Here is a 72089-nt window from a genome sequence, read left to right as displayed (position 1 = left end):
TATACTCCTCTCTCCCCAGGAGTACTCCTCCTATTATACTCCTCTCCCCCCAGGACTTCTCTTCCTATTATCCTCCTCTCCCCCCAGGACTACTCCTATTATCCTCTTCTCTTCCCAGGATTACTCCTCCTATTATACTCCTCTCTCCCCAGGACTACTCCTCCTATTATACTCCTCTCTCCCTGGGACTACTCCTCCTATTATACTCCATTCTCCCCAGGACTACTCCTCCTATTATACTCCTCTCTCCCCAGGACTACTCCTCATATTATACTCCTCTCTCCCCAGGACTCCTCCTCCTATTATACTCCTCTCTCCCCAGGACTCCTCCTCCCATTATACTCCTCTCTCCCTGGGACTACTCCTCCTATTATACTCCATTCTCCCCAGGACTACTCCTCCTATTATACTCCTCTCCCCCCAGAACTACTCCTATTATCCTCCTCTCTTCCCAGGACTACTCCTCCTATTATCCTCCTCTCCCCCCAGGACTACTCCTCCTATTATACTCCTCTCTCCCCAGGAGTACTCCTCCTATTATACTCCTCTTTCCCCAGGACTACTCCTCCTATTATACTCCTCTCTCCCCAGGACTACTCCTATTATACTCCTCTCCCCCCAGGACTACTCCTCCTATTATACTCCTCTCCCCCCAGGACTACTCCTATTATCCTCCTCTCTCCCTGGGACTACTCCTCCTATTATACTCCTCACCTCCAGGACTTCTCCTCCTATCATCCTCCTCTCCCCCCAGGACTACTCCTATTATCCTCCTCTCTCCGCAGGACTACTCCTCCTATTATCCTCCTCTCCCCCTAGGACTACTCCTCCTATTATACTCCTCTCTCCCCAGGACTACTCCTTCTATTATACTCCTCTCCCCCCAAGACTACTCCTCCTCTTATACTCCTCTCTCCCCAGGACTACTCCTATTATACACCTCTCCCCCAGGACTACTCTTCCTATTATACTCCTCTCGGCCCAAGACTACTCCTCCTCTTATCCTCCTCTCTCCCCAGGACTCCTCCTCCTATTATACTCCTCTCCCCCCAGGACAACTCCTCCTATTATCCTCCTCTCTGCCCAGGACTACTCCTCCTCTTATCCTCCTCTCTCCCCAGGACTACTCTTCCTATTATACCCCTCTCCCCCCAGGACTACTTCTCCTATTATACTCCTCTCTCCCCAGGACTACTCCTCCTATTATACTCCTCTTCCCCCAGGACTACTCCTCCTATTATACTCCTCTCTCCCCAGGACTACGAATCCTATTATCCTCCTCTCCCCCTAGGACTACTCCTCCTATTAGACTCCTCTCCCCCCAGGACTACTACTCCTATTATACTGCTCTCTCCCCCAGGACTACTCCTCCTATTATTCTCCCCCCCCAGGACTACTCCTATTATCCTCCTCTCTTCCCAGGACTACTCCTCCTATTATCCTCCTCTCTCCCCAGGACTACTCCTCCTATTATACTCCTCGCTTCCCAGGACTACTCCTCCTATTATACTCCTCTCTCCCCAGGACTACTCCTCCTATTATACTCCTCTCTCCCCAGGACTACTCCTTCTATTATACTCCTCTCCCCCCAGGACTTCTCCTCCTATTATACTCCTCTCCCCCCAGGACTACTCCTATTATCCTCTTCTCTTCCCAGGACTACTCCACCTATTATACCCCTCTCCCCCCAGGACTACTTCTCCTATTATACTCCTCTCTCCCCAGGACTACTCCTGCTATTATCCTCCTCTCTCCCCAGGACTACTCCTATTATACTCCTCTACCCCCAGGACTACTCCTCCTAATATACTCCTCTCTCCCTGGGACTACTCCTCCTATTATACTCCATTCTACACCAGGACTCCTCCTTCTATTATACTCCTCTCTCCCCAGGACTACTCCTCCTATCATACTCCTCTCTCCCTGGGACTACTCCTCCTATTATACTCCATTCTCCCCAGGACTATTCCTCCTATTATACTCCTCTATCCCCAGGACTACTCCTCCTATTATACTCCTCTCTCCCCAGGACTACTCCTATTATACTGCTCTCCCCCCAGGACTACTCCTCCTATTATACTCCTCTCGCCCCAGGACTACTCCTTCTATTATACTCCTCTCCCCCCAGGACTACTCCTCCTATTATCCTCCTCTCTCCCTGGGACTACTCGTCCTATTATACTCCTCACCTCCAGGACTACTGCTCCTAATATACTCTTCTCCCCCAGGACTACTCCTCCTATTATACTCTATTTTCCCCAGGACTACTCCTCCTGTTATACTCCATTCTCCCCAGGACTACTTCTCCTATTATACTCCTCTCTCCCCAGGACTACTTCTTCTATTATACTCCTCTCCCCCCAGGACTTCTCCTCCTATCATCCTCCTCTCCCCCCAGGACTACTCCTATTATCCTCCTCTCTCCGCAGGACTACTCCTCCTATTATCCTCCTCTCCCCCTAGGACTACTCCTCCTATTATACTCCTCTCTCCCCAGGACTACTCCTTCTATTATACTCCTCTCCCCCCAAGACTACTCCTCCTCTTATACTCCTCTCTCCCCAGGACTACTCCTATTATACACCTCTCCCCCAGGACTACTCTTCCTATTATACTCCTCTCGGCCCAAGACTACTCCTCCTCTTATCCTCCTCTCTCCCCAGGACTCCTCCTCCTATTATACTCCTCTCCCCCCAGGACAACTCCTCCTATTATCCTCCTCTCTGCCCAGGACTACTCCTCCTCTTATCCTCCTCTCTCCCCAGGACTACTCTTCCTATTATACCCCTCTCCCCCCAGGACTACTTCTCCTATTATACTCCTCTCTCCCCAGGACTACTCCTCCTATTATCCTCATCTCCCCCCCAGGACTACTCCTCCCATTATACTCCTCTCTCCCCAGGACTACTCCTTCTATTATACTCCTCTCCCCCCAGGACTTCTCCTCCTATCATCCTCCTCTCCCCCCAGGACTACTCCTATTATCCTCCTCTCTCCGCAGGACTACTCCTCCTATTATACTCCTCTCTCCCCAGGACTACTCCTCCTATTATACTCCTCTCTCCCCAGGACTACTCCTCCTATTATACTCCTCTCTCCCCAGGACTACTCTTCTTATTATACTCCTCTCTCCCCAGGACTACTCCTCCTATTATACTTCTCTCTCCCCAGGACTACTCCTATTATACTCCTCTCCCCCCAGGACTTCTCTTCCTATTATCCTCCTCTCCCCCCAGGACTACTCCTATTATCCTCTTCTCTTCCCAGGACTAATCCTCCTATTATACTCCTCTCCCCCCAGGACTACTTCTCCTATTATACTCCTCTCTCCCCAGGACTACTCCTCCTATTAGACTCCTCTCTCCCTGGGACTACTTCTCCTATTATACTCCATTCTCCCCAGGATTACTCCTCCTATTATACTCCTCTCTCCCCAGGACTACTCCTCCTATTATACTCCTCTCTCCCCAGGACTCCTCCTCCTATTATACTCCTCTCTCCCTGGGACTACTCCTCCTATTATACTCCATTCTCCCCAGGACTACTCCTCCTATTATACTCCTCTCCCCCCAGAACTGCTCCTATTATCCTCCTCTCTTCCCAGGACTACTCCGCCTATTATCCTCCTCTCCCCCCAGGACTACTCCTCCTATTATACTCCTCTCTCCCCAGGAGTACTCCTCCTATTATACTCCTCTCTCCCCAGGACTACTCCTATTATACTCCTCTCCCCCCAGGACTACTCCTCCTATTATACTCCTCTCGCCCCAGGACTACTCCTTCTATTATACTCCTCTCCCCCCAGGACTACTCCTATTATCCTTCTCTCTCCCTGGGACTACTCCTCCTATTATACTCCATTCTCCAAAGGACTACTCATCCTATTATACTCCTCTCCCCCCAGAACTACTCCTATTATCCTCCTCTCTTCCCAGGACTACTCCTCCTATTATCCTCCTCTCCCCCCAGGACTACTCCTCCTATTATACTCCTCTCTCCCCAGGAGTACTCCTCCTATTATACTCCTCTCTCCCCAGGACTACTCCTCCTATTTTACTCCTCTCTCCCCAGGACTACTCCTATTATACTCCTCTCCCCCCAGGACTACTCCTCCTATTATACTCCTCTCGCCCCAGGACTACTCCTTCTATTATACTCCTCTCCCCCCAGGACTACTCCTATTATCCTCCTCTCTCCCTGGGACTACTCCTCCTATTATACTCCTCACCTCCAGGACTACTCCTCCTAATATACTCTTCTCCCCCCAGGACTACTCCTCCTATTATACTCTATTCTCCCCAGGACTACTCCTCCTATTATACTCCTCTCCCCCCAGGACTACTACTCCTTTTATCCTCCTCTCCCCCAGGACTACTCCTCCTATTATCCTCCTCTCTCCCCAGGACTACTCCTCCTGTTATACTCCTCTCTCCCCAGGACTACTCCTCCTATTATACTCCATTCTCCCCAGGACTATTTCTCCTATTATACTCCTCTCCCCCAGGACTAATCCTCCTATTATACTCCTTTCTCCCCAGGACTACTCCTATTATACTCCTCCCCCCCCAGGACTACTCCTCCTATTATACTCCTCTCGCCCCAGGACTACTCCTTCTATTATACTCCTCTCCCCCCAGGACTACTCCTCCTATTATCCTCCTCTCTCCCTGGGACTACTCGTCCTATTATACTCCTCACCTCTAGGACTACTCCTCCTAATATACTCTTCTCCCCCAGGACTACTCCTCCTATTATACTCTATTCTCCACAGGACTGCTCCTCCTATTATACTCCATTCTCCCCAGGACTACTTCTCCTATTATACTCCTCTCCCACCAGGACTACTCCTCCTATTATCCTCCTCTCTCCCCAAGACTACTCCTCCTGTTATACTCCTCTCTCCCCAGGACTACCCCTCCTATTATACTCCTCTCTCCCCAGGACTACTCCTCATATTATACTCCTCTCTCCCCAGGACTCCTCCTCCTATTATACTCCTCTCTCCCCAGGACTCCTCCTCCCATTATACTCCTCTCTCCCTGGGACTACTCCTCCTATTATACTCCATTCTCCCCAGGACTACTCCTCCTATTATACTCCTCTCCCCCCAGAACTACTCCTATTATCCTCCTCTCTTCCCAGGACTACTCCTCCTATTATCCTCCTCTCCCCCCAGGACTACTCCTCCTATTATACTCCTCTCTCCCCAGGAGTACTCCTCCTATTATACTCCTCTTTCCCCAGGACTACTCCTCCTATTATACTCCTCTCTCCCCAGGACTACTCCTATTATACTCCTCTCCCCCCAGGACTACTCCTCCTATTATACTCCTCTCCCCCCAGGACTACTCCTATTATCCTCCTCTCTCCCTGGGACTACTCCTCCTATTATACTCCTCACCTCCAGGACTACTCCTCCTAATATACTCTTCTCCCCCCAGGACTACTCCTCCTATTATACTCTATTCTCCCCAGGACTACTACTCCTATTATCATCCTCTCCCCCAGGACTACTCCTCCTATTATCCTCCTCTCTCCCCAGGACTACTCCTCCTGTTATACTCCTCTCTCCCCAGGACTACTCCTCCTGTTATACTCCACTCTCCCCAGGACTACTTCTCCTATTATACTCCTCTCCCCTAGGACTACTCCTCCTTTTATCCTCCTCTCCCACCAGGACTACTCCTCCTATTATCCTCCTCTCTCCCCAAGACTACTCCTCCTGTTATACTCCTCTCTCCCCAGGACTACCTCTCCTATTATACTCCTCTCTCCCCAGGACTACTCGTCCTATTATACTCCTCTCTCCCCAGTACTACTTCTCCTGTTAGCCTCCTCTCTCCCCAGGCCTACTCCTCCTATTATACTCCTCACCTCCAGGACTACTCCTCCTATTATACTCCTCTTCCCCCAGGACTACTCCTCCTATTATACTCCTCTCTCCCCAGGACTACGAATCCTATTATCCTCCTCTCCCCCTAGGACTACTCCTCCTATTAGACTCCTCTCCCCCCAGGACTACTACTCCTATTATACTGCTCTCTCCCCCAGGACTACTCCTCCTATTATTCTCCCCCCCCAGGACTACTCCTATTATCCTCCTCTCTTCCCAGGACTACTCCTCCTATTATCCTCCTCTCTCCCCAGGACTACTCCTCCTATTATACTCCTCGCTTCCCAGGACTACTCCTCCTATTATACTCCTCTCTCCCCAGGACTACTCCTCCTATTATACTCCTCTCTCCCCAGGACTACTCCTTCTATTATACTCCTCTCCCCCCAGGACTTCTCCTCCTATTATACTCCTCTCCCCCCAGGACTACTCCTATTATCCTCTTCTCTTCCCAGGACTACTCCACCTATTATACCCCTCTCCCCCCAGGACTACTTCTCCTATTATACTCCTCTCTCCCCAGGACTACTCCTGCTATTATCCTCCTCTCTCCCCAGGACTACTCCTATTATACTCCTCTACCCCCAGGACTACTCCTCCTAATATACTCCTCTCTCCCTGGGACTACTCCTCCTATTATACTCCATTCTACACCAGGACTCCTCCTTCTATTATACTCCTCTCTCCCCAGGACTACTCCTCCTATCATACTCCTCTCTCCCTGGGACTACTCCTCCTATTATACTCCATTCTCCCCAGGACTATTCCTCCTATTATACTCCTCTATCCCCAGGACTACTCCTCCTATTATACTCCTCTCTCCCCAGGACTACTCCTATTATACTGCTCTCCCCCCAGGACTACTCCTCCTATTATACTCCTCTCGCCCCAGGACTACTCCTTCTATTATACTCCTCTCCCCCCAGGACTACTCCTCCTATTATCCTCCTCTCTCCCTGGGACTACTCGTCCTATTATACTCCTCACCTCCAGGACTACTGCTCCTAATATACTCTTCTCCCCCAGGACTACTCCTCCTATTATACTCTATTTTCCCCAGGACTACTCCTCCTGTTATACTCCATTCTCCCCAGGACTACTTCTCCTATTATACTCCTCTCTCCCCAGGACTACTTCTTCTATTATACTCCTCTCCCCCCAGGACTTCTCCTCCTATCATCCTCCTCTCCCCCCAGGACTACTCCTATTATCCTCCTCTCTCCGCAGGACTACTCCTCCTATTATCCTCCTCTCCCCCTAGGACTACTCCTCCTATTATACTCCTCTCTCCCCAGGACTACTCCTTCTATTATACTCCTCTCCCCCCAAGACTACTCCTCCTCTTATACTCCTCTCTCCCCAGGACTACTCCTATTATACACCTCTCCCCCAGGACTACTCTTCCTATTATACTCCTCTCGGCCCAAGACTACTCCTCCTCTTATCCTCCTCTCTCCCCAGGACTCCTCCTCCTATTATACTCCTCTCCCCCCAGGACAACTCCTCCTATTATCCTCCTCTCTGCCCAGGACTACTCCTCCTCTTATCCTCCTCTCTCCCCAGGACTACTCTTCCTATTATACCCCTCTCCCCCCAGGACTACTTCTCCTATTATACTCCTCTCTCCCCAGGACTACTCCTCCTATTATCCTCATCTCCCCCCCAGGACTACTCCTCCCATTATACTCCTCTCTCCCCAGGACTACTCCTTCTATTATACTCCTCTCCCCCCAGGACTTCTCCTCCTATCATCCTCCTCTCCCCCCAGGACTACTCCTATTATCCTCCTCTCTCCGCAGGACTACTCCTCCTATTATACTCCTCTCTCCCCAGGACTACTCCTCCTATTATACTCCTCTCTCCCCAGGACTACTCCTCCTATTATACTCCTCTCTCCCCAGGACTACTCTTCTTATTATACTCCTCTCTCCCCAGGACTACTCCTCCTATTATACTTCTCTCTCCCCAGGACTACTCCTATTATACTCCTCTCCCCCCAGGACTTCTCTTCCTATTATCCTCCTCTCCCCCCAGGACTACTCCTATTATCCTCTTCTCTTCCCAGGACTAATCCTCCTATTATACTCCTCTCCCCCCAGGACTACTTCTCCTATTATACTCCTCTCTCCCCAGGACTACTCCTCCTATTAGACTCCTCTCTCCCTGGGACTACTTCTCCTATTATACTCCATTCTCCCCAGGATTACTCCTCCTATTATACTCCTCTCTCCCCAGGACTACTCCTCCTATTATACTCCTCTCTCCCCAGGACTCCTCCTCCTATTATACTCCTCTCTCCCTGGGACTACTCCTCCTATTATACTCCATTCTCCCCAGGACTACTCCTCCTATTATACTCCTCTCCCCCCAGAACTGCTCCTATTATCCTCCTCTCTTCCCAGGACTACTCCGCCTATTATCCTCCTCTCCCCCCAGGACTACTCCTCCTATTATACTCCTCTCTCCCCAGGAGTACTCCTCCTATTATACTCCTCTCTCCCCAGGACTACTCCTATTATACTCCTCTCCCCCCAGGACTACTCCTCCTATTATACTCCTCTCGCCCCAGGACTACTCCTTCTATTATACTCCTCTCCCCCCAGGACTACTCCTATTATCCTTCTCTCTCCCTGGGACTACTCCTCCTATTATACTCCATTCTCCAAAGGACTACTCATCCTATTATACTCCTCTCCCCCCAGAACTACTCCTATTATCCTCCTCTCTTCCCAGGACTACTCCTCCTATTATCCTCCTCTCCCCCCAGGACTACTCCTCCTATTATACTCCTCTCTCCCCAGGAGTACTCCTCCTATTATACTCCTCTCTCCCCAGGACTACTCCTCCTATTTTACTCCTCTCTCCCCAGGACTACTCCTATTATACTCCTCTCCCCCCAGGACTACTCCTCCTATTATACTCCTCTCGCCCCAGGACTACTCCTTCTATTATACTCCTCTCCCCCCAGGACTACTCCTATTATCCTCCTCTCTCCCTGGGACTACTCCTCCTATTATACTCCTCACCTCCAGGACTACTCCTCCTAATATACTCTTCTCCCCCCAGGACTACTCCTCCTATTATACTCTATTCTCCCCAGGACTACTCCTCCTATTATACTCCTCTCCCCCCAGGACTACTACTCCTTTTATCCTCCTCTCCCCCAGGACTACTCCTCCTATTATCCTCCTCTCTCCCCAGGACTACTCCTCCTGTTATACTCCTCTCTCCCCAGGACTACTCCTCCTATTATACTCCATTCTCCCCAGGACTATTTCTCCTATTATACTCCTCTCCCCCAGGACTAATCCTCCTATTATACTCCTTTCTCCCCAGGACTACTCCTATTATACTCCTCCCCCCCCAGGACTACTCCTCCTATTATACTCCTCTCGCCCCAGGACTACTCCTTCTATTATACTCCTCTCCCCCCAGGACTACTCCTCCTATTATCCTCCTCTCTCCCTGGGACTACTCGTCCTATTATACTCCTCACCTCTAGGACTACTCCTCCTAATATACTCTTCTCCCCCAGGACTACTCCTCCTATTATACTCTATTCTCCACAGGACTGCTCCTCCTATTATACTCCATTCTCCCCAGGACTACTTCTCCTATTATACTCCTCTCCCCCAGGACTACTCCTCCTTTTATCCTCCTCTCCCACCAGGACTACTCCTCCTATTATCCTCCTCTCTCCCCAAGACTACTCCTCCTGTTATACTCCTCTCTCCCCAGGACTACCCCTCCTATTATACTCCTCTCTCCCCAGGACTACTCCTCCTATTATACTCCTCTCTCCCCAGTACTACTCCTCCTGTTATACTCCTCTCTCCCCAGGACTACTCCTCCTATTATACTCCTCACCTCCAGGACTACTCCTCCTATTATTCTCCTCTCCCCAGGACTACTCCTCCTATTATACTCCTCTCCCCCCAGAACTACTCCTCCTGTTATACTCCTCTCTCCCCAGGACTACTCCTCCTATTATACTCCTCTCTCCCCAGGACTGCTCCTCCTGTTATACTCCTCTCTCCCAGGCGGACTCCTCCTATTATACTCCTCACCTCCAGGACTACTCCTCTTATTATACTCCTCTCTCCCCAGGACTGCTCCTCCTGTTATACTACTCTCTCCCCAGGACTATTCCTCCTATTATACTCCTCTGTCCCCAGGACTACTCATCCTATTATACTCCTCTCTCCCCAGGACTACTCCTCCGTTTATACTCCTCTCTCCCCAGGCCTACTCCTCCTATTATACTCCTTACCTCCAGGACTACTCCTCCTATTAGACTCCTCACCTCCAGGACTACTCCTCCTGTTATACTCCTCTCTCCCCACCTATTATACTCCTCTCTCCCCAGGACTACTCATCCTATTATACTCCTCTCTCCCTAGGACTACTCCTCCTGTTATACTCCTCTCTCCCCAGGCCGACTCCTCTTATTATACTCCTCACCTCCAGGACTACTCCTCCTATTATACTCCTCTCCCCAGAACTACCCCTCCTATTATACTCCTCTCTCCCCAGGACTACTCCTCCTATTATACTCCTCTTTCACCAGGACAACTCCTCCTATTTTCCTCCTCTCCCACCAGGACTACTCCTCCTATTATCAACCTCTCCCCCCAGGACTACTCCTCCTATTATACTCCTCTCCCCCCAGGACTCCTCCTCCTATTATCCTCCTCTCTCCCCAGGACTACTCCTCCTATTATCCTCCTCTCAGCCCAGGACTACTCCTCCTGTTATACTCCTCTCTCCCCAGGACTACTCCTCCTATTATACTCCTCTCTCCCCAGGACTGCTCCTCCTGTTATACTCCTCTCTCCCCAGGACTACTCCTCCTATTATACTCCTCTCTCCCCAGGACTATTCCTCCGTTTATACTCCTCTCTCCCCAGGCCTACTCCTCCTATTATACTCCTCACCTCCAGGACTACTCCTCCTATTAGACTCCTCACCTCCAGGACTACTCCTCCTATTATACTCCTCTCCCCAGGACTACTCCTTCTGTTATACTCCTCTCTCCCCACCTATTATACTCCTCTCTCCCCAGGACTACTCATCCTATTATACTCCTCTCTCCCTAGGACTACTCCTCCTGTTATTCTCCTCTCTCCCCAGGCCGACTCCTCCTATTATACTCCTCACCTCCAGGACTACTCCTCTTATTATACTCCTCTCTCCCCAGGACTGCTCCTCCTGTTATACTCCTCTCTCCCCAGGACTACTCCTCCTATTATACTCCTCTCTCCCCAGGACTACTCATCCTATTATACTCCTCTCTCCCCAGGACTACTCCTCCGTTTATACTCCTCTCTCCCCAGGCCTACTCCTCCTATTATACTCCTCACCTCCAGGACTACTCCTCCTATTAGACTCCTCACCTCCAGGACTACTCCTCCTATTATACTCCTCTCCCCAGGACTACTCCTCCTGTTATACTCCTCTCTCCCCACCTATTATACTCCTCTCTCCCCAGGACTACTCATCCTATTATACTCCTCTCTCCCTAGGACTACTCCTCCTGTTATACTCCTCTCTCCCCAGGCCGACTCCTCTTATTATACTCCTCACCTCCAGGACTACTCCTCCTATTATACTCCTCTCCCCAGAACTACCCCACCTATTATACTCCTCTCTCCCCAGGACTACTCCTCCTGTTATACTCCTCTCTCCCCAGGACTATTACTACAACACACACACACTGCACAAAACATACCTCCCCCAAAATACCCACACAAACCACGCACCACACACACACAACTCTGCAGACACACAACGCTCCAAAAACAAGGTAACACACACAACCAACACCGCTCTCACCCCCCCCCCCCCCACCCAGACAACACCCAGAACATATACAGCGCCCTACACAAACACTTGGTAACTGCACACAACAACATCTATAGATATAACAAAAATCATACATCAACTACGCAATAAATTCTAGAACACCCAATGCGTTAGAATCAGGCCACCTTCTAGTAATTAATAATATCACAGAACATTGCATAGAATTCTAGTGCTATCTGGTGGTCATTAAAGAACATTACACCTTAATTAATAATATCGCAGAACATTGCAAAGAATTCTAGTACCATCTGGTGGCCAGTAAAGAACATTACTCCTTAATTAATAATATCGCAGAACATTGCATAGAATTCTAGTACCATCTGGTGGCCAGTAAAGAACATTTCACTTTAATTAATAATATCGCAGAACATTGCATAGAATTCTAGTGCCATCTGGTGGCCAATAAAAAACATTACACCTTAATTAATAATATCGCAGAACATTGCATAGAATTCTAGTGCCATCTGGTGGCCAGTAAAGAACATTACACCTAATTAATAATATCGCAGAACATTGCATAGAATTCTACTGCCATCTGGTGGCCAGTAAAGAACATTACACCTTAATTAATAATATCGCAGAACATGGCATAGAATTCTAGTACCATCTGGTGGCCAGTAAATAACATTACACCTTAATTAACATCATGAGAAAAGAATTGCATAGAATTCTAATGCCATCTGGTGGCCAGTAAAGAACATTACACCTTAATTAATAATATCGCAGAACATTGCATAGAATTTTAGTGCCATCTGGTGGCCAGTAAATAACATTACACCTTAATTAATAATATCGCAGAACATTGCATGGAATTTTAGTGCCATCTGGTGGCCAGTAAAGAACATTACACCTTAATTAATAATATCGCAGAACATTGCATAGAATTCTAGTACCATCTGGTGGCCAGTAAAGAACATTACACCTTAATTAATAATATCGCAGAACATTGCATAGAATTCTAGTGCCATCTGGTGGCCAGTAAAGAACATTTCACCTTAATTAATAATATCGCAGAACATTGCATAGAATTTTAGTGCCATCTGGTGGCCAGTAAAGAACATTACACCTTAATTAATAATATCGCAGAACATTGCATAGAATTCTAGTACCATCTGGTGGCCAGTAAAGAACATAACACCTTAATTAATAATATCGCAGAACATTGCATAGAATTCTAGTACCATCTGGTGGCCAGTAAAGAACATTACACCTTAATTAATAATATCGCAGAACATTGCATGGAATTGTAGTACCATCTGGTGGCCAGAAAAGAACATTTCACCTTAATTAATAATATCGCAGAACATTGCATAGAATTCTAGTGCCATCTGGTGGCCAGTAAAGAACATTACACCTTAATTAATAATATCGCAGAACATTGCATAGAATTCTAGTGCCATCTGGTGGCCAGTAAAGAACATTACACCTTAATTAATAATATCGCAGAACATTGCATAGAATTCTAGTACCATCTGGTGGCCAGAAAAGTACATTACACCTTAATTAATAATATCGCAGAACATTGCATGGAATTCTAGTACTATCTGGTGGCCAGTAAAGAACATTACACCTTAATTAATAATATCGCAGAACATTGCATAGACTTCTAGTGCCATCTGGTGGCCAGTAAAGAACATTACACCTTAATTAATAATATCGCAGAACATTGCATAGAATTTTAGTTCCATCTGGTGGCCAGTAAAGAACATTACACCTTAATTAATAATATCGCAGAACATTGCATAGAATTCTAGTACCATCTGTTGGCCAGTAAAGAACATTACACCTTAATTAATAATATCGCAGAACATTGCATAGAATTCTAGTACTATCTGGTGGCCAGTAAAGAACATTACACCTTTATTAATAATATCGCAGAACATTGCATAGAATTCTAGTGCCATCTGGTGGCCAGTAAAGAACATTACACCTTAATTAATAATATCGCAGAACATTGCATAGAATTCTAGTACCATCTGGTGGCCAGTGAAGAACATTACACCTTAATTAATAATATCGCAGAACATTGCATAGAATTTTAGTTCCATCTGGTGGCCAGTAAAGAACATTACACCTTAATTAATAATATCGCAGAACATTGCATAGAATTCTAGTACCATCTGGTGGCCAGTAAAGAACATTACACCTTAATTAATAATATCGCAGAACATTGCATAGAATTCTAGTACCATCTGTTGGCCAGTAAAGAACATTACACCTTAATTAATAATATCGCAGAACATTGCATAGAATTCTAGTACTATCTGGTGGCCAGTAAAGAACATTACACCTTTATTAATAATATCGCAGAACATTGCATAGAATTCTAGTGCCATCTGGTGGCCAGTAAAGAACATTACACCTTAATTAATAATATCGCAGAACATTGCATAGAATTCTAGTACCATCTGGTGGCCAGTGAAGAACATTACACCTTAATTAATAATATCGCAGAACATTGCATAGAATTTTCGTACCATCTGGTGGCCAGTAAATAACATTACACCTTTATTAATAATATCGCAGAACATTGCATAGAATTTTAGTGCCATCTGGTGGCCAGTAAAGAACATTACACCTTAATTAATAATATCGCAGAACATTGCATAGAATTTTAGTTCCATCTGGTGGCCAGTAAAGAACATTACACCTTAATTAATAATATCGCAGAACATTGCATAGAATTCTAGTACCATCTGTTGGCCAGTAAAGAACATTACACATTAATTAATAATATCGCAGAACATTGCATAGAATTCTAGTACTATCTGGTGGCCAGTAAAGAACATTACACCTTTATTAATAATATCGCAGAACATTGCATAGAATTCTAGTGCCATCTGGTGGCCAGTAAAGAACATTACACCTTAATTAATAATATCGCAGAACATTGCATAGAATTCTAGTACCATCTGGTGGCCAGTGAAGAACATTACACCTTAATTAATAATATCGCAGAACATTGCATAGAGTTTTAGTTCCATCTGGTGGCCAGTAAAGAACATTACACCTTAATTAATAATATCGCAGAACATTGCATAGAATTCTAGTACCATCTGTTGGCCAGTAAAGAACATTACACCTTAATTAATAATATCGCAGAACATTGCATAGAATTCTAGTACTATCTGGTGGCCAGTAAAGAACATTACACCTTTATTAATAATATCGCAGAACATTGCATAGCATTCTAGTGCCATCTGGTGGCCAGTAAAGAACATTACACCTTAATTAATAATATCGCAGAACATTGCATAGAATTCTAGTACCATCTGGTGGCCAGTGAAGAACATTACACCTTAATTAATAATATCGCAGAACATTGCATAGAATTCTAGTACCATCTGGTGGCCAGTAAAGAACATTACACCTTTATTAATAATATCGCAGAACATTGCATAGAATTCTAGTGCCATCTGGTGGCCAGTAAAGAACATTACACCTTAATTAATAATATCGCAGAACATTGCATAGAATTCTAGTACCATCTGGTGGCCAGTGAAGAACATTACACCTTAATTAATAATATCGCAGAACATTGCATAGAATTCTAGTACCATCTGGTGGCCAGTGAAGAACATTACACCTTAATTAATAATATCGCAGAACATTGCATAGAATTTTAGTTCCATCTAGTGGCCAGTAAAGAACATTACACCTTAATTAATAATATCGCAGACCATTGCATAGAATTCTAGTACCATCTGTTGGCCAGTAAAGAACATTACACCTTAATTAATAATATCGCAGAACATTGCATAGAATTCTAGTACTATCTGGTGGCCAGTAAAGAACATTACACCTTTATTAATAATATCGCAGAACATTGCATAGAATTCTAGTGCCATCTGGTGGCCAGTAAAGAACATTACACCTTAATTAATAATATCGCAGAACATTGCATAGAATTCTAGTACCATCTGGTGGCCAGTGAAGAACATTACACCATAATTAATAATATCGCAGAACATTGCATAGAATTCTAGTACCATCTGGTGGCCAGTAAATAACATTACACCTTTATTAATAATATCGCAGAACATTGCATAGAATTTTAGTGCCATCTGGTGGCCAGTAAAGAACATTACACCTTAATTAATAATATCGCAGAACATTGCATAGAATTCTAGTACCATCTGGTGGCCAGTAAAGAACATTACACCTTAATTAATAATATCGCAGAACATTGCATAGAATTCTACTGCCATCTGGTGGCCAGTAAATAACATTACACCTTAATTATTAATATCGCAGAACATTGCATAGAATTCTAGTACCATCTGGTGGCCAGTAAAGAACATTTCACTTTAATTAATAATATCGTAGAACATTGCATAGAATTCTAGTGCCATCTGGTGGACAGTAAAGAACATTACACCTTAATTAATAATATCGCAGAACATTGCATAGAATTTTAGTGCCATCTGGTGGCCAGTAAATAACATTACACCTTAATTAATAATATCGCAGAACATTGCATAGAATTTTAGTGCCATCTGGTGGCCAGTAAATAACATTACACCTAAATTAATAATATCGCAGAACATTGCATAGAATTCTAGTACCATCTGGTGGCCAGTAAAGAACATTACACCTTGATTAATAATATCGCAGAACATTGCATAGAGTTCTAGTGCCATCTGGTGGCCAGTAAAGAACATTTCACCTTAATTAATAATATCGCAGAACATTGCATAGAATTTTAGTGCCATCTGGTGGCCAGTAAAGAACATTACACCTTAATTAATAATATCGCAGAACATTGCATAGAATTCTAGTGCCATCTGGTGGCCAGTAAAGAACATTACACCTTAATTAATAATATCGCAGAACATTGCATAGAATTCTAGTACCATCTGGTGGCCAGAAAAGAACATTACACCTTAATTAATAATATCGCAGAACATTGCATAGAATTTTAGTGCCATCTGGTGGCCAGTAAAGAACATTACACCTTAATTAATAATATCGCAGAACATTGCATAGAATTCTAGTACCATCTGGTGGCCAGTAAAGAACATTACACCTTAATTAATAATATCGCAGAACATTGCATAGAATTCTAGTACCATCTGGTGGCCAGTAAATAACATTACACCTTAATTAATAATATCGCAGAACATTGCATAGAATTCTAGTACCATCTGGTGGCCAGTAAAGAACATTTCACTCTAATTAATAATTTCGCAGAACATTGCATAGAATTCTAGTGCCATCTGGAGGCCAGTAAAGAACATTACACCTTAATTAATAATATCGCAGAACATTGCGTAGAATTTTAGTGCCATCTGGTGGCCAGTAAAGAACATTACACCTTAATTAATAATATCGCAGAACATTGCATAGAATTCTAGTGCCATCTGGTGGCCAGTAAAGAACATTACACCTTAATTAATAATATCGCAGAACATTGCATAGAATTCTAGTACCATCTGGTGGCCAGTAAAGAACATTACACCTTAATTAATAATATCGCAGAACATTGCATAGAATTCTAGTACCATCTGGTGGCCAGTAAATAACATTACACCTTAATTAATAATATCGCAGAACATTGCATAGAATTTTAGTTCCATCTGGTGGCCAGTAAAGAACATTACACCTTAATTAATAATATCGCAGAACATTGCATAGAATTCTAGTACCATCTGGTGGCCAGTAAAGAACATTACACCTTAATTAATAATATCGCAGAACATTGCATAGAATTCTAGTACCATCTGGTGGCCAGTAAAGAACATTACACCTTAATTAATAATATCGCAGAACATTGCATAGAATTCTAGTACCATCTGGTGGCCAGTAAATAACATTACACCTTAATTAATAATATCGCAGAACATTGCATAGAATTCTAGTGCCATCTGGTGGCCAGTAAAGAACATTACACCTTAATTAATAATATCGCAGAACATTGCATAGAATTCTAGTACCATCTGGTGGCCAGTAAAGAACATTACACCTTAATTAATAATATCGCAGAACATTGCATAGAATTCTAGTACCATCTGTTGGCCAGTAAAGAACATTACACCTTAATTAATAATATCGCAGAACATTGCATAGAATTCTAGTACTATCTGGTGGCCAGTAAAGAACATTACACCTTTATTAATAATATCGCAGAACATTGCATAGAATTCTAGTGCCATCTGGTGGCCAGTAAAGAACATTACACCTTAATTAATAATATCGCAGAACATTGCATGGAATTCTAGTACCATCTGGTGGCCAGTGAAGAACATTACACCTTAATTAATAATATCGCAGAACATTGCATAGAATTTTAGTTCCATCTGGTGGCCAGTAAAGAACATTACACCTTAATTAATAATATCGCAGAACATTGCATAGAATTCTAGTACCATCTGTTGGCCAGTAAAGAACATTACACCTTAATTAATAATATCGCAGAACATTGCATAGAATTCTAGTACTATCTGGTGGCCAGTAAAGAACATTACACCTTTATTAATAATATCGCAGAACATTGCATAGAATTCTAGTGCCATCTGGTGGCCAGTAAAGAACATTACACCTTAATTAATAATATCGCAGAACATTGCATAGAATTCTATTACCATCTGGTGGCCAGTGAAGAACATTACACCTTAATTAATAATATCGCAAAACATTGCATAGAATTCTAGTACCATCTGGTGGCCAGTAAATAACATTACACCTTTATTAATAATATCGCAGAACATTGCATAGAATTTTAGTGCCATCTGGTGGCCAGTAAAGAACATTACACCTTAATTAATAATATCGCAGAACATTGCATAGAATTTTAGTTCCATCTGGTGGCCAGTAAAGAACATTACACCTTAATTAATAATATCGCAGAACATTGCATAGAATTCTAGTACCATCTGTTGGCCAGTAAATAACATTACACCTTTATTAATAATATCGCAGAACATTGCATAGAATTTTAGTGCCATCTGGTGGCCAGTAAAGAACATTACACCTTAATTAATAATATCGCAGAACATTGCATAGAATTTTAGTTCCATCTGGTGGCCAGTAAAGAACATTACACCTTAATTAATAATATCGCAGAACATTGCATAGAATTCTAGTACCATCTGGTGGCCAGTAAAGAACATTTCACTCTAATTAATAATTTCGCAGAACATTGCATAGAATTCTAGTGCCATCTGGAGGCCAGTAAAGAACATTACACCTTAATTAATAATATCGCAGAACATTGCATAGAATTTTAGTGCCATCTGGTGGCCAGTAAAGAACATTACACCTTAATTAATAATATCGCAGAACATTGCATAGAATTCTAGTACCATCTGGTGGCCAGTAAAGAACATTACACCTTAATTAATAATATCGCAGAACATTGCATAGAATTCTAGTACCATCTGGTGGCCAGTAAATAACATTACACCTTAATTAATAATATCGCAGAACATTGCATAGAATTCTAGTACCATCTGGTGGCCAGTAAAGAACATTTCACTCTAATTAATAATTTCGCAGAACATTGCATAGAATTCTAGTGCCATCTGGAGGCCAGTAAAGAACATTACACCTTAATTAATAATATCGCAGAACATTGCATAGAATTTTAGTGCCATCTGGTGGCCAGTAAAGAACATTACACCTTAATTAATAATATCGCAGAACACTGCATAGAATTTTAGTTCCATCTGGTGGCCAGTAAAGAACATTACACCTTAATTAATAATATCGCAGAACATTGCATAGAATTCTAGTACCATCTGTTGGCCAGTAAAGAACATTACACCTTAATTAATAATATCGCAGAACATTGCATAGAATTCTAGTACTATCTGGTGGCCAGTAAAGAACATTACACCTTTATTAATAATATCGCAGAACATTGCATAGAATTCTAGTGCCATCTGGTGGCCAGTAAAGAACATTACACCTTAATTAATAATATCGCAGAACATTGCATAGAATTCTAGTACCATCTGGTGGCCAGTGAAGAACATTACACCTTAATTAATAATATCGCAGAACATTGCATAGAATTTTAGTTCCATCTGGTGGCCAGTAAAGAACATTACACCTTAATTAATAATATCGCAGAACATTGCATAGAATTCTAGTACCATCTGTTGGCCAGTAAAGAACATTACACCTTAATTAATAATATCGCAGAACATTGCATAGAATTCTAGTACTATCTGGTGGCCAGTAAAGAACATTACACCTTTATTAATAATATCGCAGAACATTGCATAGAATTCTAGTGCCATCTGGTGGCCAGTAAAGAACATTACACCTTAATTAATAATATCGCAGAACATTGCATAGAATTCTAGTACCATCTGGTGGCCAGTGAAGAACATTACACCTTAATTAATAATATCGCAGAACATTGCATAGAATTCTAGTACCATCTGGTGGCCAGTAAATAACATTACACCTTTATTAATAATATCGCAGAACATTGCATAGAATTTTAGTGCCATCTGGTGGCCAGTAAAGAACATTACACCTTAATTAATAATATCGCAGAACATTGCATAGAATTCTAGTACCATCTGGTGGCCAGTAAAGAACATTACACCTTTATTAATAATATCGCAGATCATTGCATAGAATTCTACTGCCATCTGGTGGCCAGTAAATAACATTACACCTTAATTATTAATATCGCAGAACATTGCATAGAATTCTAGTACCATCTGGTGGCCAGTAAAGAACATTTCACTTTAATTAATAATATCGTAGAACATTGCATAGAATTCTAGTGCCATCTGGTGGACAGTAAAGAACATTACACCTTAATTAATAATATCGCAGAACATTGCATAGAATTTTAGTGCCATCTGGTGGCCAGTAAATAACATTACACCTTTATTAATAATATCGCAGAACATTGCATAGAATTTTAGTGCCATCTGGTGGCCAGTAAAGAACATTACACCTTAATTAATAATATCGCAGAACATTGCATAGAATTCTAGTGCCATCTGGTGGCTAGTAAAGAACATTACACCTTAATTAAAAATATCGCAGAACATTGCATAGAATTCTAGTACCATCTGGTGGCCAGTAAAGAACATTACACCTTAATTAATAATATCGCAGAACATTGCATAGAGTTCTAGTGCCATCTGGTGGCCAGTAAAGAACATTTCACCTTAATTAATAATATCGCAGAACATTGCATAGAATTTTAGTGCCATCTGGTGGCCAGTAAAGAACATTACACCTTAATTAATAATATCGCAGAACATTGCATAGAATTCTAGTGCCATCTGGTGGCCAGTAAAGAACATTACACCTTAATTAATAATATCGCAGAACATTGCATAGAATTCTAGTACCATCTGGTGGCCAGAAAAGAACATTACACCTTAATTAATAATATCGCAGAACATTGCATAGAATTTTAGTGCCATCTGGTGGCCAGTAAAGAATATTACACCTTAATTAATAATATCGCAGAATATTGCATAGAATTCTAGTACCATCTGGTGGCCAGTAAAGAACATTACACCTTAATTAATAATATCGCAGAACATTGCATAGAATTCTAGTGCCATCTGGTGGCCAGTAAAGAACATTACACCATAATTAATAATATCGCAGAACATTGCATAAAATGCTAGTACCATCTGGTGGCCAGTAAAGAACATTACACCTTAATTAATAATATCGCAGAACATTGCATAGAATTTTACTGCCATCTGGTGGCCAGTAAAGAACATTACACCTTAATTAATAATATCGCAGAACATTGCATAGAATTCTAGTACCATCTGGTGGCCAGTAAAGAATATTAAATTACACCTTAATTAATAATATCGCAGAACATTGCATAGAATTTTATTGCTTTCTGGTGGCCAGTAAGAACATTACACCTTAATTATTAATGTCGCAGAACATTGCATAGAATTCTAGTACCATCTGGTGGCCAGTAAAGAACATTACACCTTAATTAATAATATCGCAGAACTATGCATAGAATTCTAGTACCATCTGGTGGCCAGTAAATAACATTACACCTTAATTAATAATATCGCAGAACATTGCATAGAATTTTAGTATCATCTGGTGGCCAGTAAAGAACATTACACCTTAATTATTATTATCATCGCAGAACATTGCATAGAATTCTAGTGCCATCTGGTGGCCAGTAAAGAACATTACACCTTAATTAATAATATCGCAGAACATTGCATAGAATTCTAGTACCATCTGTTGGCCAGTAAAGAACATTACACCTTAATTAATAATATCGCAGAACATTGCATAGAATTCTAGTACCATCTGTTGGCCAGTAAATAACATTACACCTTAATTAATAATATCGCAGAACATTGCATAGAATTCTAGTACCATCTGGTGGCAAGTAAAGAACATTACACCTTAATTAATAATATCGCAGAACATTGCATAGAATTTTAGTGCCATCTGGTGGCCAGTAAATAACATTACACCTTAATTAATAATATCGCAGAACATTGCATAGAATTCTAGTACCATCTGGTGGCCAGTAAAGAACATTACACCTTAATTAATAATATCGCAGAACATTGCATAGAATTCTAGTACCATCTGGTGGCCAGTAAAGAACATTACACCTTAATTAATAATATCGCAGAACATTGCATAGAATTCTAGTACCATCTGGTGGCCAGTAAAGAATATTAAATTACACCTTAATTAATAATATCGCAGAACATTGCATAGAATTTTATTGCTTTCTGGTGGCCAGTAAGAACATTACACCTTAATTAATAATATCGCAGAACATTGCATAGAATTCTAGTACCATCTGGTGGCCAGTAAAGAACATTACACCTTAATTAATAATATCGCAGAACTATGCATAGAATTCTAGTACCATCTGGTGGCCAGTAAATAACATTACACCTTAATTAATAATATCGCAGAACATTGCATAGAATTTTAGTATCATCTGGTGGCCAGTAAAGAACATTACACCTTAATTATTAATATCGCAGAACATTGCATAGAATTCTAATGCCATCTGGTGGCCAGTAAAGAACATTACACCTTAATTAATAATATCGCAGAACATTGCATAGAATTCTAGTACCATATGTTGGCCAGTAAAGAACATTACACCTTAATTAATAATATCGCAGAACATTGCATAGAATTCTAGTACTATCTGGTGGCCAGTAAATAACATTACACCTTAATTAATAATATCGCAGAACATTGCATAGAATTCTAGTACCATCTGGTGGCAAATAAAGAACATTACACCTTAATTAATAATATCGCAGAACATTGCATAGAATTTTAGTGCCATCGGGTGGCCAGTAAATAACATTACACCTTAATTAATAATATCGCAGAACATTGCATAGAATTATAGTACCATCTGGTGGCCAGTAAAGAACATTACACCTTAATTAATAATATCGCAGAACATTGCATAGAATTCTAGTACCATCTGGTGGCCAGTAAAGAACATTACACCTTAATTAATAATATCGCAGAGCATTGCATAGAATTCTAGTACCATCTGGTGGCCAGTAATGAACATTACACCTTAATTAATAATATCGCAGAACATTGCATAGAATTCTACTGCCATCTGGTGGCCAGTAAATAACATTACACCTTAATTAATAATATCGCAGAACATTGCATAGAATTCTAGTACCATCTGGTGGCCAGTAAATAGCATTACACCTTAATTAAGAATATCGCAGAACATTGCATAGAATTCTAGTACCATCTGGTGGCCAGTAAATAACAATACACCTTAATTAATAATATCGCAGAACATTGCATAGAATTCTAGTACCATCTGGTGGCAAGTAAAGAACATTACACCTTAATTAATAATATCGCAGAACATTGCATAGAATTCTAGTACCATCTGGTGGCCAGTAAATAACATTACACCTTAATTAATAATATCGCAGAACATTGCATAGAATTCTAGTGCCATCTGGTGGCCAGTAAAGAACATTACACCTTAATTAATATTATCGCAGAACATTGCATAGAATTCTAGTACCATCTGGTGGCCAGTAAAGAACATTACACCTTAATTAATAATATCGCAGAACATTGCATAGAATTCTAATACCATCTGGTGGCCAGTAAAGAACATTACACCTTAATTAATAATATCGCAGAACATTGCATAGACTTTTAGTGCCATCTGGTGGCCAGTAAAGAACATTACACCTTAATTAATAATATCGCAGAACATTGCATAGAATTCTAGTGCCATCTGGTGGCCAGTAAAGAACATTACACCTTAAATAATAATATCGCAGAACATTGCATAGAATTCTAGTACCATCTGGTGGCCACTAAAGAACATTACACCTTAATTAATAATATCGCAGAACATTGCATAGAATTTTACTGCCATCTGGTGGCCAGTAAAGAACATTACACCTTAATTAATAATAACGCCGAACATTGCATAGAATTCTAGTGCCATCTGGTGGCCAGTAAAGAACATTACAGCTTAATTAATAATATCGCAGAACATTGCATAGAATTTTACTGCCATCTAGTGGCCAGTAAAGAAAATTACACCTTAATTAATAATATCGCAGAACATTGCATAAAATTCTAGTGCCATCTGGTGGCCAGTAAAGAACATTAAACCTTAATTAATAATATCGCAGAACATTTCATAAAATTCTAGTACCATCTGGTGGCCAGTAAATAACATTACACCTTAATTAATAATATCGCAGAACATTGCATAGAATTTTAGTTCCATCTGGTGGCCAGTAAAGAACATTACACCTTAATTAATAATATGGCAGAACATTGCATAGAATTCTAGTACTATCTGTTGGCCAGTAAAGAACATTACACCTTAATTAATAATATCGCAGAAGATTGCATAGAATTCTAGTACTATCTGGTGGCCAATAAAGAACATTACACCTTAATTAATAATATCGCAAAACATTGCATAGAATTCTAGTGCCATCTGGTGGCCAGTAAAGAACATTACACCTTAATTAATAATATCGCAGAACATTGCATAGAATTCTAGTACCATCTGGTGGCAAGTAAAGAACATTACACCTTAATTAATAATATCGCAGAACATTGCATAGAATTCTAGTACCATCTGGTGGCCAGTAAATAACATTACACCTTAATTAATAATATCGCAGAACATTGCATAGAATTCTAGTGCCATCTGGTGGCCAGTAAAGAACATTACAGCTTAATTAATAATATCGCAGAACATTGCATAGAATTTTACTGCCATCTAGTGGCCAGTAAAGAACATTACACCTTAATTAATAATATCGCAGAACATTGCATAGAATTTTACTGCCATCTGGTGGCCAGTAAAGAACATTACACCTTAATTAATAATAACGCCGAACATTGCATAGAATTCTAGTGCCATCTGGTGGCCAGTAAAGAACATTACAGCTTAATTAATAATATCGCAGAACATTGCATAGAATTTTACTGCCATCTAGTGGCCAGTAAAGAAAATTACACCTTAATTAATAATATCGCAGAACATTGCATAAAATTCTAGTGCCATCTGGTGGCCAGTAAAGAACATTAAACCTTAATTAATAATATCGCAGAACATTTCATAAAATTCTAGTACCATCTGGTGGCCAGTAAATAACATTACACCTTAATTAATAATATCGCAGAACATTGCATAGAATTTTAGTTCCATCTGGTGGCCAGTAAAGAACATTACACCTTAATTAATAATATGGCAGAACATTGCATAGAATTCTAGTACTATCTGTTGGCCAGTAAAGAACATTACACCTTAATTAATAATATCGCAGAAGATTGCATAGAATTCTAGTACTATCTGGTGGCCAATAAAGAACATTACACCTTAATTAATAATATCGCAAAACATTGCATAGAATTCTAGTGCCATCTGGTGGCCAGTAAAGAACATTACACCTTAATTAATAATATCGCAGAACATTGCATAGAATTCTAGTACCATCTGGTGGCAAGTAAAGAACATTACACCTTAATTAATAATATCGCAGAACATTGCATAGAATTCTAGTACCATCTGGTGGCCAGTAAATAACATTACACCTTAATTAATAATATCGCAGAACATTGCATAGAATTCTAGTGCCATCTGGTGGCCAGTAAAGAACATTACAGCTTAATTAATAATATCGCAGAACATTGCATAGAATTTTACTGCCATCTAGTGGCCAGTAAAGAACATTACACCTTAATTAATAATATCGCAGAACATTGCATAAAATTATAGTGCCATCTGGTGGCCAGTAAAGAACATTAAACCTTAATTAATAATATCGTAGAACATTGCATAAAATTCTAGTACCATCTGGTGGCCAGTAAATAACATTACACCTTAATTAATAATATCGCAGAACATTGCATAGAATTTTAGTTCCATCTGGTGGCCAGTAAAAACATTACACCTTAATTAATAATATCGCAGAACATTGCATAGAATTCTAGTACCATCTGTTGGCCAGTAAAGAACATTACACCTTAATTAATAATATCGCAGAACATTGCATAGAATTCTAGTACTATCTGGTGGCCAGTAAAGAACATTACACCTTTATTAATAATATCGCAGAACATTGCATAGAATTCTAGTGCCATCTGGTGGCCAGTAAAGAACATTACACCTTAATTAATAATATCGCAGAACATTGCATAGAATTCTAGTACCATCTGGTGGCCAGTGAAGAACATTACACCTTAATTAATAATATCGCAAAACATTGCATAGAATTCTAGTACCATCTGGTGGCCAGTAAATAACATTACACCTTTATTAATAATATCGCAGAACATTGCATAGAATTTTAGTGCCATCTGGTGGCCAGTAAAGAACATTACACCTTAATTAATAATATCGCAGAACATTGCATAGAATTTTAGTTCCATCTGGTGGCCAGTAAAGAACATTACACCTTAATTAATAATATCGCAGAACATTGCATAGAATTCTAGTACCATCTGTTGGCCAGTAAATAACATTACACCTTTATTAATAATATCGCAGAACATTGCATAGAATTTTAGTGCCATCTGGTGGCCAGTAAAGAACATTACACCTTAATTAATAATATCGCAGAACATTGCATAGAATTTTAGTTCCATCTGGTGGCCAGTAAAGAACATTACACCTTAATTAATAATATCGCAGAACATTGCATAGAATTCTAGTACCATCTGGTGGCCAGTAAAGAACATTTCACTCTAATTAATAATTTCGCAGAACATTGCATAGAATTCTAGTGCCATCTGGAGGCCAGTAAAGAACATTACACCTTAATTAATAATATCGCAGAACATTGCATAGAATTTTAGTGCCATCTGGTGGCCAGTAAAGAACATTACACCTTAATTAATAATATCGCAGAACATTGCATAGAATTCTAGTACCATCTGGTGGCCAGTAAAGAACATTACACCTTAATTAATAATATCGCAGAACATTGCATAGAATTCTAGTACCATCTGGTGGCCAGTAAATAACATTACACCTTAATTAATAATATCGCAGAACATTGCATAGAATTCTAGTACCATCTGGTGGCCAGTAAAGAACATTTCACTCTAATTAATAATTTCGCAGAACATTGCATAGAATTCTAGTGCCATCTGGAGGCCAGTAAAGAACATTACACCTTAATTAATAATATCGCAGAACATTGCATAGAATTTTAGTGCCATCTGGTGGCCAGTAAAGAACATTACACCTTAATTAATAATATCGCAGAACACTGCATAGAATTTTAGTTCCATCTGGTGGCCAGTAAAGAACATTACACCTTAATTAATAATATCGCAGAACATTGCATAGAATTCTAGTACCATCTGTTGGCCAGTAAAGAACATTACACCTTAATTAATAATATCGCAGAACATTGCATAGAATTCTAGTACTATCTGGTGGCCAGTAAAGAACATTACACCTTTATTAATAATATCGCAGAACATTGCATAGAATTCTAGTGCCATCTGGTGGCCAGTAAAGAACATTACACCTTAATTAATAATATCGCAGAACATTGCATAGAATTCTAGTACCATCTGGTGGCCAGTGAAGAACATTACACCTTAATTAATAATATCGCAGAACATTGCATAGAATTTTAGTTCCATCTGGTGGCCAGTAAAGAACATTACACCTTAATTAATAATATCGCAGAACATTGCATAGAATTCTAGTACCATCTGTTGGCCAGTAAAGAACATTACACCTTAATTAATAATATCGCAGAACATTGCATAGAATTCTAGTACTATCTGGTGGCCAGTAAAGAACATTACACCTTTATTAATAATATCGCAGAACATTGCATAGAATTCTAGTGCCATCTGGTGGCCAGTAAAGAACATTACACCTTAATTAATAATATCGCAGAACATTGCATAGAATTCTAGTACCATCTGGTGGCCAGTGAAGAACATTACACCTTAATTAATAATATCGCAGAACATTGCATAGAATTCTAGTACCATCTGGTGGCCAGTAAATAACATTACACCTTTATTAATAATATCGCAGAACATTGCATAGAATTTTAGTGCCATCTGGTGGCCAGTAAAGAACATTACACCTTAATTAATAATATCGCAGAACATTGCATAGAATTCTAGTACCATCTGGTGGCCAGTAAAGAACATTACACCTTTATTAATAATATCGCAGATCATTGCATAGAATTCTACTGCCATCTGGTGGCCAGTAAATAACATTACACCTTAATTATTAATATCGCAGAACATTGCATAGAATTCTAGTACCATCTGGTGGCCAGTAAAGAACATTTCACTTTAATTAATAATATCGTAGAACATTGCATAGAATTCTAGTGCCATCTGGTGGACAGTAAAGAACATTACACCTTAATTAATAATATCGCAGAACATTGCATAGAATTTTAGTGCCATCTGGTGGCCAGTAAATAACATTACACCTTTATTAATAATATCGCAGAACATTGCATAGAATTTTAGTGCCATCTGGTGGCCAGTAAAGAACATTACACCTTAATTAATAATATCGCAGAACATTGCATAGAATTCTAGTGCCATCTGGTGGCTAGTAAAGAACATTACACCTTAATTAATAATATCGCAGAACATTGCATAGAATTCTAGTACCATCTGGTGGCCAGTAAAGAACATTACACCTTAATTAATAATATCGCAGAACATTGCATAGAGTTCTAGTGCCATCTGGTGGCCAGTAAAGAACATTTCACCTTAATTAATAATATCGCAGAACATTGCATAGAATTTTAGTGCCATCTGGTGGCCAGTAAAGAACATTACACCTTAATTAATAATATCGCAGAACATTGCATAGAATTCTAGTGCCATCTGGTGGCCAGTAAAGAACATTACACCTTAATTAATAATATCGCAGAACATTGCATAGAATTCTAGTACCATCTGGTGGCCAGAAAAGAACATTACACCTTAATTAATAATATCGCAGAACATTGCATAGAATTTTAGTGCCATCTGGTGGCCAGTAAAGAATATTACACCTTAATTAATAATATCGCAGAATATTGCATAGAATTCTAGTACCATCTGGTGGCCAGTAAAGAACATTACACCTTAATTAATAATATCGCAGAACATTGCATAGAATTCTAGTGCCATCTGGTGGCCAGTAAAGAACATTACACCATAATTAATAATATCGCAGAACATTGCATAAAATGCTAGTACCATCTGGTGGCCAGTAAAGAACATTACACCTTAATTAATAATATCGCAGAACATTGCATAGAATTTTACTGCCATCTGGTGGCCAGTAAAGAACATTACACCTTAATTAATAATATCGCAGAACATTGCATAGAATTCTAGTACCATCTGGTGGCCAGTAAAGAATATTAAATTACACCTTAATTAATAATATCGCAGAACATTGCATAGAATTTTATTGCTTTCTGGTGGCCAGTAAGAACATTACACCTTAATTATTAATGTCGCAGAACATTGCATAGAATTCTAGTACCATCTGGTGGCCAGTAAAGAACATTACACCTTAATTAATAATATCGCAGAACTATGCATAGAATTCTAGTACCATCTGGTGGCCAGTAAATAACATTACACCTTAATTAATAATATCGCAGAACATTGCATAGAATTTTAGTATCATCTGGTGGCCAGTAAAGAACATTACACCTTAATTATTATTATCGCAGAACATTGCATAGAATTCTAGTGCCATCTGGTGGCCAGTAAAGAACATTACACCTTAATTAATAATATCGCAGAACATTGCATAGAATTCTAGTACCATCTGTTGGCCAGTAAAGAACATTACACCTTAATTAATAATATCGCAGAACATTGCATAGAATTCTAGTACCATCTGTTGGCCAGTAAATAACATTACACCTTAATTAATAATATCGCAGAACATTGCATAGAATTCTAGTACCATCTGGTGGCAAGTAAAGAACATTACACCTTAATTAATAATATCGCAGAACATTGCATAGAATTTTAGTGCCATCTGGTGGCCAGTAAATAACATTACACCTTAATTAATAATATCGCAGAACATTGCATAGAATTCTAGTACCATCTGGTGGCCAGTAAAGAACATTACACCTTAATTAATAATATCGCAGAACATTGCATAGAATTCTAGTACCATCTGGTGGCCAGTAAAGAACATTACACCTTAATTAATAATATCGCAGAACATTGCATAGAATTCTAGTACCATCTGGTGGCCAGTAAAGAATATTAAATTACACCTTAATTAATAATATCGCAGAACATTGCATAGAATTTTATTGCTTTCTGGTGGCCAGTAAGAACATTACACCTTAATTAATAATATCGCAGAACATTGCATAGAATTCTAGTACCATCTGGTGGCCAGTAAAGAACATTACACCTTAATTAATAATATCGCAGAACTATGCATAGAATTCTAGTACCATCTGGTGGCCAGTAAATAACATTACACCTTAATTAATAATATCGCAGAACATTGCATAGAATTTTAGTATCATCTGGTGGCCAGTAAAGAACATTACACCTTAATTATTAATATCGCAGAACATTGCATAGAATTCTAATGCCATCTGGTGGCCAGTAAAGAACATTACACCTTAATTAATAATATCGCAGAACATTGCATAGAATTCTAGTACCATATGTTGGCCAGTAAAGAACATTACACCTTAATTAATAATATCGCAGAACATTGCATAGAATTCTAGTACTATCTGGTGGCCAGTAAATAACATTACACCTTAATTAATAATATCGCAGAACATTGCATAGAATTCTAGTACCATCTGGTGGCAAATAAAGAACATTACACCTTAATTAATAATATCGCAGAACATTGCATAGAATTTTAGTGCCATCGGGTGGCCAGTAAATAACATTACACCTTAATTAATAATATCGCAGAACATTGCATAGAATTATAGTACCATCTGGTGGCCAGTAAAGAACATTACACCTTAATTAATAATATCGCAGAACATTGCATAGAATTCTAGTACCATCTGGTGGCCAGTAAAGAACATTACACCTTAATTAATAATATCGCAGAGCATTGCATAGAATTCTAGTACCATCTGGTGGCCAGTAATGAACATTACACCTTAATTAATAATATCGCAGAACATTGCATAGAATTCTACTGCCATCTGGTGGCCAGTAAATAACATTACACCTTAATTAATAATATCGCAGAACATTGCATAGAATTCTAGTACCATCTGGTGGCCAGTAAATAGCATTACACCTTAATTAAGAATATCGCAGAACATTGCATAGAATTCTAGTACCATCTGGTGGCCAGTAAATAACAATACACCTTAATTAATAATATCGCAGAACATTGCATAGAATTCTAGTACCATCTGGTGGCAAGTAAAGAACATTACACCTTAATTAATAATATCGCAGAACATTGCATAGAATTCTAGTACCATCTGGTGGCCAGTAAATAACATTACACCTTAATTAATAATATCGCAGAACATTGCATAGAATTCTAGTGCCATCTGGTGGCCAGTAAAGAACATTACACCTTAATTAATATTATCGCAGAACATTGCATAGAATTCTAGTACCATCTGGTGGCCAGTAAAGAACATTACACCTTAATTAATAATATCGCAGAACATTGCATAGAATTCTAATACCATCTGGTGGCCAGTAAAGAACATTACACCTTAATTAATAATATCGCAGAACATTGCATAGACTTTTAGTGCCATCTGGTGGCCAGTAAAGAACATTACACCTTAATTAATAATATCGCAGAACATTGCATAGAATTCTAGTGCCATCTGGTGGCCAGTAAAGAACATTACACCTTAAATAATAATATCGCAGAACATTGCATAGAATTCTAGTACCATCTGGTGGCCACTAAAGAACATTACACCTTAATTAATAATATCGCAGAACATTGCATAGAATTTTACTGCCATCTGGTGGCCAGTAAAGAACATTACACCTTAATTAATAATAACGCCGAACATTGCATAGAATTCTAGTGCCATCTGGTGGCCAGTAAAGAACATTACAGCTTAATTAATAATATCGCAGAACATTGCATAGAATTTTACTGCCATCTAGTGGCCAGTAAAGAAAATTACACCTTAATTAATAATATCGCAGAACATTGCATAAAATTCTAGTGCCATCTGGTGGCCAGTAAAGAACATTAAACCTTAATTAATAATATCGCAGAACATTTCATAAAATTCTAGTACCATCTGGTGGCCAGTAAATAACATTACACCTTAATTAATAATATCGCAGAACATTGCATAGAATTTTAGTTCCATCTGGTGGCCAGTAAAGAACATTACACCTTAATTAATAATATGGCAGAACATTGCATAGAATTCTAGTACTATCTGTTGGCCAGTAAAGAACATTACACCTTAATTAATAATATCGCAGAAGATTGCATAGAATTCTAGTACTATCTGGTGGCCAATAAAGAACATTACACCTTAATTAATAATATCGCAAAACATTGCATAGAATTCTAGTGCCATCTGGTGGCCAGTAAAGAACATTACACCTTAATTAATAATATCGCAGAACATTGCATAGAATTCTAGTACCATCTGGTGGCAAGTAAAGAACATTACACCTTAATTAATAATATCGCAGAACATTGCATAGAATTCTAGTACCATCTGGTGGCCAGTAAATAACATTACACCTTAATTAATAATATCGCAGAACATTGCATAGAATTCTAGTGCCATCTGGTGGCCAGTAAAGAACATTACAGCTTAATTAATAATATCGCAGAACATTGCATAGAATTTTACTGCCATCTAGTGGCCAGTAAAGAACATTACACCTTAATTAATAATATCGCAGAACATTGCATAAAATTATAGTGCCATCTGGTGGCCAGTAAAGAACATTAAACCTTAATTAATAATATCGTAGAACATTGCATAAAATTCTAGTACCATCTGGTGGCCAGTAAATAACATTACACCTTAATTAATAATATCGCAGAACATTGCATAGAATTTTAGTTCCATCTGGTGGCCAGTAAAAACATTACACCTTAATTAATAATATGGCAGAACATTGCATAGAATTCTAGTACCATCTGTTGGCCAGTAAAGAACATTACACCTTAATTAATAATATCGCAGAACATTGCATATTATTCTAGTACTATCTGGTGGCCAGTAAAGAACATTACACCTTAATTAATAATATCGCAGAACATTGCATAGAATTCTAGTGCCATCTGGTGGCCAGTAAAGAACATTACACCTTAATTAATAATATCGCAGAACATTGCATAGAATTCTAGTACCATCTGGTGGCAAGTAAAGAACATTACACCTTAATTAATAATATCGCAGAACATTGCATAGAATTCTAGTACCATCTGGTGGCCAGTAAATAACATTACACCTTAATTAATAATATCGCAGAACATTGCATAGAATTCTAGTACCATCTGGTGGCCAGTAAATAACATTACACCTTAATTAATAATTTCGCAGAACATTGCATAGAATTCTAGTGCCATCTGGTGGCCAGTAAAGAACATTACACCTTAATTAATAATATCGCAGAACATTGCATAGAATTCTAGTGCCATCTGGTGGCCAGTAAAGAACATTACACCTTAATTAATAATATCGCAGAACATTGCATAGAATTCTAGTGCCATCTGGTGGCCAATAAAGAACATTACACCTTAATTAATAATATCGCTGAACATTGCATAGAATTTTACTGCCATCTGGTGGCCAGTAAAGAATATTACACCTTAATTAATAATATCGCAGAACATTGCATAAAATTCTAGTGCCATCTGGAGGCCAGTAAAGAACATTACACCTTAAATAATAATATCGCAGAACATTGCATAGAATTCTAGTACCATCTGGTGGCCAGTAAATAACATTACACCTTAATTAATAATATCGCAGAACATTGCATAGAATTTTAGTTCCATCTGGTGGCCAGTAAAGAACATTACACCTTAATTAATAATATCGCAGAACATTGCATAGAATTCTAGTACCATCTGTTGGCCAGTAAAGAACATTACACCTTAATTAATAATATCGCAGAACATTGCATAGAATTCTAGTACTATCTGGTGGCCAGTAAAGAACATTACACCTTTATTAATATTATCGCAGAACATTGCATAGAATTCTAGTGCCATCTGGTGGCCAGTAAAGAACATTACACCTTAATTAATAATATCGCAGAACATTGCATAGAATTCTAGTACCATCTGGTGGCCAGTGAAGAACATTACACCTTAATTAATAATATCGCAGAACATTGCATAGAATTCTAGTACCATCTGGTGGCCAGTAAATAACATTACACCTTTATTAATAATATCGCAGAATATTGCATAGAATTTTAGTGCCATCTGGTGGCCAGTAAAGAACATTACACCTTAATTAATAATATCGCAGAACATTGCATAGAATTCTAGTGCCATCTGGTGGCTAGTAAAGAACATTACACCTTAATTAATAATATCGCAGAACATTGCATAGAATTCTAGTACCATCTGGTGGCCAGTAAAGAACATTACACCTTAATTAATAATATCGCAGAACATTGCATAGAATTCTACTGCCATCTGGTGGCCAGTAAATAACATTACACCTTAATTATTAATATCGCAGAACATTGCATAGAATTCTAGTACCATCTGGTGGCCAGTAAAGAACATTTCACTTTAATTAATAATATCGTAGAACATTGCATAGAATTTTAGTGGCATCTGGTGGCCAGTAAAGAACATTACACCTTAATTAATAATATCGCAGAACATTGCATAGAATTCTAGTGCCATCTGGTGGCCAGTATAGAACATTACACCTTAATTAATAATATCGCAGAACATTGCATAGAATTTTAGTGAAATCTGGTGGCCAGTAAATAACATTACACCTTAATTAATAATATCGCAGAACATTGCATAGAATTTTAGTGCCATCTGGTGGCCAGTAAATAACATTACACCTTAATTAATAATATCGCAGAACATTGCATAGAATTCTAGTACCATCTCGTGGCCAGTAAAGAACATTACACCTTAATTAATAATATCGCAGAACATTGCATAGAATTTTAGTGCCATCTGGTGGCCAGTAAAGAACATTACACCTTAATTAATAATATCGCAGAACATTGCAAAAAATTCTAGTGCCATCTGGTGGCCAGTAAAGAACATTACACCTTAATTAATAATATCGCAGAACATTGCATAGAATTCTAGTACCATCTGGTGGCCAGAAAAGAACATTACACCTTAATTAATAATATCGCAGAACATTGCATAGAATTTTAGTGCCATCTGGTGGCCAGTAAAGAACATTACACCTTAATTAATAATATCGCAGAACATTGCATAGAATTCTAGTACCATCTGGTGGCCAGTAAAGAACATTACACCTTAATTAATAATATCGCAGAACATTGCATAGAATTCTAGTGCCATCTGGTGGCCAGTAAAGAACATTACACCATAATTAATAATATCGCAGAACATTGCATAAAATGCTAGTACCATCTGGTGGCCAGTAAAGAACATTACACCTTAATTAATAATATCGCAGAACATTGCATAGAATTTTACTGCCATCTGGTGGCCAGTAAAGAACATTACACCTTAATTAATAATATCGCAGAACATTGCATAGAATTCTAGTACCATCTGGTGGCCAGTAAAGAATATTAAATTACACCTTAATTAATAATATCGCAGAACATTGCATAGAATTTTACTGCCATCTGGTGGCCAGTAAAGAACATTACACCTTAATTATTAATATCGCAGAACATTGCATAGAATTCTAGTACCATCTGGTGGCCAGTAAAGAACATTACACCTTAATTAATAATATCGCAGAACTATGCATAGAATTCTAGTACCATCTGGTGGCCAGTAAATAACATTACACCTTAATTAATAATATCGCAGAACATTGCATAGAATTTTAGTATCATCTGGTGGCCAGTAAAGAACATTACATCTTAATTATTAATATCGCAGAACATTGCATAGAATTCTAGTGCCATCTGGTGGCCAGTAAAGAACATTACACCTTAATTAATAATATCGCAGAACATTGCATAGAATTCTAGTACCATCTGTTGGCCAGTAAAGAACATTACACCTTAATTAATAATATCGCAGAACATTGCATAGAATTCTAGTACTATCTGGTGGCCAGTAAATAACATTACACCTTAATTAATAATATCGCAGAACATTGCATAGAATTCTAGTACCATCTGGTGGCAAGTAAAGAACATTACACCTTAATTAATAATATCGCAGAACATTGCATAGAATTTTAGGGCCATCTGGTGGCCAGTAAATAACATTACACCTTAATTAATAATATCGCAGAACATTGCATAGAATTCTAGTGCCATCTGGTGGCCAGTAAAGAACATTACACCTTAATTAATAATATCGCAGAACATTGCATAGAATTCTAGTACCATCTGGTGGCAAGTAAAGAACATTACACCTTAATTAATAATATCGCAGAACATTGCATAGAATTCTAGTACCATCTGGTGGCCAGTAAATAACATTACACCTTAATTAATAATATCGCAGAACATTGCATAGAATTCTAGTGCCATCTGGTGGCCAGTAAAGAACATTACACCTTAATTAATAATATCGCAGAACATTGCATAGAATTCTAGTACCATCTGGTGGCCAGTAAAGAACATTACACCTTAATTAATAATATCGCAGAACATTGCATAGAATTCTAGTACCATCTGGTGGCCAGTAAAGAACATTACACCTTAATTAATAATATCGCAGAACATTGCATAGAATTCTACTGCCATCAGGTGGCCAGTAAATAACATTACACCTTAATTAATAATATCGCAGAACATTGCATAGAATTCTAGTACCATCTGGTGGCCAGTAAAGAACATTACACCTTAATTAATAATATCGCAGAACATTGCATAGAATTTTAGTGCCAACTGGTGGCCAGTAAAGAACATTACACCTTAATTAATAATATCGCAGAACATTGCATAGAATTCTAGTGCCATCTGGTGGCCAGTAAAGAACATTACACCTTAATTAATAATATCGCAGAACATTGCATAGAATTCTAGTACCATTTGGTGGCCAGTAAAGAACATTACACCTTAATTAATAATATCGCAGAACATGGCATAGAATTTTACTGCCATCTGGTGGCCAGTAAAGAACATTACACCTTAATTAATAATATCGCAGAACATTGCATAGAATTCTAGTGCCATCTGGTGGCCAATAAAGAACATTACACCTTAATTAATAATATCGCTGAACATTGCATAGAATTTTACTGCCATCTGGTGGCCAGTAAAGAATATTACACCTTAATTAATAATATCGCAGAACATTGCATAAAATTCTAGTGCCATCTGGTGGCCAGTAAAGAACATTACACCTTAATTAATAATATCGCAGAACATTGCATAGAATTCTAGTACCATCTGGTGGCCAGTAAATAACATTACACTTTAATTAATAATATCGCAGAACATTGCATAGAATTTTAGTTCCATCTGGTGGCCAGTAAAGAACATTACACCTTAATTAATAATATCGCAGAACATTGCATAGAATTCTAGTACCATCTGTTGGCCAGTAAAGAACATTACACCTTAATTAATAATATCGCAGAACATTGCATAGAATTCTAGTACTATCTGGTGGCCAGTAAAGAACATTACACCTTTATTAATAATATCGCAGAACATTGCATAGAATTCTAGTGCCATCTGGTGGCCAGTAAAGAACATTACACCTTAATTAATAATATCGCAGAACATTGCATAGAATTCTAGTACCATCTGGTGGCCAGTGAAGAACATTACACCTTAATTAATAATATCGCAGAACATTGCATAGAATTCTAGTACCATCTGGTGGCCAGTAAATAACATTACACCTTTATTAATAATATCGCAGAACATTGCATAGAATTTTAAGGCCATCTGGTGGCCAGTAAAGAACATTACACCTTAATTAATAATATCGCAGAACATTGCATAGAATTCTAGTACCATCTGGTGGCCAGTAAAGAACATTACACCTTAATTAATAATATCGCAGAACATTGCATAGAATTCTACTGCCATCTGGTGGCCAGTAAATAACATTACACCTTAATTATTAATATCGCAGAACATTGCATAGAATTCTAGTACCATCTGGTGGCCAGTAAAGAACATTTCACTTTAATTAATAATATCGTAGAACATTGCATAGAATTTTAGTGCCATCTGGTGGCCAGTAAAGAACATTACACCTTAATTAATAATATCGCAGAACATTGCATAGAATTCTAGTGCCATCTGGTGGCCAGTATAGAACATTACACCTTAATTAATAATATCGCAGAACATTGCATAGAATTTTAGTGCCATCTGGTGGCCAGTAAATAACATTACACCTTAATTAATAATATCGCAGAACATTGCATAGAATTTTAGTGCCATCTGGTGGCCAGTAAATAACATTACACCTTAATTAATAATATCGCAGAACATTGCATAGAATTCTAGTACCATCTGGTGGCCAGTAAAGAACATTACACCTTAATTAATAATATCGCAGAACATTGCATAGAATTTTAGTGCCATCTGGTGGCCAGTAAAGAACATTACACCTTAATTAATAATATCGCAGAACATTGCATAGAATTCTAGTGCCATCTGGTGGCCAGTAAAGAACATTACACCTTAATTAATAATATCGCAGAACATTGCATAGAATTCTAGTACCATCTGGTGGCCAGAAAAGAACATTACACCTTAATTAATAATATCGCAGAACATTGCATAGAATTTTAGTGCCATCTGGTGGCCAGTAAAGAACATTACACCTTAATTAATAATATCGCAGAACATTGCATAGAATTCTAGTACCATCTGGTGGCCAGTAAAGAACATTACACCTTAATTAATAATATCGCAGAACATTGCATAGAATTCTAGTGCCATCTGGTGGCCAGTAAAGAACATTACACCATAATTAATAATATCGCAGAACATTGCATAAAATGCTAGTACCATCTGGTGGCCAGTAAAGAACATTACACCTTAATTAATAAAATCGCAGAACATTGCATAGAATTCTAGTACCATCTGGTGGCCAGTAAAGAATATTAAATTACACCTTAATTAATAATATCGCAGAACATTGCATAGAATTTTAATGCCATCTGGTGGCCAGTAAAGAACATTACACCTTAATTATTAATATCGCAGAACATTGCATAGAATTCTAGTACCATCTGGTGGCCAGTAAAGAACATTACACCTTAATTAATAATATCGCAGAACTATGCTTAGAATTCTAGTACCATCTGGTGGCCAGTAAATAACATTACACCTTAATTAATAATATCGCAGAACATTGCATAGAATTTTAGTATCATCTGGTGGCCAGTAAAGAACATTACACCTTAATTATTAATATCGCAGAACATTGCATAGAATTCTAGTGCCATCTGGTGGCCAGTAAAGAACATTACACCTTAATTAATAATATCGCAGAACATTGCATAGATTTCTAGTACCATCTGTTGGCCAGTAAAGAACATTACACCTTAATTAATAATATCGCAGAACATTGCATAGAATTCTAGTACTATCTGGTGGCCAGTAAATAACATTACACCTTAATTAATAATATCGCAGAACATTGCATAGAATTCTAGTACCATCTGGTGGCAAGTAAAGAACATTACACCTTAATTAATAATATCGCAGAACATTGCATAGAATTTTAGTGCCATCTGGTGGCCAGTAAATAACATTACACCTTAATTAATAATATCGCAGAACATTGCATAGAATTCTAGTACCATCTGGTGGCCAGTAAAGAACATTACACCTTAATTAATAATATCGCAGAACATTGCATAGAATTCTAGTACCATCTGGTGGCCAGTAAAGAACATTACACCTTAATTAATAATATCGCAGAACATTCCATAGAATGCTAGTACTATCTGGTGGCCAGTAAAGAACATTACACCTTAATTAATAATATCGCAGAACATTGCATAGAATTCTAGTACCATCTGGTGGCCAGTAAAGAACATTACACCTTAATTAATAATATCGCAGAACATTGCATAGAATTCTAGTACCATCTGGTGGCCAGTAAAGAACATTACACCTTAATTAATAATATCGCAGAACATTGCATATAATTCTACTGCCATCTGGTGGCCAGTAAATAACATTACACCTTAATTAATAATATCGCAGAACATTGCATAGAATTCTAGTACCATCTGGTGGCCAGTAAATAACATTACACCTTAATTAATAATATCGCAGAACATTGCATAGAATTCTAGTACCATCTGGTGGCCAGTAAATAACATTACACCTTAATTAATAATATCGCAGAACATTGCATAGAATTCTACTGCCATCTGGTGGCCAGTAAAGAACATTACACCTTAATAATATCGCAGAACATTGCATAGATATCTAGTACCATCTGGTGGCCAGAAAAGAACATTACACCTTAATTAATAATATCGCAGAACATTGCATAGAATTTTAGTGCCATCTGGTGGCCAGTAAAGAACATTACACCTTAATTAATAATATCGCAGAACATTGCATAGAATTCTAGTGCCATCTGGTGGCCAGTAAAGAACATTACACCTTAATTAATAATATCGCAGAACATTGCATAGAATTCTAGTACCATCTGGTGGCCAGTAAAGAACATTACACCTTAATTAATAATATCGCAGAACATTGCATAGAATTCTAGTACCATCTGGTGGCCAGTAAATAACATTACACCTTAATTAATAATATCGCAGAACATTGCATAGAATTTTAGTTCCATCTGGTGGCCAGTAAAGAACATTACACCTTAATTAATAATATCGCAGAACATTGCATAGAATTCTAGTACCATCTGGTGGCCAGTAAAGAACATTACACCTTAATTAATAATATCGCAGAACATTGCATAGAATTCTAGTACCATCTGGTGGCCAGTAAAGAACATTACACCTTAATTAATAATATCGCAGAACATTGCATAGAATTCTAGTACCATCTGGTGGCCAGTAAATAACATTACACCTTAATTAATAATATCGCAGAACATTGCATAGAATTCTAGTGCCATCTGGTGGCCAGTAAAGAACATTACACCTTAATTAATAATATCGCAGAATATTGCATAGAATTCTAGTACCATCTGGTGGCCAGTAAAGAACATTACACCTTAATTAATAATATCGCAGAACATTGCATAGAATTCTAGTACCATCTGTTGGCCAGTAAAGAACATTACACCTTAATTAATAATATCGCAGAACATTGCATAGAATTCTAGTACTATCTGGTGGCCAGTAAAGAACATTACACCTTTATTAATAATATCGCAGAACATTGCATAGAATTCTAGTGCCATCTGGTGGCCAGTAAAGAACATTACACCTTAATTAATAATATCGCAGAACATTGCATGGAATTCTAGTACCATCTGGTGGCCAGTGAAGAACATTACACCTTAATTAATAATATCGCAGAACATTGCATAGAATTTTAGTTCCATCTGGTGGCCAGTAAAGAACATTACACCTTAATTAATAATATCGCAGAACATTGCATAGAATTCTAGTACCATCTGTTGGCCAGTAAAGAACATTACACCTTAATTAATAATATCGCAGAACATTGCATAGAATTCTAGTACTATCTGGTGGCCAGTAAAGAACATTACACCTTTATTAATAATATCGCAGAACATTGCATAGAATTCTAGTGCCATCTGGTGGCCAGTAAAGAACATTACACCTTAATTAATAATATCGCAGAACATTGCATAGAATTCTAGTACCATCTGGTGGCCAGTGAAGAACATTACACCTTAATTAATAATATCGCAAAACATTGCATAGAATTCTAGTACCATCTGGTGGCCAGTAAATAACATTACACCTTTATTAATAATATCGCAGAACATTGCATAGAATTTTAGTGCCATCTGGTGGCCAGTAAAGAACATTACACCTTAATTAATAATATCGCAGAACATTGCATAGAATTTTAGTTCCATCTGGTGGCCAGTAAAGAACATTACACCTTAATTAATAATATCGCAGAACATTGCATAGAATTCTAGTACCATCTGTTGGCCAGTAAATAACATTACACCTTTATTAATAATATCGCAGAACATTGCATAGAATTTTAGTGCCATCTGGTGGCCAGTAAAGAACATTACACCTTAATTAATAATATCGCAGAACATTGCATAGAATTTTAGTTCCATCTGGTGGCCAGTAAAGAACATTACACCTTAATGAATAATATCGCAGAACATTGCATAGAATTCTAGTACCATCTGGTGGCCAGTAAAGAACATTTCACTCTAATTAATAATTTCGCAGAACATTGCATAGAATTCTAGTGCCATCTGGAGGCCAGTAAAGAACATTACACCTTAATTAATAATATCGCAGAACATTGCATAGAATTTTAGTGCCATCTGGTGGCCAGTAAAGAACATTACACCTTAATTAATAATATCGCAGAACATTGCATAGAATTCTAGTACCATCTGGTGGCCAGTAAAGAACATTACACCTTAATTAATAATATCGCAGAACATTGCATAGAATTCTAGTACCATCTGGTGGCCAGTAAATAACATTACACCTTAATTAATAATATCGCAGAACATTGCATAGAATTCTAGTACCATCTGGTGGCCAGTAAAGAACATTTCACTCTAATTAATAATTTCGCAGAACATTGCATAGAATTCTAGTGCCATCTGGAGGCCAGTAAAGAACATTACACCTTAATTAATAATATCGCAGAACATTGCATAGAATTTTAGTGCCATCTGGTGGCCAGTAAAGAACATTACACCTTAATTAATAATATCGCAGAACATTGCATAGAATTCTAGTGCCATCTGGTGGCCAGTAAAGAACATTACACCTTAATTAATAATATCGCAGAACATTGCATAAAATTCTAGTACCATCTGGTGGCCAGTAAAGAACATTACACCTTAATTAATAATATCGCAGAACATTGCATAGAATTCTAGTACCATCTGGTGGCCAGTAAATAACATTACACCTTAATTAATAATATCGCAGAACATTGCATAGAATTTTAGTTCCATCTGGTGGCCAGTAAAGAACATTACACCTTAATTAATAATATCGCAGAACATTGCATAGAATTCTAGTACCATCTGTTGGCCAGTAAAGAACATTACACCTTAATTAATAATATCGCAGAACATTGCATAGAATTCTAGTACTATCTGGTGGCCAGTAAAGAACATTACACCTTTATTAATAATATCGCAGAACATTGCATAGAATTCTAGTGCCATCTGGTGGCCAGTAAAGAACATTACACCTTAATTAATAATATCGCAGAACATTGCATGGAATTCTAGTACCATCTGGTGGCCAGTGAAGAACATTACACCTTAATTAATAATATCGCAGAACATTGCATAGAATTTTAGTTCCATCTGGTGGCCAGTAAAGAACATTACACCTTAATTAATAATATCGCAGAACATTGCATAGAATTCTAGTACCATCTGTTGGCCAGTAAAGAACATTACACCTTAATTAATAATATCGCAGAACATTGCATAGAATTCTAGTACTATCTGGTGGCCAGTAAAGAACATTACACCTTTATTAATAATATCGCAGAACATTGCATAGAATTCTAGTGCCATCTGGTGGCCAGTAAAGAACATTACACCTTAATTAATAATATCGCAGAACATTGCATAGAATTCTAGTACCATCTGGTGGCCAGTGAAGAACATTACACCTTAATTAATAATATCGCAGAACATTGCATAGAATTCTAGTACCATCTGGTGGCCAGTAAATAACATTACACCTTTATTAATAATATCGCAGAACATTGCATAGAATTTTAGTGCCATCTGGTGGCCAGTAAAGAACATTACACCTTAATTAATAATATCGCAGAACATTGCATAGAATTTTAGTTCCATCTGGTGGCCAGTAAAGAACATTACACCTTAATTAATAATATCGCAGAACATTGCATAGAATTCTAGTACCATCTGTTGGCCAGTAAAGAACATTACACCTTAATTAATAATATCGCAGAACATTGCATAGAATTCTAGTACTATCTGGTGGCCAGTAAAAAACATTACACCTTTATTAATAATATCGCAGAACATTGCATAGAATTCTAGTGCCATCTGGTGGCCAGTAAAGAACATTACACGTTAATTAATAATATCGCAGAACATTGCATAGAATTCTAGTACCATCTGGTGGCCAGTGAAGAACATTACACCTTAATTAATAATATCGCAGAACATTGCATAGAGTTTTAGTTCCATCTGGTGGCCAGTAAAGAACATTACACCTTAATTAATAATATCGCAGAACATTGCATAGAATTCTAGTACCATCTGTTGGCCAGTAAAGAACATTACACCTTAATTAATAATATCGCAGAACATTGCATAGAATTCTAATACTATCTTGTGGCCAGTAAAGAACATTACACCTTTATTAATAATATCGCAGAACATTGCATAGCATTCTAGTGCCATCTGGTGGCCAGTAAAGAACATTACACCTTAATTAATAATATCGCAGAACATTGCATAGAATTCTAGTACCATCTGGTGGCCAGTGAAGAACATTACACCTTAATTAATAATATCGCAGAACATTGCATAGAATTCTAGTACCATCTGGTGGCCAGTAAAGAACATTACACCTTTATTAATAATATCGCAGAACATTGCATAGAATTCTAGTGCCATCTGGTGGCCAGTAAAGAACATTACACCTTAATTAATAATATCGCAGAACATTGCATAGAATTCTAGTACCATCTGGTGGCCAGTGAAGAACATTACACCTTAATTAATAATATCGCAGAACATTGCATAGAATTCTAGTACCATCTGGTGGCCAGTGAAGAACATTACACCTTAATTAATAATATCGCAGAACATTGCATAGAATTTTAGTTCCATCTAGTGGCCAGTAAAGAACATTACACCTTAATTAATAATATCGCAGACCATTGCATAGAATTCTAGTACCATCTGTTGGCCAGTAAAGAACATTACACCTTAATTAATAATATCGCAGAACATTGCATAGAATTCTAGTACTATCTGGTGGCCAGTAAAGAACATTACACCTTTATTAATAATATCGCAGAACATTGCATAGAATTCTAGTGCCATCTGGTGGCCAGTAAAGAACATTACACCTTAATTAATAATATCGCAGAACATTGCATAGAATTCTAGTACCATCTGGTGGCCAGTGAAGAACATTACACCATAATTAATAATATCGCAGAACATTGCATAGAATTCTAGTACCATCTGGTGGCCAGTAAATAACATTACACCTTTATTAATAATATCGCAGAACATTGCATAGAATTTTAGTGCCATCTGGTGGCCAGTAAAGAACATTACACCTTAATTAATAATATCGCAGAACATTGCATAGAATTCTAGTACCATCTGGTGGCCAGTAAAGAACATTACACCTTAATTAATAATATCGCAGAACATTGCATAGAATTCTACTGCCATCTGGTGGCCAGTAAATAACATTACACCTTAATTATTAATATCGCAGAACATTGCATAGAATTCTAGTACCATCTGGTGGCCAGTAAAGAACATTTCACTTTAATTAATAATATCGTAGAACATTGCATAGAATTCTAGTGCCATCTGGTGGACAGTAAAGAACATTACACCTTAATTAATAATATCGCAGAACATTGCATAGAATTTTAGTGCCATCTGGTGGCCAGTAAATAACATTACACCTTAATTAATAATATCGCAGAACATTGCATAGAATTTTAGTGCCATCTGGTGGCCAGTAAATAACATTACACCTAAATTAATAATATCGCAGAACATTGCATAGAATTCTAGTACCATCTGGTGGCCAGTAAAGAACATTACACCTTGATTAATAATATCGCAGAACATTGCATAGAGTTCTAGTGCCATCTGGTGGCCAGTAAAGAACATTTCACCTTAATTAATAATATCGCAGAACATTGCATAGAATTTTAGTGCCATCTGGTGGCCAGTAAAGAACATTACACCTTAATTAATAATATCGCAGAACATTGCATAGAATTCTAGTGCCATCTGGTGGCCAGTAAAGAACATTACACCTTAATTAATAATATCGCAGAACATTGCATAGAATTCTAGTACCATCTGGTGGCCAGAAAAGAACATTACACCTTAATTAATAATATCGCAGAACATTGCATAGAATTTTAGTGCCATCTGGTGGCCAGTAAAGAATATTACACCTTAATTAATAATATCGCAGAACATTGCATAGAATTCTAGTACCATCTGGTGGCCAGTAAAGAACATTACACCTTAATTAATAATATCGCAGAACATTGCATAGAATTCTAGTACCATCTGGTGGCCAGTAAATAACATTACACCTTAATTAATAATATCGCAGAACATTGCATAGAATTCTAGTACCATCTGGTGGCCAGTAAAGAACATTTCACTCTAATTAATAATTTCGCAGAACATTGCATAGAATTCTAGTGCCATCTGGAGGCCAGTAAAGAACATTACACCTTAATTAATAATATCGCAGAACATTGCATAGAATTTTAGTGCCATCTGGTGGCCAGTAAAGAACATTACACCTTAATTAATAATATCGCAGAACATTGCATAGAATTCTAGTGCCATCTGGTGGCCAGTAAAGAACATTACACCCTAATTAATAATATCGCAGAACATTGCATAGAATTCTAGTACCATCTGGTGGCCAGTAAAGAACATTACACCTTAATTAATAATATCGCAGAACATTGCATAGAATTCTAGTACCATCTGGTGGCCAGTAAATAACATTACACCTTAATTAATAATATCGCAGAACATTGCATAGAATTTTAGTTCCATCTGGTGGCCAGTAAAGAACATTACACCTTAATTAATAATATCGCAGAACATTGCATAGAATTCTAGTACCATCTGTTGGCCAGTAAAGAACATTACACCTTAATTAATAATATCGCAGAACATTGCATAGAATTCTAGTACTATCTGGTGGCCAGTAAAGAACATTACACCTTTATTAATAATATCGCAGAACATTGCATAGAATTCTAGTGCCATCTGGTGGCCAGTAAAGAACATTACACCTTAATTAATAATATCGCAGAACATTGCATGGAATTCTAGTACCATCTGGTGGCCAGTGAAGAACATTACACCTTAATTAATAATATCGCAGAACATTGCATAGAATTTTAGTTCCATCTGGTGGCCAGTAAAGAACATTACACCTTAATTAATAATATCGCAGAACATTGCATAGAATTCTAGTACCATCTGTTGGCCAGTAAAGAACATTACACCTTAATTAATAATATCGCAGAACATTGCATAGAATTCTAGTACTATCTGGTGGCCAGTAAAGAACATTACACCTTTATTAATAATATCGCAGAACATTGCATAGAATTCTAGTGCCATCTGGTGGCCAGTAAAGAACATTACACCTTAATTAATAATATCGCAGAACATTGCATAGAATTCTAGTACCATCTGGTGGCCAGTGAAGAACATTACACCTTAATTAATAATATCGCAAAACATTGCATAGAATTCTAGTACCATCTGGTGGCCAGTAAATAACATTACACCTTTATTAATAATATCGCAGAACATTGCATAGAATTTTAGTGCCATCTGGTGGCCAGTAAAGAACATTACACCTTAATTAATAATATCGCAGAACATTGCATAGAATTTTAGTTCCATCTGGTGGCCAGTAAAGAACATTACACCTTAATTAATAATATCGCAGAACATTGCATAGAATTCTAGTACCATCTGTTGGCCAGTAAAGAACATTACACCTTAATTAATAATATCGCAGAACATTGCATAGAATTCTAGTACTATCTGGTGGCCAGTAAAGAACATTACACCTTTATTAATAATATCGCAGAACATTGCATAGAATTCTAGTGCCATCTGGTGGCCAGTAAAGAACATTACACCTTAATTAATAATATCGCAGAACATTGCATAGAATTCTAGTACCATCTGGTGGCCAGTGAAGAACATTACACCTTAATTAATAATATCGCAGAACATTGCATAGAATTTTAGTTCCATCTGGTGGCCAGTAAAGAACATTACACCTTAATTAATAATATCGCAGAACATTGCATAGAATTCTAGTACCATCTGTTGGCCAGTAAAGAACATTACACCTTAATTAATAATATCGCAGAACATTGCATAGAATTCTAGTACTATCTGGTGGCCAGTAAAGAACATTACACCTTTATTAATAATATCGCAGAACATTGCATAGAATTCTAGTGCCATCTGGTGGCCAGTAAAGAACATTACACCTTAATTAATAATATCGCAGAATATTGCATAGAATTCTAGTACCATCTGGTGGCCAGTGAAGAACATTACACCATAATTAATAATATCGCAGAACATTGCATAGAATTCTAGTACCATCTGGTGGCCAGTAAATAACATTACACCTTTATTAATAATATCGCAGAACATTGCATAGAATTTTAGTGCCATCTGGTGGCCAGTAAAGAACATTACACCTTAATTAATAATATCGCAGAACATTGCATAGAATTCTAGTGCCATCTGGTGGCTAGTAAAGAACATTACACCTTAATTAATAATATCGCAGAACATTGCATAGAATTCTAGTACCATCTGGTGGCCAGTAAAGAACATTACACCTTAATTAATAATATCGCAGAACATTGCATAGAATTCTACTGCCATCTGGTGGCCAGTAAATAACATTACACCTTAATTATTAATATCGCAGAACATTGCATAGAATTCTAGTACCATCTGGTGGCCAGTAAAGAACATTTCACTTTAATTAATAATATCGTAGAACATTGCATAGAAATCTAGTGCCATCTGGTGGACAGTAAAGAACATTACACCTTAATTAATAATATCGCAGAACATTGCATAGAATTTTAGTGCCATCTGGTGGCCAGTAAATAACATTACACCTTAATTAATAATATCGCAGAACATTGCATAGAATTTTAGTGCCATCTGGTGGCCAGTAAATAACATTACACCTAAATTAATAATATCGCAGAACATTGCATAGAATTCTAGTACCATCTGGTGGCCAGTAAAGAACATTACACCTTAATTAATAATATCGCAGAACATTTCATAGAGTTCTAGTGCCATCTGGTGGCCAGTAAAGAACATTTCACCTTAATTAATAATATCGCAGAACATTGCATAGAATTTTAGTGCCATCTGGTGGCCAGTAAAGAACATTACACCTTAATTAATAATATCGCAGAACATTGCATAGAATTCTAGTGCCATCTGGTGGCCAGTAAAGAACATTACACCTTAATTAATAATATCGCAGAACATTGCATAGAATTCTAGTACCATCTGGTGGCTAGAAAAGAACATTACACCTTAATTAATAATATCGCAGAACATTGCATAGAATTTTAGTGCCATCTGGTGGCCAGTAAAGAATATTACACCTTAATTAATAATATCGCAGAACATTGCATAGAATTCTAGTACCATCTGGTGGCCAGTAAAGAACATTACACCTTAATTAATAATATCGCAGAACATTGCATAGAATTCTAGTGCCATCTGGTGGCCAGTAAAGAACATTACACCATAATTAATAATATCGCAGAACATTGCATAAAATGCTAGTACCATCTGGTGGCCAGTAAAGAACATTACACCTTAATTAATAATATCGCAGAACATTGCATAGAATTTTACTGCCATCTGGTGGCCAGTAAAGAACATTACACCTTAATTAATAATATCGCAGAACATTGCATAGAATTCTAGTACCATCTGGTGGCCAGTAAAGAATATTAAATTACACCTTAATTAATAATATCGCAGAACATTGCATAGAATTTTATTGCTTTCTGGTGGCCAGTAAGAACATTACACCTTAATTATTAATATCGCAGAACATTGCATAGAATTCTAGTACCATCTGGTGGCCAGTAAAGAACATTACACCTTAATTATTAATATCGCAGAACTATGCATAGAATTCTAGTACCATCTGGTGGCCAGTAAATAACATTACACCTTAATTAATAATATCGCAGAACATTGCATAGAATTTTAGTATCATCTGGTGGCCAGTAAAGAACATTACACCTTAATTATTATTATCGCAGAACATTGCATAGAATTCTAGTGCCATCTGGTGGCCAGTAAAGAACATTACACCTTAATTAATAATATCGCAGAACATTGCATAGAATTCTAGTACCATCTGTTGGCCAGTAAAGAACATTACACCTTAATTAATAATATCGCAGAACATTGCATAGAATTCTAGTACTATCTGGTGGCCAGTAAATAACATTACAGATTAATTAATAATATCGCAGAACATTGCATAGAATTCTAGTACCATCTGGTGGCAAGTAAAGAACATTACACCTTAATTAATAATATCGCAGAACATTGCATAGAATTTTAGTGCCATCTGGTGGCCAGTAAATAACATTACACCTTAATTAATAATATCGCAGAACATTGCATAGAATTCTAGTACCATCTGGTGGCCAGTAAAGAACATTACACCTTAATTAATAATATCGCAGAACATTGCATAGAATTCTAGTACCATCTGGTGGCCAGTAAAGAACATTACACCTTAATTAATAATATCGCAGAGCATTGCATAGAATTCTAGTACCATCTGGTGGCCAGTAAAGAATATTAAATTACACCTTAATTAATAATATCGCAGAACATTGCATAGAATTTTATTGCTTTCTGGTGGCCAGTAAGAACATTACACCTTAATTATTAATATCGCAGAACATTGCATAGAATTCTAGTACCATCTGGTGGCCAGTAAAGAACATTACACCTTAATTAATAATATCGCAGAACTATGCATAGAATTCTAGTACCATCTGGTGGCCAGTAAATAACATTACACCTTAATTAATAATATCGCAGAACATTGCATAGAATTTTAGTATCATCTGGTGGCCAGTAAAGAACATTACACCTTAATTATTATTATCGCAGAACATTGCATAGAATTCTAGTGCCATCTGGTGGCCAGTAAAGAACATTACACCTTAATTAATAATATCGCAGAACATTGCATAGAATTCTAGTACCATCTGTTGGCCAGTAAAGAACATTAATCTTAATTAATAATATCGCAGAACATTGCATAGAATTCTAGTACTATCTGGTGGCCAGTAAAGAACATTACACCTTAATTAATAATATCGCAGAACATTGCATAGAATTCTAGTGCCATCTGGTGGCCAGTAAAGAACATTACACCTTAATTAATAATATCGCAGAACATTGCATAGAATTCTAGTACCATCTGGTGGCCAGTAAATAACATTACACCTTAATTAATAATATCGCAGAACATTGCATAGAATTCTAGTACCATCTGGTGGCCAGTAAAGAACATTTCACTCTAATTAATAATTTCGCAGAACATTGCATAGAATTATAGTGCCATCTGGAGGCCAGTAAAGAACATTACACCTTAATTAATAATATCGCAGAACATTGCATAGACTTTTAGTGCCATCTCGTGGCCAGTAAAGAACATTACACCTTAATTAATAATATCGCAGAACATTGCATAGAATTCTAGTGCCATCTGGTGGCCAGTAAAGAACATTACACCTTAATTAATAATATCGCAGAACATTGCATAGAATTCTAGTACCATCTGGTGGCCAGTAAAGAACATTACACCTTAATTAATAATATCGCAGAACATTGCATAGAATTCTAGTACCATCTGGTGGCCAGTAAATAACATTACACCTTAATTAATAATATCGCAGAACATTGCATAGAATTTTAGTTCCATCTGGTGGCCAGTAAAGAACATTACACCTTAATTAATAATATCGCAGAACATTGCGTAGAATTCTAGTACCATCTGTTGGCCAGTAAAGAACATTACACCTTAATTAATAATATCGCAGAACATTGCATAGAATTCTAGTACTATCTGGTGGCCAGTAAAGAACATTACACCTTTATTAATAATATCGCAGAACATTGCATAGAATTCTAGTGCCATCTGGTGGCCAGTAAAGAACATTACACCTTAATTAATAATATCGCAGAACATTGCATAGAATTCTAGTACCATCTGGTGGCCAGTGAAGAACATTACACCTTAATTAATAATATCGCAGAACATTGCATAGAATTTTAGTTCCATCTGGTGGCCAGTAAAGAACATTACACCTTAATTAATAATATCGCAGAACATTGCATAGAATTCTAGTACCATCTGTTGGCCAGTAAAGAACATTACACCTTAATTAATAATATCGCAGAACATTGCATAGAATTCTAGTACTATCTGGTGGCCAGTAAAGAACATTACACCTTTATTAATAATATCGCAGAACATTGCATAGAATTCTAGTGCCATCTGGTGGCCAGTAAAGAACATTACACCTTAATTAATAATATCGCAGAACATTGCATAGAATTCTAGTACCATCTGGTGGCCAGTGAAGAACATTACACCTTAATTAATAATATCGCAGAACATTGCATAGAATTCTAGTACCATCTGGTGGCCAGTAAATAACATTACACCTTTATTAATAATATCGCAGAACATTGCATAGAATTTTAGTGCCATCTGGTGGCCAGTAAAGAACATTACACCTTAATTAATAATATCGCAGAACATTGCATAGAATTTTAGTTCCATCTGGTGGCCAGTAAAGAACATTACACCTTAATTAATAATATCGCAGAACATTGCATAGAATTCTAGTACCATCTGTTGGCCAGTAAAGAACATTACACCTTAATTAATAATATCGCAGAACATTGCATAGAATTCTAGTACTATCTGGTGGCCAGTAAAGAACATTACACCTTTATTAATAATATCGCAGAACATTGCATAGAATTCTAGTGCCATCTGGTGGCCAGTAAAGAACATTACACCTTAATTAATAATATCGCAGAACATTGCATAGAATTCTAGTACCATCTGGTGGCCAGTGAAGAACATTACACCTTAATTAATAATATCGCAGAACATTGCATAGAATTTTAGTTCCATCTGGTGGCCAGTAAAGAACATTACACCTTAATTAATAATATCGCAGAACATTGCATAGAATTCTAGTACCATCTGTTGGCCAGTAAAGAACATTACACCTTAATTAATAATATCGCAGAACATTGCATAGAATACTAGTACTATCTGGTGGCCAGTAAAGAACATTACACCTTTATTAATAATATCGCAGAACATTGCATAGAATTCTAGTGCCATCTGGTGGCCAGTAAAGAACATTACACCTTAATTAATAATATCGCAGAACATTGCATAGAATTCTAGTACCATCTGGTGGCCAGTGAAGAACATTACACCTTAATTAATAATATCGCAGAACATTGCATAGAATTCTAGTACCATCTGGTGGCCAGTAAATAACATTACACCTTTATTAATAATATCGCAGAACATTGCATAGAATTTTAGTGCCATCTGGTGGCCAGTAAAGAACATTACACCTTAATTAATAATATCGCAGAACATTGCATAGAATTCTAGTACCATCTGGTGGCCAGTAAAGAACATTACACCTTTATAATTATTATTATTATTATATCGCAGATCATTGCATAGAATTCTACTGCCATCTGGTGGCCAGTAAATAACATTACACCTTAATTATTAATATCGCAGAACATTGCATAGAATTCTAGTACCATCTGGTGGCCAGTAAAGAACATTTCACTTTAATTAATAATATCGTACAACATTGCATAGAATTCTAGTGCCATCTGGTGGACAGTAAAGAACATTACACCTTAATTAATAATATCGCAGAACATTGCATAGAATTTTAGTGCCATCTGGTGGCCAGTAAATAACATTACACCTTTATTAATAATATCGCAGAACATTGCATAGAATTTTAGTGCCATCTGGTGGCCAGTAAAGAACATTACACCTTAATTAATAATATCGCAGAACATTGCATAGAATTCTAGTGCCATCTGGTGGCTAGTAAAGAACATTACACCTTAATTAATAATATCGCAGAACATTGCATAGAATTCTAGTACCATCTGGTGGCCAGTAAAGAACATTACACCTTAATTAATAATATCGCAGAACATTGCATAGAGTTCTAGTGCCATCTGGTGGCCAGTAAAGAACATTTCACCTTAATTAATAATATCGCAGAACATTGCATAGAATTTTAGTGCCATCTGGTGGCCAGTAAAGAACATTACACCTTAATTAATAATATCGCAGAACATTGCATAGAATTCTAGTGCCATCTGGTGGCCAGTAAAGAACATTACACCTTAATTAATAATATCGCAGAACATTGCATAGAATTCTAGTACCATCTGGTGGCCAGAAAAGAACATTACACCTTAATTAATAATATCGCAGAACATTGCATAGAATTCTAGTACTATCTGGTGGCCAGTAAAGAACATTACACCTTTATTAATAATATCGCAGAACATTGCATAGAATTCTAGTGCCATCTGGTGGCCAGTAAAGAACATTACACCTTAATTAATAATATCGCAGAACATTGCATAGAATTCTAGTACCATCTGGTGGCCAGTGAAGAACATTACACCTTAATTAATAATATCGCAGAACATTGCATAGAATTCTAGTACCATCTGGTGGCCAGTAAATAACATTACACCTTTATTAATAATATCGCAGAACATTGCATAGAATTTTAGTGCCATCTGGTGGCCAGTAAAGAACATTACACCTTAATTAATAATATCGCAGAACATTGCATAGAATTTTAGTTCCATCTGGTGGCCAGTAAAGAACATTACACCTTAATTAATAATATCGCAGAACATTGCATAGAATTCTAGTACCATCTGTTGGCCAGTAAAGAACATTACACCTTAATTAATAATATCGCAGAACATTGCATAGAATTCTAGTACTATCTGGTGGCCAGTAAAGAACATTACACCTTTATTAATAATATCGCAGAACATTGCATAGAATTCTAGTGCCATCTGGTGGCCAGTAAAGAACATTACACCTTAATTAATAATATCGCAGAACATTGCATAGAATTCTAGTACCATCTGGTGGCCAGTGAAGAACATTACACCTTAATTAATAATATCGCAGAACATTGCATAGAATTTTAGTTCCATCTGGTGGCCAGTAAAGAACATTACACCTTAATTAATAATATCGCAGAACATTGCATAGAATTCTAGTACCATCTGTTGGCCAGTAAAGAACATTACACCTTAATTAATAATATCGCAGAACATTGCATAGAATACTAGTACTATCTGGTGGCCAGTAAAGAACATTACACCTTTATTAATAATATCGCAGAACATTGCATAGAATTCTAGTGCCATCTGGTGGCCAGTAAAGAACATTACACCTTAATTAATAATATCGCAGAACATTGCATAGAATTCTAGTACCATCTGGTGGCCAGTGAAGAACATTACACCTTAATTAATAATATCGCAGAACATTGCATAGAATTCTAGTACCATCTGGTGGCCAGTAAATAACATTACACCTTTATTAATAATATCGCAGAACATTGCATAGAATTTTAGTGCCATCTGGTGGCCAGTAAAGAACATTACACCTTAATTAATAATATCGCAGAACATTGCATAGAATTCTAGTACCATCTGGTGGCCAGTAAAGAACATTACACCTTTATTAATAATATCGCAGATCATTGCATAGAATTCTACTGCCATCTGGTGGCCAGTAAATAACATTACACCTTAATTATTAATATCGCAGAACATTGCATAGAATTCTAGTACCATCTGGTGGCCAGTAAAGAACATTTCACTTTAATTAATAATATCGTACAACATTGCATAGAATTCTAGTGCCATCTGGTGGACAGTAAAGAACATTACACCTTAATTAATAATATCGCAGAACATTGCATAGAATTTTAGTGCCATCTGGTGGCCAGTAAATAACATTACACCTTTATTAATAATATCGCAGAACATTGCATAGAATTTTAGTGCCATCTGGTGGCCAGTAAAGAACATTACACCTTAATTAATAATATCGCAGAACATTGCATAGAATTCTAGTGCCATCTGGTGGCTAGTAAAGAACATTACACCTTAATTAATAATATCGCAGAACATTGCATAGAATTCTAGTACCATCTGGTGGCCAGTAAAGAACATTACACCTTAATTAATAATATCGCAGAACATTGCATAGAGTTCTAGTGCCATCTGGTGGCCAGTAAAGAACATTTCACCTTAATTAATAATATCGCAGAACATTGCATAGAATTTTAGTGCCATCTGGTGGCCAGTAAAGAACATTACACCTTAATTAATAATATCGCAGAACATTGCATAGAATTCTAGTGCCATCTGGTGGCCAGTAAAGAACATTACACCTTAATTAATAATATCGCAGAACATTGCATAGAATTCTAGTACCATCTGGTGGCCAGAAAAGAACATTACACCTTAATTAATAATATCGCAGAACATTGCATAGAATTTTAGTGCCATCTGGTGGCCAGTAAAGAATATTACACCTTAATTAATAATATCGCAGAATATTGCATAGAATTCTAGTACCATCTGGTGGCCAGTAAAGAACATTACACCTTAATTAATAATATCGCAGAACATTGCATAGAATTCTAGTGCCATCTGGTGGCCAGTAAAGAACATTACACCATAATTAATAATATCGCAGAACATTGCATAAAATGCTAGTACCATCTGGTGGCCAGTAAAGAACATTACACCTTAATTAATAATATCGCAGAACATTGCATAGAATTTTACTGCCATCTGGTGGCCAGTAAAGAACATTACACCTTAATTAATAATATCGCAGAACATTGCATAGAATTCTAGTACCATCTGGTGGCCAGTAAAGAATATTAAATTACACCTTAATTAATAATATCGCAGAACATTGCATAGAATTTTATTGCTTTCTGGTGGCCAGTAAGAACATTACACCTTAATTATTAATATCGCAGAACATTGCATAGAATTCTAGTACCATCTGGTGGCCAGTAAAGAACATTACACCTTAATTAATAATATCGCAGAACTATGCATAGAATTCTAGTACCATCTGGTGGCCAGTAAATAACATTACACCTTAATTAATAATATCGCAGAACATTGCATAGAATTTTAGTATCATCTGGTGGCCAGTAAAGAACATTACACCTTAATTATTATTATCGCAGAACATTGCATAGAATTCTAGTGCCATCTGGTGGCCAGTAAAGAACATTACACCTTAATTAATAATATCGCAGAACATTGCATAGAATTCTAGTACCATCTGTTGGCCAGTAAAGAACATTACACCTTAATTAATAATATCGCAGAACATTGCATAGAATTCTAGTACCATCTGTTGGCCAGTAAATAACATTACACCTTAATTAATAATATCGCAGAACATTGCATAGAATTCTAGTACCATCTGGTGGCAAGTAAAGAACATTACACCTTAATTAATAATATCGCAGAACATTGCATAGAATTTTAGTGCCATCTGGTGGCCAGTAAATAACATTACACCTTAATTAATAATATCGCAGAACATTGCATAGAATTCTAGTACCATCTGGTGGCCAGTAAAGAACATTACACCTTAATTAATAATATCGCAGAACATTGCATAGAATTCTAGTACCATCTGGTGGCCAGTAAAGAACATTACACCTTAATTAATAATATCGCAGAACATTGCATAGAATTCTAGTACCATCTGGTGGCCAGTAAAGAATATTAAATTACACCTTAATTAATAATATCGCAGAACATTGCATAGAATTTTATTGCTTTCTGGTGGCCAGTAAGAACATTACACCTTAATTAATAATATCGCAGAACATTGCATAGAATTCTAGTACCATCTGGTGGCCAGTAAAGAACATTACACCTTAATTAATAATATCGCAGAACTATGCATAGAATTCTAGTACCATCTGGTGGCCAGTAAATAACATTACACCTTAATTAATAATATCGCAGAACATTGCATAGAATTTTAGTATCATCTGGTGGCCAGTAAAGAACATTACACCTTAATTATTAATATCGCAGAACATTGCATAGAATTCTAATGCCATCTGGTGGCCAGTAAAGAACATTACACCTTAATTAATAATATCGCAGAACATTGCATAGAATTCTAGTACCATATGTTGGCCAGTAAAGAACATTACACCTTAATTAATAATATCGCAGAACATTGCATAGAATTCTAGTACTATCTGGTGGCCAGTAAATAACATTACACCTTAATTAATAATATCGCAGAACATTGCATAGAATTCTAGTACCATCTGGTGGCAAATAAAGAACATTACACCTTAATTAATAATATCGCAGAACATTGCATAGAATTTTAGTGCCATCGGGTGGCCAGTAAATAACATTACACCTTAATTAATAATATCGCAGAACATTGCATAGAATTATAGTACCATCTGGTGGCCAGTAAAGAACATTACACCTTAATTAATAATATCGCAGAACATTGCATAGAATTCTAGTACCATCTGGTGGCCAGTAAAGAACATTACACCTTAATTAATAATATCGCAGAGCATTGCATAGAATTCTAGTACCATCTGGTGGCCAGTAATGAACATTACACCTTAATTAATAATATCGCAGAACATTGCATAGAATTCTACTGCCATCTGGTGGCCAGTAAATAACATTACACCTTAATTAATAATATCGCAGAACATTGCATAGAATTCTAGTACCATCTGGTGGCCAGTAAATAACATTACACCTTAATTAAGAATATCGCAGAACATTGCATAGAATTCTAGTACCATCTGGTGGCCAGTAAATAACAATACACCTTAATTAATAATATCGCAGAACATTGCATAGAATTCTAGTACCATCTGGTGGCAAGTAAAGAACATTACACCTTAATTAATAATATCGCAGAACATTGCATAGAATTCTAGTACCATCTGGTGGCCAGTAAATAACATTACACCTTAATTAATAATATCGCAGAACATTGCATAGAATTCTAGTGCCATCTGGTGGCCAGTAAAGAACATTACACCTTAATTAATATTATCGCAGAACATTGCATAGAATTCTAGTACCATCTGGTGGCCAGTAAAGAACATTACACCTTAATTAATAATATCGCAGAACATTGCATAGAATTCTAATACCATCTGGTGGCCAGTAAAGAACATTACACCTTAATTAATAATATCGCAGAACATTGCATAGACTTTTAGTGCCATCTGGTGGCCAGTAAAGAACATTACACCTTAATTAATAATATCGCAGAACATTGCATAGAATTCTATTGCCATCTGGTGGCCAGTAAAGAACATTACACCTTAAATAATAATATCGCAGAACATTGCATAGAATTCTAGTACCATCTGGTGGCCACTAAAGAACATTACACCTTAATTAATAATATCGCAGAACATTGCATAGAATTTTACTGCCATCTGGTGGCCAGTAAAGAACATTACACCTTAATTAATAATAACGCAGAACATTGCATAGAATTCTAGTGCCATCTGGTGGCCAGTAAAGAACATTACAGCTTAATTAATAATATCGCAGAACATTGCATAGAATTTTACTGCCATCTAGTGGCCAGTAAAGAAAATTACACCTTAATTAATAATATCGCAGAACATTGCATAAAATTCTAGTGCCATCTGGTGGCCAGTAAAGAACATTAAACCTTAATTAATAATATCGCAGAACATTTCATAAAATTCTAGTACCATCTGGTGGCCAGTAAATAACATTACACCTTAATTAATAATATCGCAGAACATTGCATAGAATTTTAGTTCCATCTGGTGGCCAGTAAAGAACATTACACCTTAATTAATAATATGGCAGAACATTGCATAGAATTCTAGTACTATCTGTTGGCCAGTAAAGAACATTACACCTTAATTAATAATATCGCAGAAGATTGCATAGAATTCTAGTACTATCTGGTGGCCAATAAAGAACATTACACCTTAATTAATAATATCGCAAAACATTGCATAGAATTCTAGTGCCATCTGGTGGCCAGTAAAGAACATTACACCTTAATTAATAATATCGCAGAACATTGCATAGAATTCTAGTACCATCTGGTGGCAAGTAAAGAACATTACACCTTAATTAATAATATCGCAGAACATTGCATAGAATTCTAGTACCATCTGGTGGCCAGTAAATAACATTACACCTTAATTAATAATATCGCAGAACATTGCATAGAATTCTAGTGCCATCTGGTGGCCAGTAAAGAACATTACAGCTTAATTAATAATATCGCAGAACATTGCATAGAATTTTACTGCCATCTAGTGGCCAGTAAAGAACATTACACCTTAATTAATAATATCGCAGAACATTGCATAAAATTATAGTGCCATCTGGTGGCCAGTAAAGAACATTAAACCTTAATTAATAATATCGTAGAACATTGCATAAAATTCTAGTACCATCTGGTGGCCAGTAAATAACATTACACCTTAATTAATAATATCGCAGAACATTGCATAGAATTTTAGTTCCATCTGGTGGCCAGTAAAAACATTACACCTTAATTAATAATATGGCAGAACATTGCATAGAATTCTAGTACCATCTGTTGGCCAGTAAAGAACATTACACCTTAATTAATAATATCGCAGAACATTGCATATTATTCTAGTACTATCTGGTGGCCAGTAAAGAACATTACACCTTAATTAATAATATCGCAGAACATTGCATAGAATTCTAGTGCCATCTGGTGGCCAGTAAAGAACATTACACCTTAATTAATAATATCGCAGAACATTGCATAGAATTCTAGTACCATCTGGTGGCAAGTAAAGAACATTACACCTTAATTAATAATATCGCAGAACATTGCATAGAATTCTAGTACCATCTGGTGGCCAGTAAATAACATTACACCTTAATTAATAATATCGCAGAACATTGCATAGAATTCTAGTACCATCTGGTGGCCAGTAAATAACATTACACCTTAATTAATAATATCGCAGAACATTGCATAGAATTCTAGTGCCATCTGGTGGCCAGTAAAGAACATTACACCTTAATTAATAATATCGCAGAACATTGCATAGAATTCTAGTGCCATCTGGTGGCCAGTAAAGAACATTACACCTTAATTAAAAATATCGCAGAACATTGCATAGAATTCTAGTACCATCTGGTGGCCAGTAAAGAACATTACACCTTAATTAATAATATCGCAGAACATGGCATAGAATTTTACTGCCATCTGGTGGCCAGTAAAGAACATTACACCTTAATTAATAATATCGCAGAACATTGCATAGAATTCTAGTGCCATCTGGTGGCCAATAAAGAACATTACACCTTAATTAATAATATCGCTGAACATTGCATAGAATTTTACTGCCATCTGGTGGCCAGTAAAGAATATTACACCTTAATTAATAATATCGCAGAACATTGCATAAAATTCTAGTGCCATCTGGAGGCCAGTAAAGAACATTACACCTTAATTAATAATATCGCAGAACATTGCATAGAATTCTAGTACCATCTGGTGGCCAGTAAATAACATTACACCTTAATTAATAATATCGCAGAACATTGCATAGAATTTTAGTTCCATCTGGTGGCCAGTAAAGAACATTACACCTTAATTAATAATATCGCAGAACATTGCATAGAATTCTAGTACCATCTGTTGGCCAGTAAAGAACATTACACCTTAATTAATAATATCGCAGAACATTGCATAGAATTCTAGTACTATCTGGTGGCCAGTAAAGAACATTACACCTTTATTAATAATATCGCAGAACATTGCATAGAATTCTAGTGCCATCTGGTGGCCAGTAAAGAACATTACACCTTAATTAATAATATCGCAGAACATTGCATAGAATTCTAGTACCATCTGGTGGCCAGTGAAGAACATTACACCTTAATTAATAATATCGCAGAACATTGCATAGAATTCTAGTACCATCTGGTGGCCAGTAAATAACATTACACCTTTATTAATAATATCGCAGAATATTGCATAGAATTTTAGTGCCATCTGGTGGCCAGTAAAGAACATTACACCTTAATTAATAATATCGCAGAACATTGCATAGAATTCTAGTGCCATCTGGTGGCTAGTAAAGAACATTACACCTTAATTAATAATATCGCAGAACATTGCATAGAATTCTAGTACCATCTGGTGGCCAGTAAAGAACATTACACCTTAATTAATAATATCGCAGAACATTGCATAGAATTCTACTGCCATCTGGTGGCCAGTAAATAACATTACACCTTAATTATTAATATCGCAGAACATTGCATAGAATTCTAGTACCATCTGGTGGCCAGTAAAGAACATTTCACTTTAATTAATAATATCGTAGAACATTGCATAGAATTTTAGTGCCATCTGGTGGCCAGTAAAGAACATTACACCTTAATTAATAATATCGCAGAACATTGCATAGAATTCTAGTGCCATCTGGTGGCCAGTATAGAACATTACACCTTAATTAATAATATCGCAGAACATTGCATAGAATTTTAGTGAAATCTGGTGGCCAGTAAATAACATTACACCTTAATTAATAATATCGCAGAACATTGCATAGAATTTTAGTGCCATCTGGTGGCCAGTAAATAACATTACACCTTAATTAATAATATCGCAGAACATTGCATAGAATTCTAGTACCATCTGGTGGCCAGTAAAGAACATTACACCTTAATTAATAATATCGCAGAACATTGCATAGAATTTTAGTGCCATCTGGTGGCCAGTAAAGAACATTACACCTTAATTAATAATATCGCAGAACATTGCAAAAAATTCTAGTGCCATCTGGTGGCCAGTAAAGAACATTACACCTTAATTAATAATATTGCAGAACATTGCATAGAATTCTAGTACCATCTGGTGGCCAGAAAAGAACATTACACCTTAATTAATAATATCGCAGAACATTGCATAGAATTTTAGTGCCATCTGGTGGCCAGTAAAGAACATTACACCTTAATTAATAATATCGCAGAACATTGCATAGAATTCTAGTACCATCTGGTGGCCAGTAAAGAACATTACACCTTAATTAATAATATCGCAGAACATTGCATAGAATTCTAGTGCCATCTGGTGGCCAGTAAAGAACATTACACCATAATTAATAATATCGCAGAACATTGCATAAAATACTAGTACCATCTGGTGGCCAGTAAAGAACATTACACCTTAATTAATAATATCGCAGAACATTGCATAGAATTTTACTGCCATCTGGTGGCCAGTAAAGAACATTACACCTTAATTAATAATATCGCAGAACATTGCATAGAATTCTAGTACCATCTGGTGGCCAGTAAAGAATATTAAATTACACCTTAATTAATAATATCGCAGAACATTGCATAGAATTTTACTGCCATCTGGTGGCCAGTAAAGAACATTACACCTTAATTATTAATATCGCAGAACATTGCATAGAATTCTAGTACCATCTGGTGGCCAGTAAAGAACATTACACCTTAATTAATAATATCGCAGAACTATGCATAGAATTCTAGTACCATCTGGTGGCCAGTAAATAACATTACACCTTAATTAATAATATCGCAGAACATTGCATAGAATTTTAGTATCATCTGGTGGCCAGTAAAGAACATTACATCTTAATTATTAATATCGCAGAACATTGCATAGAATTCTAGTGCCATCTGGTGGCCAGTAAAGAACATTACACCTTAATTAATAATATCGCAGAACATTGCATAGAATTCTAGTACCATCTGTTGGCCAGTAAAGAACATTACACCTTAATTAATAATATCGCAGAACATTGCATAGAATTCTAGTACTATCTGGTGGCCAGTAAATAACATTACACCTTAATTAATAATATCGCAGAACATTGCATAGAATTCTAGTACCATCTGGTGGCAAGTAAAGAACATTACACCTTAATTAATAATATCGCAGAACATTGCATAGAATTTTAGGGCCATCTGGTGGCCAGTAAATAACATTACACCTTAATTAATAATATCGCAGAACATTGCATAGAATTCTAGTGCCATCTGGTGGCCAGTAAAGAACATTACACCTTAATTAATAATATCGCAGAACATTGCATAGAATTCTAGTACCATCTGGTGGCAAGTGAAGAACATTACACCTTAATTAATAATATCGCAGAACATTGCATAGAATTCTAGTACCATCTGGTGGCCAGTAAATAACATTACACCTTAATTAATAATATCGCAGAACATTGCATAGAATTCTAGTGCCATCTGGTGGCCAGTAAAGAACATTACACCTTAATTAATAATATCGCAGAACATTGCATAGAATTCTAGTACCATCTGGTGGCCAGTAAAGAACATTACACCTTAATTAATAATATCGCAGAACATTGCATAGAATTCTAGTACCATCTGGTGGCCAGTAAAGAACATTACACCTTAATTAATAATATCGCAGAACATTGCATAGAATTCTACTGCCATCAGGTGGCCAGTAAATAACATTACACCTTAATTAATAATATCGCAGAACATTGCATAGAATTCTAGTACCATCTGGTGGCCAGTAAAGAACATTACACCTTAATTAATAATATCGCAGAACATTGCATAGAATTTTAGTGCCATCTGGTGGCCAGTAAAGAACATTACACCTTAATTAATAATATCGCAGAACATTGCATAGAATTCTAGTGCCATCTGGTGGCCAGTAAAGAACATTACACCTTAATTAATAATATCGCAGAACATTGCATAGAATTCTAGTACCATTTGGTGGCCAGTAAAGAACATTACACCTTAATTAATAATATCGCAGAACATGGCATAGAATTTTACTGCCATCTGGTGGCCAGTAAAGAACATTACACCTTAATTAATAATATCGCAGAACATTGCATAGAATTCTAGTGCCATCTGGTGGCCAATAAAGAACATTACACCTTAATTAATAATATCGCTGAACATTGCATAGAATTTTACTGCCATCTGGTGGCCAGTAAAGAATATTACACCTTAATTAATAATATCGCAGAACATTGCATAAAATTCTAGTGCCATCTGGTGGCCAGTAAAGAACATTACACCTTAATTAATAATATCGCAGAACATTGCATAGAATTCTAGTACCATCTGGTGGCCAGTAAATAACATTACACTTTAATTAATAATATCGCAGAACATTGCATAGAATTTTAGTTCCATCTGGTGGCCAGTAAAGAACATTACACCTTAATTAATAATATCGCAGAACATTGCATAGAATTCTAGTACCATCTGTTGGCCAGTAAAGAACATTACACCTTAATTAATAATATCGCAGAACATTGCATAGAATTCTAGTACTATCTGGTGGCCAGTAAAGAACATTACACCTTTATTAATAATATCGCAGAACATTGCATAGAATTCTAGTGCCATCTGGTGGCCAGTAAAGAACATTACACCTTAATTAATAATATCGCAGAACATTGCATAGAATTCTAGTACCATCTGGTGGCCAGTGAAGAACATTACACCTTAATTAATAATATCGCAGAACATTGCATAGAATTCTAGTACCATCTGGTGGCCAGTAAATAACATTACACCTTTATTAATAATATCGCAGAATATTGCATAGAATTTTAAGGCCATCTGGTGGCCAGTAAAGAACATTACACCTTAATTAATAATATCGCAGAACATTGCATAGAATTCTAGTACCATCTGGTGGCCAGTAAAGAACATTACACCTTAATTAATAATATCGCAGAACATTACATAGAATTCTACTGCCATCTGGTGGCCAGTAAATAACATTACACCTTAATTATTAATATCGCAGAACATTGCATAGAATTCTAGTACCATCTGGTGGCCAGTAAAGAACATTTCACTTTAATTAATAATATCGTAGAACATTGCATAGAATTTTAGTGCCATCTGGTGGCCAGTAAAGAACATTACACCTTAATTAATAATATCGCAGAACATTGCATAGAATTCTAGTGCCATCTGGTGGCCAGTATAGAACATTACACCTTAATTAATAATATCGCAGAACATTGCATAGAATTTTAGTGCCATCTGGTGGCCAGTAAATAACATTACACCTTAATTAATAATATCGCAGAACATTGCATAGAATTTTAGTGCCATCTGGTGGCCAGTAAATAACATTACACCTTAATTAATAATATCGCAGAACATTGCATAGAATTCTAGTACCATCTGGTGGCCAGTAAAGAACATTACACCTTAATTAATAATATCGCAGAACATTGCATAGAATTTTAGTGCCATCTGGTGGCCAGTAAAGAACATTACACCTTAATTAATAATATCGCAGAACATTGCATAGAATTCTAGTGCCATCTGGTGGCCAGTAAAGAACATTACACCTTAATTAATAATATCGCAGAACATTGCATAGAATTCTAGTACCATCTGTTGGCCAGAAAAGAACATTACACCTTAATTAATAATATCGCAGAACATTGCATAGAATTTTAGTGCCATCTGGTGGCCAGTAAAGAACATTACACCTTAATTAATAATATCGCAGAACATTGCATAGAATTCTAGTACCATCTGGTGGCCAGTAAAGAACATTACACCTTAATTAATAATATCGCAGAACATTGCATAGAATTCTAGTGCCATCTGGTGGCCAGTAAAGAACATTACACCATAATTAATAATATCGCAGAACATTGCATAAAATGCTAGTACCATCTGGTGGCCAGTAAAGAACATTACACCTTAATTAATAAAATCGCAGAACATTGCATAGAATTTTACTGCCATCTGGTGGCCAGTAAAGAACATTACACCTTAATTAATAATATCGCAGAACATTGCATAGAATTCTAGTACCATCTGGTGGCCAGTAAAGAATATTAAATTACACCTTAATTAATAATATCGCAGAACATTGCATAGAATTTTAATGCCATCTGGTGGCCAGTAAAGAACATTACACCTTAATTATTAATATCGCAGAACATTGCATAGAATTCTAGTACCATCTGGTGGCCAGTAAAGAACATTACACCTTAATTAATAATATCGCAGAACTATGCTTAGAATTCTAGTACCATCTGGTGGCCAGTAAATAACATTACACCTTAATTAATAATATCGCAGAACATTGCATAGAATTTTAGTATCATCTGATGGCCAGTAAAGAACATTACACCTTAATTATTAATATCGCAGAACATTGCATAGAATTCTAGTGCCATCTGGTGGCCAGTAAAGAACATTACACCTTAATTAATAATATCGCAGAACATTGCATAGATTTCTAGTACCATCTGTTGGCCAGTAAAGAACATTACACCTTAATTAATAATATCGCAGAACATTGCATAGAATTCTAGTACTATCTGGTGGCCAGTAAATAACATTACACCTTAATTAATAATATCGCAGAACATTGCATAGAATTCTAGTACCATCTGGTGGCAAGTAAAGAACATTACACCTTAATTAATAATATCGCAGAACATTGCATAGAATTTTAGTGCCATCTGGTGGCCAGTAAATAACATTACACCTTAATTAATAATATCGCAGAACATTGCATAGAATTCTAGTACCATCTGGTGGCCAGTAAAGAACATTACACCTTAATTAATAATATCGCAGAACATTGCATAGAATTCTAGTACCATCTGGTGGCCAGTAAAGAACATTACACCTTAATTAATAATATCGCAGAACATTCCATAGAATGCTAGTACTATCTGGTGGCCAGTAAAGAACATTACACCTTAATTAATAATATCGCAGAACATTGCATAGAATTCTAGTACCATCTGGTGGCCAGTAAAGAACATTACACCTTAATTAATAATATCGCAGAACATTGCATAGAATTCTAGTACCATCTGGTGGCCAGTAAAGAACATTACACCTTAATTAATAATATCGCAGAACATTGCATATAATTCTACTGCCATCTGGTGGCCAGTAAATAACATTACACCTTAATTAATAATATCGCAGAACATTGCATAGAATTCTAGTACCATCTGGTGGCCAGTAAATAACATTACACCTTAATTAATAATATCGCAGAACATTGCATAGAATTCTAGTACCATCTGGTGGCCAGTAAATAACATTACACCTTAATTAATAATATCGCAGAACATTGCATAGAATTCTACTGCCATCTGGTGGCCAGTAAAGAACATTACACCTTAATAATATCGCAGAACATTGCATAGAATTCTAGTACCATCTGGTGGCCAGAAAAGAACATTACACCTTAATTAATAATATCGCAGAACATTGCATAGAATTTTAGTGCCATCTGGTGGCCAGTAAAGAAAATTACACCTTAATTAATAATATCGCAGAACATTGCATAGAATTCTAGTACCATCTGGTGGCCAGTAAAGAACATTACACCTTAATTAATAATATCGCAGAACATTGCATAGAATTCTAGTGCCATCTGGTGGCCAGTAAAGAACATTACACCATAATTAATAATATCGCAGAACATTGCATAAAATGCTAGTACCATCTGGTGGCCAGTAAAGAACATTACACCTTAATTAATAATATCGCAGAACATTGCATAGAATTTTACTGCCATCTGGTGGCCAGTAAAGAACATTACACCTTAATTAATAATATCGCAGAACATTGCATAGAATTCTAGTACCATCTGGTGGCCAGTAAAGAACATTACACCTTAATTAATAATATCGCAGAACATTGCATAGAATTTTACTGCCATCTGGTGGCCAGTAAAGAACATTACACCTTAATTAATAATATCGCAGAACATTGCAACGAATTCTAGTACCATCTGGCGGCCAGTAAAGAACATTACACCTTAATTAATAATATCGCAGAACATTGCATAGAATTCTAGTAGCATCTGGTGGCCAGTAAAGAACATTTCACTTTAATTAATAATATCGCAGAACATTACATAGAATTCTAGTGCCATCTGGTGGCCAGTAAAGAACATTACACCTTAATTAATAATATCGCAGAACATTGCATAGAATTCTAGTGCCATCTGGTGGCCAGTAAAGAACATTACACCTTAATTAATAATATCGCAGAACATTGCATAGAATTCTAGTACCATCTGGTGGCCAGTAAAGAACATTACACCTTAATTAATAATATCGCAGAACATGGCATAGAATTCTAGTACCATCTGGTGGCCAGTAAATAACATTACACCTTAATTAACATCATGAGAAAACAATTGCATAGAATTCTAGTGCCATCTGGTGGCCAGTAAAGAACATTACACCTTAATTAATAATATCGCAGAACATTGCATAGAATTTTAGTGCCATCTGGTGGCCAGTAAATAACATTACACCTTAATTAATAATATCGCAGAACATTGCATGGAATTTTAGTGCCATCTGGTGGCCAGTAAAGAACATTACACCTTAATTAATAATATCGCAGAACATTGCATAGAATTCTAGTACCATCTGGTAGCCAGTAAAGAACATTACACCTTAATTAATAATATCGCAGAACATTGCATAGAATTCTAGTGCCATCTGGTGGCCAGTAAAGAACATTTCACCTTAATTAATAATATCGCAGAACATTGCATAGAATTTTAGTGCCATCTGGTGGCCAGTAAAGAACATTACACCTTAATTAATAATATCGCAGAACATTGCATAGAATTCTAGTACCATCTGGTGGCCAGTAAAGAACATAACACCTTAATTAATAATATCGCAGAACATTGCATAGAATTCTAGTACCATCTGGTGGCCAGTAAAGAACATTACACCTTAATTAATAATATCGCAGAACATTGCATGGAATTGTAGTACCATCTGGTGGCCAGAAAAGAACATTACACCTTAATTAATAATATCGCAGAACATTGCATAGAATTTTAGTGCCATCTGGTGGCCAGTAAAGAACATTACACCTTAATTAATAATATCGCAGAACATTTCATAGAATTCTTGTGCCATCTGGTGGCCAGTAAAGAACATTACACCTTAATTAATAATATCACAGAACATTGCATAGAATTCTAGTACCATCTGGTGGCCAGTAAAGAACATTACACCTTAATTAATAATATCACAGAACATTGCATTGAATTCTAGTGCCATCTGGTGGCCAGTAAAGAACATTACACCTTAATTAATAATATCGCAGAACATTGCATTGAATTCTAGTGTTATCTGGTGGCCAGTAAAGAACATTACACCATAATTAATATTATCGCAGAACATTGCATAAAATGCTAGTACCATCTGGTGGCCAGTAAAGAACATTACACCTTTATTAATAATATCGCAGAACATTGCATAGAATTCTAGTGCCATCTGGTGGCCAGTAAAGAACATTACACCTTAATTAATAATATCGCAGAACATTGCATAGAATTCTAGTGCCATCTGGTGGCCAGTAAAGAACATTACACCTTAATTAATAATATCGCAGAACATTGCATAGAATTTTACTGCCATCTGGTGGCCAGTAAAAAACATTACACCTTAATTAATAATATCGCAGAACATTGCATAGAATTCTAGTGCCATCTGGTGGCCAGTAAAGAACATTACACCTTAAATAATAATATCTCAGAACATTGCATAGAATTCTAGTACCATCTGGTGGCCAGTAAATAACATTACACCTAATTAATAATATCGCAGAACATTGCATAGAATTTTAGTTCCATCTGGTGGCCAGTAAAGAACATTACACCTTAATTAATAATATCGCAGAACATTGCATAGAATTCTAGTGCCATCTGGTGGCCAGTAAAGAACATTACACCTTAATTAATAATATCGCAGAACATTGCATAGAATTCTAGTACCATCTGGTGGCCAGTGAAGAACATTACACCTTAATTAATAATATCGCAGAACATTGCATAGAATTCTAGTACCATCTGGTGGCCAGTAAATAACATTACACCTTTATTAATAATATCGCAGAACATTGCATAGAATTTTAGTGCCATCTGGTGGCCAGAAAAGTACATTACACCTTAATTAATAATATCGCAGAACATTGCATAGAATTCTAGTACTATCTGGTGGCCAGTAAAGAACATTACACCTTAATTAATAATATCGCAGAACATTGCATAGAATTCTAGTGCCATCTGGTGGCCAGTAAAGAACATTACACCTTAATTAATAATATCGCAGAACATTGCATAGAATTCTAGTACCATCTGGTGGCCAGTGAAGAACATTACACCTTAATTAATAATATCGCAGAACATTGCATAGAATTTTAGTGCCATCTGGTGGCCAGTAAAGAACATTACACCTTAATTAATAATATCGCAGAACATTGCATAGAATTCTAGTACCATCTGGTGGCCAGTAAATAACATTACACCTTTATTAATAATATCGCAGAACATTGCATAGAATTTTAGTGCCATCTGGTGGCCAGTAAATAACATTACACCTTTATTAATAATATCGCAGAACATTGCATAGAATTCTAGTACCATCTGGTGGCCAGTAAATAACATTACACCTTTATTAATAATATCGCAGAACATTGCATAGAATTTTAGTGCCATCTGGTGGCCAGAAAAGTACATTACACCTTAATTAATAATATCGCAGAACATTGCATAGAATTCTAGTACTATCTGGTGGCCAGTAAAGAACATTACACCTTAATTAATAATATCGCAGAACATTGCAT

The sequence above is a fragment of the Anomaloglossus baeobatrachus genome, chromosome 3 (genome assembly GCF_048569485.1).
Source record: "Anomaloglossus baeobatrachus isolate aAnoBae1 chromosome 3, aAnoBae1.hap1, whole genome shotgun sequence".
NCBI classification, from domain to species: domain Eukaryota; kingdom Metazoa; phylum Chordata; class Amphibia; order Anura; family Aromobatidae; genus Anomaloglossus; species Anomaloglossus baeobatrachus.
The sequence above is the reverse complement of the archived record's forward strand: the minus strand, read 5'-3'. Positions refer to the sequence as shown.